We start from the raw sequence: 72,089 nt of genomic DNA, 5'->3' as shown, positions 1-72,089 counted from the left end.
CGGAGTATTATTATTCATGTTAGTTTAAGTTATTATACACAAAATTATATATGGTGAAAATTATATGTTGCACAACATTTCACGTAATCAATTGTTTATGCACCATATTTTATAGTAACACAAGTGCGGCGAAGAAGACAAAGTGATGACGACGTCCCCTCTCCAGATTATTGTACGACAGTTGAGAGTACGAAATCTGGTTACACCGCGAATGTATGCATCATTTCTCCTTAAGAAAATATATCCACGAAGTATTAGGTTTACAATTATATAACCGCTACAAAACTAGTCATAAAAACCCAAGGTGACCAAACTTGTGGTACAAAAACCCAACTCAAATGTTGGGATTCATTAAAACTCCATCTTAAACTAAATTGATACAAAAACCCCAAATTTTAAAATTGGTTCATCAAATTTTATGATGAAATCAAGAATTGGTTTCGTCAAATTCTATGAGGTTTCATCAAATTTTATGATGAAACCAAATAATTACACCCCTCGTCGACAGTTGTGGATGGATAGTGATACCTTTGGGTTTATAACTCGCGGACTGTAACCGCTACAAAATAACTAAAACACTGAATTGACAAAACCATCATCATATTTGAACAAGAAAAAGACCAAATTCTACCTTCCATTAGTAGAAGAACCTCAATGGGGAGAATTGCAATTAATTGGTAATCAACAGTCAGGACAACAAAAGTGAGATAAAATTGTCGTTGTACTGAAAAATAACCCTCTTACCAGCACGTTGAAACTCAACACCTCGTAATAGAAAGGATTTTTCGGGAAATGTGTATACAGAGGTAAACGTAAACAGGCCTCCAACTGAGCAACCGCAATCAATAACTTGTCTTTGCTGCAAGGAAAAGTCATGAAAAGTGCGACAGTCGGCTTTCCTTCTCCTTTGATGAATGATTCGAGGTGGAGTTCATCGAAGGAGAAGTTCTTAAATGATCCATTAAAACTTCTCCTTGATTAACACCACTTCGAATCTTTCATCAAGGTGATACATCCCTTTAATTTGATTCGTGTCTTGGGACTTGGCTGTAATTTAATTGAAAGTACTCCAGCAGAAAAGGTAGAAAGGTTACAGAAGGAGTAAACAGATAAGGAGGGTGACAGACACATTGAAACATTTTTTCTACCTCCTAATTAACACAAAAAGACATCAAGATTCAGAAAATGTGCTCGGCGTAGAAATAATATTAGTACTTTGAAAAATTAGGGGCTTGGTCACAAAGTAGATTAATTTACCATTTACAAGGACTTGTGGGGAATGTAGGAGAGAAATGACTTGCCTGGTTCAATTCAGAAACGCGTTGTATCCTCCAAATGAATTTGGAAAATGAATGGAATTCAATCTTAACTGCATGCCCATTTTGTTCTGCAACGCATCAAACAATGAAGAAATAAATAAAACACTGAATGGACAAAACAATCATCATATTTGAACAAGAAAAAGACCAAATTCTACCTTCCATTAGTAGAAGAACCTCAATGGGAAGAACTGCAATTCCAGACTAGATACCACCAAGGCCGAACTTAACACTACCAATTAACTGGTAATCAGGAGTTAGGCCAACAAATTAACAAATGATATAAAACCTAATAAAATTGGAAAAAAAAAATTATACCTTTGATCCCCACACTTCACTTCAATAGCTTAAAGAACCCTAGCTAGCAGAGTTTCTGAAAGAATGAAAAACCCAACAAAAATAAACTATAATAATCACATTACAAGAAGAACCCATTCTTCAGAAGATATAAAAAAGGGATAAATCTTTGTTGCTGGCTCTAAACAGAATTGGGGCAAATTCATTCATTAGAATGAATCAAACTGCAACAAAATAATCTGCAAAGGAATCGCTTACTCACACAGAAGCTATATAACATCAAACAACATGAAACTTTAATAAAAACACCAGAACCTTTTACTTTCTAGTCTTTAAAATCAAATGAACCCTTTAACTACAAAGGAATCGATTACTCACACTAAAGCTATAAAACATCCAACAACATGAAACTTTATTAGAAACACCATAACTTTTTACTCTTTAGTCTCTATTCACAAATTAAACCTTTAATTACCCCAATAAATACAGAAACATAAGTTGGAAATATGGTTTGGGTTTTGCCCCAACCATTGCATTGGGAAGGTACAAAACCAATTAAAAATTTAAAAGAGATGGTGTGACTTGTATTGAAGAATGCAAAATTAACATGAATTTACCAAATATGCATTTATTAAGAGTGAAGTTTTACATTCTTCAATGCAAGTCACACCATCTCTCTTAGTTTTAAATTGGTTTTGTACCTTCCCAATGAATGGGTAGTTAAAGGTTTAATTTGTGAACAGAGACTAAAGAGTAAAAAGTTCTGGTGTTTCTAATAAATGAATGCTCAATAAATGGATGATCAATAAATGAATAACCTCTCACCAAGATAATTTGGGAGACTTGGAAATTTTGGGAAGTCAAATGAACCAAGGAAAAGGCTTGACCATTGTTCTTGTCCCTAATGTTTTATGGATAACATCAAAAGTAAGGCAAACAATAGGGAACTTGTACGGTTTTATAAATATATATCCACCTTCTTTCTTGTTTTACTCTTTTTCTTTTTGATGAAAACGAAATACAGTATTAAATTATTTTGTGTAACAAGACTATCATAATTAGGGGTATATCTGGAAAGAGTGATCTAAGAACTTGAACCATGTATAGACGGACAACAACAAAAGCTGATTCTTGAATCTTGACCTATATAACTGTTTACATGAGGATGCATCCAGTTTCATCCTTTCTATTTTTTAAGTTTAAGTCAGAATGAATCCAGTTTCATCCTTGCTATTTTTTCTTGTCCATTACACCCAAACTATTTTTTACTCGTCCATTTGAACCTTTTTTTAAAATATTTGGACAAATGACCCATTTTCCGTTGATATATCCAGTGGGTTATGACTCTTATGCTTTCATTTTTGGGTTCATGCAAGTAAAACTTGTGTTAGGGTTGTCATTCCATAGTTTATCTATTCTTTGGGTTGTATTGTTTTTTCTTTTGCACACTTCTGGTGGGCCTTTATAAAATTATCTTTGTCGAGGGGAAAAAAAGAAAGATTTAGACTACTAAAACAATATCCCGGTAGTGTTTTCCTCCCTCTTCATCTGACTAATATGTAGCGGTAAAGTGTAAAACTTCTTAGTACAGTGAATCGGTCCTAAGTTGTCTTGCCCTGGCAACTTCTTCTAACCCCAATAACCACGACATTCGAGAGAACATGGTTAGTAGTAGTAAGATGATACGATAACTCAACTAAAAATATATACGAAGAACCCCAGACAGTATTTGGACCTGACCACATCTCAAATCCTACGACCAATTCGAAATTAAAGATGTCATCAATTCATAGCCGAATACACATCGATGTTTCCATCCAACAAAAACATAAAGAAATTTCAGGTGAGCAATCTCAATACAATTACTCATCATGCTTAGCTTTCGGTGGCAAAAATTAAAACACAGCAAACAAACAAACAAACAAAAAAGATGGATTTTTACATGGTTCGGAGGGAGAATACTGATGTTTACATGATATTAAAACTTGTCAGACGATAAGCAATAAAACACGGGTGGTGATGAAGAGTACTGGAAGGAAATCTAGCAGTACTGCATCTCTCATCAATTCCTGGCAGTTTACAATGGCCTTCATAGATCCATTAACGAAATTATAAATAAACACATCTTTTTAGGGTTAAGAGTACTGGAAGGAAACCTAGACTTTGTTCCATAAATACATCCTTTTAGGAATAGTTAGGAAACAAATATATCAAGTGAAACACAACTATGACGGGAAACCAAGGGATTGCCTGATGAACGGATGGCCGGATGTATAGGTTACACAACTTTTTGTGCAAAACAGAAACATCACATGATCCATCATTCTAGTTCATGTGAAGAATGAAAATATCACTCTAACTAACATACTAGTTCAAGTGAAGAATATATTTTGCACATCACATTAACTAACAATCTCCTCCTTAATGTGATGTTCTACAACTCCTAACAATTCTCTAATATTCTGCAGGTGTGGTTTTGTGTCAGACTGATGGTCGTGCTTAAATAAAGTTGATAAACATTCTCACTTAGTGTATCACCGGTCTAATGCAACATGAAATTGACCCCATTATCTGGACTAAGATGAATTTGGGTGAAATGGATCAATTTTTGCTAAAAAAAAAGGAGGCCTGGATCACAAAATTTCTTTTACAGTCTCAAAACCCGTATTGAGAAATAGAACATAACAAACGTGTTGGCGTGTTGCAGTCTCCAAACATTTTTTGAATTCAATCGATTTTGAATTCAATCCATCTTTAAATCATATACAAACAATATTAGTCTCGTAATAAGGTCATAATACTTATAAATTTATCATATATGTAAGCCGAATTTTAAGTGCCGAACTCACATTTATAAAACGAATATGCACGTACGTATGCCGTTCCGAACTACTGTCCCAAAAATGAACCGTTGACTGAATACGACCTATCCGAATCCTTACAGTTCCTGTACGTATGTCGTCCCGAAATACTACCCGTACCCCGAATTGCTAACTAGGCAGTACAGCAAGCATTATTGAAAATCCGGTAGATGGGAAGCATTTTCGTAAAAAAAATGGTTTCATCACAAAAACAATAATTCCAAAACTTTCCAAGTTCCCCAAAATACCACCTCTTGGGTGGAGGTTACTCATTTATGGGAATTTTTTAAGGATTCATTTATCCCCATTTCCCAAGTGACCGAAGAAAAAAAAACTTTTCAACATTTTGGTGCGGATACATGGCAACGTATGATTAGTTTAAAAATAATAAGAAAATATAATAAAGAAAATCAAATTCAATTTGGAATTGGTGAGGAGACTTGGCAACGTATGATTGGTTTAAAAATATAGGAAAAGAATTAAAAAAAAAACTACATTCATTATGGATTCAACGAGGACACTTGGCAAAGTTTGATTGGTTTAAAAATTAAAATCTCAAAAGGTAAACCTTATTTACGGTGTTTGGAATTTTATGGAAGTCCAAATTAAATTAGGAAATCGAGTATCTACGGTAAAAGGACTCTTTTTTCCAAATTAATATATAAAAGGAGTAAAAAATCCACATATTTACAATCTCTCTTTGATGAATCAATCCTAGCAAGAATATTACAGTTACGTCTCATTAACTATCTCTGAAGAAATTATGGAGCCCAATCCGGAACCATGTAATAACGGTGCCATATCAAATGAGGCTTCTCAAATAACAACCTCCACAAAAAATTACTATGTACCACACATGGTAAAATATTCTAGAAGTTCTTTTTTTTTTGAAGCATAATATTCTTGAAGTTGTGCATCATTACAAAAAATAAATAGGTGAAGAAAAAATATCAATTTTGAATGTATTCATTTTGGAAGAGTTGAATTCTTATAATAAATATTTTTAAATGGATGTAATAGTACTCTAGTCTAATATCTACTACAGTACAATTTTGGTACGGAATTTAGTAATTATTCATTTATAATTTCGTGGAGGATTTATTCATTAATGCATTTATCGAGGTTATTCATTTATCCCAAGTCTGGGAATAGAAAATTTATTTATTTGTCGAGGATCGAGGTACTGTGTAGAATAACAACATTATTTATTTCCTTGCGCTTCACCCTTTTTGTGAAGTTTGTGTGTGCATACTTGTTTTTTCATGAATGTGCCAGGTGAAGAATTGTATTTCCACCTTCTTTCGACCATCATAAAGGGGCTGCACATGGGAGGGATTGGGTGGGTATAAGCTAAAACCAAACAGCGGGTGGGTTTTGTTACACGCCCGCTACGGGTTGGGCGGATTTCGGTTTAACCAACATCACACCCATAGACAACGGGTTTTCATTTTCATAACCAATCCCGCACCCACAACGGGCGGGTTTGGATACGATGGGCAGGTCTTGTTCATAAAGGTTAAGAATCTTCGGAACAAACAGGGGCGGATCATGTATGCACAGTTTCACACACAGGCTTCCCCTGGCTGAAGGTAGGTATCAATCAAACATTTTTTTTTAAGCTTAAACATATTTTTTTTGGAATGTCATAAATGATCGAAGTTGTTACAAAGACGCTTGTTTTTTGGAACGTAGTAAACAAGGGGACCCTTGTTTTTCCTGGTGGGGTAGAGTGGGAGGAAAGCAACGGTTGATACAAAAATTCTTTACAGACCGTGTAAATAAACTACATGAAAACAACATACTCACAACTATACTTAAAAGTGGGACCCCTGCATTTTTCCTGGGGGCGGGGTCCACAGTTTGTGTGTCTAAGTAGTTTTCATGTAGTTCAGTATGACGGTCCACAAAGAACTATTGCGGTTGATATAGGCGCCACATAGTGGTGTATAAATCCGGTGTCTCTGTAGCACTGTCGCCATAGACTGATGTCTGCTTCCCCCGGTTTATATTGGGTCTCTTTTCTCTAGATGACATGACAAGACCCTTCCAGGGAACCTGGATAGTACTTATTACTAGATTTCTAGGTTGTATCTTGTCCTCTATGATCATCCGAAAAGACATTTACTTTTCTCCCTCTCTTTTCTCGATTTGAGCTTCCTAGGGGTAGGAGCAGCTTCCGGGTGAGTGTGTCCCGTAAGATGTCAACCTCAGTAGATGGTGGTAATACGAAAATGGTTCTGGGTCTAGGATTTGACGGCCTCTTAGAGAGAGAATTTATCCAGATTGATAAGGGATGATTATGTAAGCCTCCTCAATCGGTGCCTTAAAATGCTACAAAGGATGATGGGAAGTTGGAAATTATAGAGTCGGAGATCCACGTTCATCATCTCAAGGCTACAAAAAGAAAGGGCAGAAAGATTAATGCTATACAAATTTACATTATAATTTTACATTTGTATTTGATGTTTAATGTTCCAAGAAAGTCAAATACAGTACTACACATACTTATTAAAAGAAGATGCGGGGGCCCTTGAGATATGAGTATATTAATTATATGTCCCTAGGTTTAACACCCTACAAATATATCCTTATACAACAATAAATATGTCCCTACTTTTTAATAACCTTATCCATTTAAAATTACATTCCCTTAATACCCTCACTCATATAATATTTTTGTTTATTTCAAAATGCAACAAATTTCTTCCTCTACCACTTCACCACCACCACTAGCACCACCACTACCAACATTCAACTACCATCCCACCACCACCACCTACCAACCGCCACCACCACTAATATTCCACCACCACTCCTTCACCACCACCATTACACCACCAGTCCTCCACCACCACTAGTTCTTCATCGCCACCACCACAACCGTCACCACTGCCGCCGCCACCACCGTCACCGCCGCCGCCGCCACTGGTTCAGATATTTCTGTATCAACAACAGTAGTTGATCCAAATAAAAAAAAAAGAACCAACAACAGAAGTTGATCCAGTTTAGTGGATCAACAACGATAGTTTATCCAAAAAAAAAAGGATCAACAATATAAGTTGATACAATTTAGTGGATCAATAATGGTATTTGATCCACTAAAATTGGATCAACAATGAAAGTTGATCCATGTAAATTGAGTGAACTTGGCGTGAGTCGAACAAGCATCATCAGACATGGAGTCAGTCATGCTACCATTGCACCACAAGTTCAACATTGGAAGAAATTTACATGATTTAAACTACAAGCATGATTATACTAATCCAATAAAATGTTGTCAACAATAGAAGTTGATTGGATCAACAACAATAGTTGATCCCATAAAAAAATTGGATCAACAACAGGAGTTTATCCCATAAATGGGATCAACAACCGTAGTTGATCCATAAAAAATTGGGTCAACAGCAACAATTGATCCCTTAAAAACATAAAACCAATAACAAAATGATCATCACCTGTAGCTTCACCACCGTTGTGTCTTTCTAAAAAGTTCACAATCCTAGACAAGCACCACCACCGTCCCATAGGCAACAAAATCATACTTAATCTTCACCGCCACCGCCACCACCACTACCACCACCAAAAACAATCAGAACCACCACTGTCTATATCTCCAATTTTATCAATAACAGTAAATTGGGTCAACAACATAAGTTCATCCCATAAATGGGATCAACAACCATAGTTGATCCATAAAAAATTGGATCAAAAACCATAGATCCCATAAAAACATAAAAAACAATAACAAAATGATCATCACCTATAGCTTCACCACCGTTGTGTCTCTCTGAAAAGTTTCCAAACCTAGACAAGCACCACCACCGTCCCAAAGGCAACAAAATCACACTTAATCTTCATCGCCGCCGCCACCACCACCACCAACGAAAACAATCACAACCACCACTATCTCTATCTCCAATTTTATCATTCCAACAAGAACCACCACAATCGATCAATTGAAAAAATACAAATTCGTTTCTAGAAATTTCAGATCTGAAATCGATCAAATGATATTTTTGGTTGAATTGATTTACAAGGATAATGATATATACTTATTTGTTCAATCGTTTTTGATGACGCTAAAATCAGATCTCGACATATTTAAACTTGATTTTGAAAATTAATTTTTAACAGAAGAAGAAAGTTTCATCTGATGTTGATATTTGTGGATCAAATCGCGAACCAGTTAAGGACGGCGAAGGTTGTCGTGGTTGCAGAGCTAGTGACGATGAAGATGGTGGTGGTGGGTTTGGTTTGATTTTCAATCTCAGATCTGAAATATGTTCTACCTCAAATCTGTTCTTTGAATTGTGGTTTGGTGGTAGCGGTGGCGTTCCTGTTTGTGGTAGTGGCTATACAAATGGAGGTGGTTCGACTGATGTTGTTGTGGGAGAGATGGAGATGGTGTTGGAGGTCGACTGTTGTTGTTGTGAGAGAGATGGAAATGGTGTTGGGAAGAAGGTGAAATAAAAACAGAAAGCTAAATAAGGAATTTTGGTGAAAAAGAATTTTAATAAAAATTTCTATTATGTCACCATGGATATTTGTAAAGTTTTCTAGGGATATTTATGAAGGCCACCAAAAGGAGGGACAATAATTCAATTACCACTTGAGATATTTGTGGCCTCCTTGAGATGTGTGTGAAGCATCTTACAAATTTGTCCCACCTCCATTAAGGTGATTCTTTTATTTTATTTTATTTTATTTTATTTTTCATATTTCAGCACAACATTTGAAGATGAAAAATCCGGAAAAGTTAAACGTGTATCTAGTTGGATGTGAGGTAATTGTTTTGCACTTATCGCTGGTAGTTATTATCCAAAGTCAACGATGTAACCTATTGTTTGTTAATTGGTACTGGATATTTTTATTTTCCATTTAGACCTATTCCTATGGGTATGGCAAAAAAATGTTGTTTGGCAATGCCATGTGGCATGGCAAATGAGTTTCCCTACTATGGAAGACATGTCAAACTTGATTAAAAACATATATTTAATTGTGTTAGGTGGGGCCCTAATGAATAAAAAATATATTTGTATTTATGTGGTGGAGTATTTATAAAAGTTTTAGTGATATAATATATTTACTGGGACCCTTTAAATATAAAAATATATTAGAATAATGAAAAAGTAGGAGAGAAGGAGAATATTTATATATATAAAATTACTTGGAGATGGTCTGACCATCGCTGGAGATGGTCTGACCATCGCTCGATGGAAAGACCATCGCGCGATGGAATCTCTATCGCTCGATAGAAACTCTTTCTCGTATGCCTATATGTCAGGACTGGCATATAGGCATATGAGTTTGGCAGTTTGAAATACCCATAGTGGGTGCATATATGCCAAATATCATGTTTTGACATATGCATAGGAAGAGGCATAAGTGTTTTGACTTTTAGGTGCTAAACCCTTTTTACACACAACTGGTTAGGATGGAACTTTTTTGAGAGAGACATTTTGAGATTCTACTTTGAAACTTTCAATTGAAGAATTTAGCACGATTTCTAAGGGCTGATACTGGTATTACTAAGGGTTGATACCATCTCAAAATGTTAAGTGATCCTGAATGTTGGGTCGGCTAAATAGTATCATCCCCCAATAATTCTGGTATCAGCCTTTATAAATCATCGAATTCAGAGTCTCTTCATCTGTTTTGAGTCTTTGTATTGTTTTTCTTTTGTTTTAGTATATTTTCTGATTGAATAAGATGTTGTTTTTTAATTTGTGGTGTCTTTTGACACATTTCTGCACCATTTTGGTGATTTTATCTTTGTTTTTTGGGCGATTCTTTTTTCACTTTGAGAGAGATTATTTCTTCACTTTGATGGTGATTTGTTCAATCTTTGTTGGTTGGTTCATGACATGTTATTCTAGATCCGAGAACATCGACGATTCCACACGGCATCGCTTTGAGTTCATCTTCAACAAAAGGGATTTAGGGCATCCGGGTTTTTCGTTCATATATACAAGACTATGGGCTAAGCACTCCTTTCTTTTTGGAGTATCTCTTGTTATAGAAGACAAACAATCAAAATGGTCGGAATTAATTCCGGATTATACCATCTTTTCTCTCTACTTTTCATACAAAAATTGGGTATCTTTGCGGTATTTTACTCTTTCTCTTCGCAAATTACATGTAATTGGTATCTTTATTTGTATTTTGGGTTCTAATCTTCTTGTATTTTGATGTTCTTTTTCTTGTAAACAATCATTTAATCATCTTTTTGGATTGAATGAAACGTGGTCTGATTGTTCACCAAAAAAAAAGATAATTTTGAATTTCCAAAGAGGTCTGAATATCATTTGTTTAAAGTGAAAATTGTAGTTTGCACTACACTTCACTTGATGAATTGATTGTGCACCATATTTTAAATTTTAAGTGCGACGAAGGAGATAGGGAGATACTTATGTTCGATTATGTAAACACCACATAATATCTTTGAAACCTTTTGTGCCTAAGGCTTCAATGGTTATATTAAAACACCATCAATAAGAATTAACTAACTAGCGAAAGTGAAACACAAGCAATATCCTAGATTGCTTAATTTCTAAATCTAATCAGGTCACGATGGAGGAGGCAATTAATGTTTGAAGACTTTTCTTAAGGGTATAGATGGAAAATCTTCATATCTCTCTCCATTTCTTAATATACATGAAAACTCTATAAACATCATATAAAGTGGAGGGAGTATATAACTATAACTTGTGTCTTGCGCTTCTATTTAGAATCGAGCGAAGAATTATTTGTGTCTCATGTATTCGGCGAGAAATATTGTTTATTTACCTGCATTATCTGCACTATTATTTGAGGGAATAATTCATTTTTCACTTGTGATGAGTGGAAGTTCGTTTTTTCACATCAGTATTCAAGTGCAAAACATAATTTTCCTTTTAATTTTTTATAGTAACTTGATTCTTGCACTTTTATTGCCGTGAAGAATTATTATTCTCACATGCTTGTTCCCAGGAAAAATGGTGAATGTCCCGTTTTCACTTATTTTCTCACATTATTTGGAGTGAAACATTGTGGTTTTTACGTGCATTAAATGCGTTGTCTTATACTAACTATATTATGTGAGGGAATAGTTCCCTTTTTACTTGTGATGGGTGGAAGCTGTCTTATTCACATTAGTGCCCAAGTGCTAAACTCATAAGTGAAAAAGGGAATATTCCCCCGCGTTCCATTAAAGATGATGTTTTTGTTCCACAAAATATAACACCCTAACTTTTTTCTAGGAACTATAAGTTTTTTTTTAATGCACTAATAGCAATGACAGTAGAACCTCTGTAAATTAATACTCGTTAAAATAATAATCTCGTTAAAATAATAAAATTTCTTGGTCCCTTCTTGGACCTATAGTGCTAAAATAATAATTTAATACGTTTCAAAAATCTCCCTTAACTATTTATAGGTCCCATGTATTATATAAATTAATATAATCACTAATAAAAAAATTGAAAGTTTTTTATACATATCAAATTTTAGGAAAATATGAATCAATAGTTGCTTGTTTTTCTTTGAAATTCAAATCTAATTGTATTTCATCCTTAATTACGGTTAATGACCGACCAACAATTTAGATGGTTTAATTACGGTTATTGACCACCAGTTTCCAATTGATGAATATCTAATTTTCTGTAGTCAATAGTACTTTAATATCTCTTTAAATTAATAAAATTTAGTAGTCCCGAGGATATTAAATTATAGAGGTTTAACTGTAATGTTTGAAGACTTTTCTTAAGGGTATAGATGGACAATCTTCATATCACTCTCCATTTCTTAATATACATGAAAATTCCAAAAACATTATCTAAAGTGAGGGAGTTTATAATTATAACTTGTGTCTTGCGCCTCTATTTAAAATCGAGAGAAGAATTATTTTTGTCTCAAGTATTCAGGGAATATTTCATTTTTCACTTGTGATGAATGGAAGTTGGTTTTTCACATCAGTGTTCAAGTGCAAAACATAATTTTTGGATTTTTAAGAGTAACTTTAACTTGGTTTTTGCACCTTCAACGCCGTGAAGAATTATTATTCTCACATGCTTGTTCCAGAGAAAATGGTGAATATGTCCCGTTTTCACTTATCTATTTTTTTTATTTTATATAAACTGGATATTTCCCTTACTTCTACAAAAAATAAAAAAGATATTTCCCGGATACAGAAATTAACCGTTAAATGACTAATTCCCCACATGTGTGGGCTTACGCGTGCGCATAAATGACATTATTTAAATCTGCAAACAGATTAGTGAAAATTTCATCTAAAGTTGAATCGCTAGAATTTATTGACCCGTTTCCAAACCCAGCCCACTACCTATCCTAGACAGCTAATATCTGATTTCTGCTTCTCCTCCTCCTGGTTACAAACTTACTGATTCTAGAACTCTAGAGTCTAGAGTTTAGGTTATCTACGCTCAACTGTACTACTCTCTAACTGATTAGACTAGACGAGACGAAACCCAAGCAAGATACTTATTGGATTTTCTTCTGGTAAATTAATCATTTCCCTTGTTTCGAAATGTGGGTCCACTGAAATTGTCCTGGGGAATATAAGACGTCTGTTTTTCCGTCCCCGTAGGGGTGTATTAAGATTTACTAAGATTATACGTGTGCCAGTGAAAAGACAAGAGACAGACATACCCTGTGTACCACACGTAAACCGAAAATGCTACACTACCCCCATTCCCTTCCCCGACCCATTTCCCCCACTAGGTGGCATGTAGATAGTGGTGTGATGCCACACATAAGGGACCCCCTGCTAGCTCCAATCTAAGGGATCAAGGGTCCACCTAATGGGGAAAAGGGGTGGGGGAAGGGAGTGGGGGAAGTGTAGCAGCTTCGCACGTAAACGACTGAAATTTGACAAGAGACTGACAGCCAATATAGAGGTAACAATAGTTCTAAACAGACCGAGCTGTTGAACCACGAAAACGAAAGGAAAATGGGGAAAAAGCTCTCATAGTTTTGGTATGGTGGGTCCCAGTGGGCCCCGCCGGAAGACAATAGTGGGTATGGGTATTAGACAGAGGGTATGTATCTCTAAATCAAGTACCCTAGGTTTTCAAATTATATTAAGCATTCATCTGGAATCTTAGAAGCATTGTGAGTTCATAGAAACCATTAAAACATATCAGAGACATTAGGAGATATAGTTAGTACAAAAATCAGAGAGTTGTTGAAGAATGGATTCTTCTTCTCCTACTCCAAAAAGAAAAATAGATGAGAATTATTCATCAGAAGAAAACACATGTGAGAGCGAAAGTGAGAGTGAAATGCCACGTTATGAAGAAAAAGCATATCAAAAACTACAAAATGGTTTAGTTATTGTAGCAGAAAGTAATTCTATGTATAAATGTCTTAATTGTATAGGTAGAAAAACAAAAACCTATGCATATGATCATTTAGTTCAACATGCTAAGGATTCTGGTAAGATGAGATCTTCCCTTAAATTTCGAGGTAAATCCAATCATAGGGCTCTAGCTCGCTATTTGGAGAACAAATCTGCTAAGGAGTTTTCCAGGGATGTTGGTTCATCATCTACTGTGGTGTGTAAGAAAAAATTTGTATACCCATGGAAAGTTGTTGTTGTGAGTAAGGTCATAGATATCAGTAACAAGGCGATTAAGGAGCAGTTGGCTGGGTTTAATCCTGTGAAGGTACGTACTATATGGGGTCCTGAGAATAGCCCTACTGGTCAGGCGATTGTGGATTTTACGGAAGATTGGTTGGGTTTTACTCATGCAATGTCTTTGGAAAGTGAGTATAATTGCAACCAATTTGGGGAAAAACATTATGCTTTGGATAACCTTGGTGGTTTGGTAATGGAAGGTCTGTATGCGTGGGTCGCTAAGGAGGATGATTACTATTCTGAATGTCTTGTAGGGAAAAACCTGAGGAATAGTGGTTGTGCTTTAAAACCTATTGAGGATATTGAAGCCGATAAAGAAAGCCACACAATCAGAAAGTGTCGCAGTTGAATGATTTGATCAAAAAGAAAGATGATGCCTTGGTAAATGGTCAGGTTATGGTTTGGAAAACCAGCCGCACTCTCAAGAACTTGGTGGATCAACTTGATGAGCTAAATATAGCTAAGGATATCTACGTCGAAGGTACATTTTAGATTTAGTGGCTTTGTTGTGAATGTCCGCAAGATTTACGTGTGTTACTGGTTACGTAGTGCCGAAGATCTTAAAGCTTTGTTTTATTGTTATTTTTTTTCGATAGGAAGGGAGAATAGATTAGAAGATTTGTTTTATTGTTTTCGTCCGCTAATGCTTGAGCATCACTACAAGGACGGAAACATCACAGCTGATCATTGTGTCTGGAAAAGCAGCTTATTCTGTCTACCTAACTGATGCAAGGGTGGTGGTCTACTTTAATATTATGTGTATTTCGAGGGAAATGGGTGTTCTTTTTTTCACATCAGTGTTTCAAGTGCAAATCTCCATTCTCACCGATTTTCGGATTCCATCACTCTATTTCGAGAAGAAGATAGTTTTTCTATGGATTTTTTGAGTGAATTTGAAAATTGTTAACGACTTTCTAAGACGACAATATTTGTGCCCGTGCTATGCTAACTTCCATTATTTTTACTAGTTTTTCACCTGTGCAATGCACAGGATAGTTTCTCAAAAAATATTATGCGATACCCCTAATATAAAATCAATAAGCTACTAAAAAACTAATAAGAACTAATGAAACGTTCAGTAAACTAATGAAAATCTATGGAAGATAAAAAAAATTAAAAAGTCAGGGGATTGCAACATTATTTTTTTTTGAAGCATTTGGGATTTCAATAGCTTCCGATCTTATAGTATTTACTTCCAGTTCATATATTTGCTAAAGCTATGCCTCTTTAGTCATTTTGCAAATCTAATATTCTTTGACTTATGGGGCTTATGTTTTTTTTTTCTTATATAATTTTTCCTTTTTTAGTCCATCATCATTATATGCTTCACTTTTTTGTGGAGGGTTATCGAGAGATCATGGTACATCATAATCTTAATATATCTCGTTTAATTTTTTCTTTTTTTTTGATGTAGTTTAATTGCTTGATTCTATACAAATTTATCCATCTCATATATATCATGTAACTCTTTTGGTACTTTATTAAGCTTATGCCAAGTATTAATTTTATTAAGCTATGATTTTCTCTTAGTTTTCTTTTTCTCTGGACAAACATAAAAATATATTTACATGGAGATCATTAAAATTAAATAATAGGAATTTAAACGATGGAGAAAAAAAATCAAATACAAAGTGGGAAATCTAAGAGATTATTTGCACAATTCATTGGAATATCTTGTGGTTCAGTAAAACTTAATGTATGTAATAATTTCATTTACCTCTCGATAACCAAATTGATGCGTTTTCAATCGGAGAAGTGCAATCTTAGATTTCCATAGACATGCATAAATTTCTCATTGAGAATTAAAACCAGAAAGTCTGTCATGAGTATTATATTTTAGCGCTTGAGATTTTTTTTCGTTCTTTTTTATGAATTTCATACAATTATTTTAAGATAACTCGGTGTATCTGTAAAAAAAAACATAATAGTAATCATTTTCTTTTTTGTGGAACAAAATATTGTTTTATTGGTTTTTTTTCTTGTTATACGCGAAAGCCAGACCTAGGCTCCTACAGAAACCCAGCCAGTTGGAATGGCCCTACTGTCCGACCCAACACCGCTCAACCCATTATACAATTAATCGAACACAAACCTTTTTACAGCAGCGAGGATTGAATCGCTGACTTCCTCTTATTGGAGTTGATGGGATACCATTTTACGGGAGTAGTTTATTGGTTAGTTATTGTTTCTGATTAAGTTACATAAGAAGTGCATGTCCACTTGTTTATTTTTGTTATTCTCACACTATTGATGACTAATTTTGGTAACCAGTTGCCCTTCGAACTCCGTATTTGTTTATTGGATCTCATGTTATCATTTTCTTCTTGTTTGAGCTGCTTCGATCTCCACACATGTTTATTAGACATGATTTTATCATTTTTCTTATTGTTTGAGCAATTGTGGTAGATGTTTTTGGATACAATAATCCTGGTCAGGAGACACAAACATTATGGGCCAGGAAACCACCCCTATAATTCTCCCGGTCAGCCCCAGGGCTATATCACTTGTAATCTGGGATTCTACGCGTCAACGTAGAATCATTCCTTTAGATATTGATTATCTCGGGAAAGGAATGTGAAACTGAGGAATAGAAGTTGACGGAAGGGCAACAAAAATTTGTATTTTCGTGAACCATCATTGCTAATCAGTCACACAACTTCAACACCTTTGCAAAACAAACTTCGTTGAGCTATAGTTTTTTTTCCACAAAATTGGTTAAAAAGACCAATATCAACAATTCCTGGATGAAATGGACAGTAGATTTTGATACTGTTTAAATGGAAAAAAATGTAAAAATAGGCAGGATGTAACCAGTTTCATCGTGCCCATTTTCAAATATTTTTTCTTATTTTTAATTTACACAAAATGTATCCAGTTTCATCCTTGCTATTTTTTAAATTTAAGTTCATCCTTATTATTTTCTTTTTTGGCCATTTCACCCAAACTATTTTTTACTCGTCCATTTGATACAAATAGTTGTGTAATAAAATCAAATCAATTTGACTTAGTTCCAAAACTAAACTTATGGTAGTACGGAGTAATTAAAAGAATATAAAGTAAACAACTAACTTCGAATATTAACTGAGGATCAATGAAATTACTGGTGGTTTATGGCTCAATTAAGGATTTGTGCAGCCCTTTGAGATACCTTAATTGTGAAACTGTGATAGTACCACCAGGTTGTCTTGAAGGCTATAAATGGAACATTAAGATTCAATCGATCAGCTGCTGGTGTATATAATATCACCATAACGCATATCATGAACAATGAAGAAAAATCTACTCAAAAGTGAAAACAATGCAAGCGAGTCTATATCCTCAGAGCCTGCTAGCTTTCATGCTCCCATAGATGACCTGCCAAAGCAACAAAACATATAACCATACGCATTCTCTTTTAAAAAATGACGCACTTGTTTAGGCGATTCTCTTTTAAAAATAGCAAGCTGCGTATTTTCCTCAAACACATTCCCAAGCTTATCTTGGAACTACATAACCCACTGAATTTTATTGGTTATAAATCAAGCCTACTGCAATTTCTTATGAAAATTCAAAACATTCTATTTCTGATCATTTTTACGTGTATGTAGCTCCTTGCTTCTAACAGAAACAAAAACCGGTAAAAAAGATGTCCACACCACAAATATTTTCTGGTAGGAAGCTTAGTTTGCAATTATTACTTGTTTCTTATTAAAGGTACCAAAGATATGCAGTTGCACGAGACAAATTTTACCATGAACCATGGGGTGCTCGAATATTTTGAAATGAAGTGAACCGATTTCTCCGTACATTATTGTATATCATCACTTTGTACAGGGTACATTTTCTCGAACATTGTTAATGCTTGAATTATGGCAGCAAGTAACCTACACAGTGTCCGTAATTAATCAGCCGTATTTATCAGAAAATTAAATAACACCAAAAAGAATATTTATTTTGACGTATTAATAGCTTAAGGTCCATTCTGATAATCCCAAAAGAATCTGCGGGGTTTATTTATGCAGATGTTTAACCCATGTAAGCATCATTACACAAAAACCATGGCCTAAAGGTCTGCGGAAACTCAAACAATATCTATGCAGATGTTTAACCCATATAAGCATCATTACATATTTTGGGCAAAGAGATCAACTAAATTTCAAAAACCCAAAAATAAGTGGATATTATTGTTGATATATTGTTATACCTTGCTCCGGCACTTTAGTTTCTTTTTGCAAGCATTATTTCTTGTGTGCAAAAAGAAATGAACCCAAATATACATAGATTGCAAAGTCTCCACATGATGATTGCAGAAGACTTAGAGGAAAATAAGTTGACATGAGATAAAAACCTAAAAAACAATTATAAACTCTAGAGTGAAAAAGAGCAGAGATGAACTTACAGTGCACAATCAGTTATACAATTGATTTCTTAATTTCATCCCATTTACCACTGCACCCACAAAGAAGAAATCAGTAAAGCAACTACATTACTGTGTTGCAATCTTTATATTCGAGCCACTGCAATCTTTATATATATTCGATCCAAAAATGAAATCTAATATAGAAAACACTTTCTCAAATCAGCCACCTATTTTTTAGTTCATTGTTAAGCATTATTTTCCAGGTTTTTCTCGCAAAACTATAAAATGAAAGATATCCACGGTTAAGTTATTATGTTCCCGTAAGAACTGGTTCACCAGTGGCCATTGCCGCAATTTGTCCCTAGCATCTCTTCCATCAAATAAGAGACAATTTTGTATTATCTACGATGAGATTACCTGGAATATAAAATCGACTAAATAAGAAATATAACAAAGGGGATCTTGTTATTTCGCTTCATAAAGATCATATAAAAAAATGAACAAAACCCCGAAGAGATTAATTTTTTAATTTAATAGAAGTCCAGCATTCATATGCAGTTTGTATGAAGTTTTATTGTACGAATTCAGCACTTACCCAGCTACATTAGCATCCCTTGACATATCCCATTCTGCAATTTAATTTTGTCTTTATCTATACACACAGTACTCTACATAGAAGAACACGAAGTTCTGAAGACCTAAAACATAAAGTTCAAGGTAAACTGAAAAGAGAGAGAAAATCACCTGAGTTGTTCCCTATCTTCAGATCCTCTTATTTGCTATAAACAGCAAAAGTGAAGCAGGATAATTCAGTTCAAACAAAATAGTATAAACCCTAGAATTTAAAAAAAAAAATCAATTTCATCGGTATCACCAACAACTGCAATAAATAAAAGCAAAGAAAAATCTCAAAACATGAAAAAATATGATCTCATTATACCTTGAATGAGTCTCTTTCGCCATGAAGCTCCAAAACCGCCTCCCGTTGTCGCAGTCATCAGCAACAACTATCATACTTTCGAGAAACATGCAAAACAAACAATAAAACAAAAAATATCAGCCAACAAAACACTAAAGCGCAAGAAACCGAATAGGAAAAAAGAAAGAAAAAAGCCTTGCGAAGAACCAACGTCGTTGAAGCAAACCTGGCCTTCTCTTGAGAGCTTTAAATAGAGAGTCATCAACATTAAGTTACCGCACAAAAAAAACTTCATTTTGGAAATAATATCAAGCAATATCTTAAAATTCATCCAACTTTGAAATAAATCAAGCAAATCTTAAAATTCTTGCAATTTATATAAAATTCTAGATAGCCACCATATTTTTGGATATCTCCATATTTACTTCTTGCAATATTTTCATTCTAAAAAATTACACCAAGCATCATTACACGTTTAGAATAGAATTTTGATTATTTATTTTTTCTTATGGAATGAACGATATTAAGAAAAAAAATACTGAAAATCATCATTTTCTTTTTTATTCTTGTAAACATCCACGATTTTCTACTAACCATTTTGTATTTTGACTATTGTACAGGATTATCATTTATTTATTTTTTGTGAAAGAGGAAGCACGATTCGATCCAAGGTAAACATCCAAAACATCATGTATATTTATTTAAAATTTTAATCACGCCAAGTCTCTTTTTGACCAAGATTTTTGTAATTTTATTCGAATCGCAATAGTAAATTTGAAATTATAATGGTAGATTGTAATTAGCATTAGTTTAATTATTAATAGTTTGGAATTGTAATTAAGATACATTTATAATTATGAGATGTGTAATTGGACATTGGACATTGGATTTTCTTTTTAATTTTTATGATTATTTTAGTTTTGTGATCAATTTGTGATGAATGGTTTAATATCTTTTATTAATCGTGATTATCGTGATTCTATTTATTTGTGTATTTTAATTTAATATTTAATTAGGATAATTAGACTACTTTTCTTTTGTAATTTTAGGAGATTTTATTAGATTTAATTAGGTAATAATTTTCTTAAATATGATTGGTTGAAAATATATATTATGGGCCAAAAATATTGTGCTTCAGTTCTATTGGCCGAAAGTTTAAATGGTGGGGCCAGAATCAACCAGAAACTCCGGTTAACCACATCGAAAAAACTCTATTTTTATATAGAGAATTAAATAAGCCATGATGTACACAATCAACGATATGGATTTACAATTTTATACGCATACTAATAATATTTGCTCATACAATAAATTGTAAAATAAGACAATGCCTTTCCGATACATAGATTGAAATTTCCATAAATTCTGGGACTCCTTAACGTAAATTTTGCCTTTGATTACGTTGATCCATCATGTACAACCAGAACAACCAATGTGGTGTGAGAAACCCATCATGACATGGTAAATTCAGTACATCTTACAGATACAGGGGAGATACATTTAAGACAGACTTGGGCAAGTCAAGTCAGTACGACTGGACTTGACTGAATGATGTGGTTTATAGATAGTGGTAAAAGTGGTTTGATTCTCAGACTTGCGAAGGATAAAATATAGACTTAAATTCTAAAACTAAAATAGAAAACTCACTAATAAATAAAGCAAAGACTGACAAAGTTGATATCAGTATTAAAAGACAACTGAGGCTAAGATTCCACTATTTTTTCAAGTTCAAAGTGATTTAATCCAATCTTTATATTTATGAAATTTTCTCATTCAATTTGATTCTAAAACATTGCAACAAGTAGATTTTCAAAAGCAATAATTGTAAATATCAAGTATGAAGAATCAAAAGTATATAAACTAAGCATACTTCATCAAAATAGATCACAATCACTCAAGTAAAAATCATATTCAATTATAGCTCAAGGAAAATAATTATAATCATAATTGCAATAAATAGATGAAATAGAATATACCACTTCTTATTGGAAAAATAGCTTCCTCTATCGCCTCAGCAATGGGGTTTAGCTCCTCATGTTAATCACTTGCTCAAGATACATGTTTGTTGCTCAAAAATTGATTAAATAGAAGAGAAGGTATGAAGCAGCGTGTTTGTAACAGTTGTAATTGTTACAAAACGCACTGTTACAGAAAGCAGTGTTACAAAGAAATACTAACAGTAATAGTTGTTGGAAAATTGTTACAGTTTGAAAGAAAAGGTGACGGTTCTCTGCTCTTCTTCTTCCTCTCGACTGCAACTCGGCTATTCTTCTCTGTGAATTTTTCTTAGCTCTGTTCTGTTTCTAAACTTCCCCAAAGTATGCGTAATCCTTTTATGACCTATCCGAACTCCTTTTATAGCCCACAGGTAATCTCAAGAAATCCTCGGTTATTCTTATCTTTTTCTCCACCTCAAGTCTCGGGATTTCTTTCCCTTCCAAGCTTATCTACGCGTCAACTTGGTTCTCCAAACTCTCAAGTACTCCCTGTAGACTGAATAAGGACTCAATTCATAACGTAAAATCCTCTGGTACTTCCATACATAAACCAAAATATCCGAGAATACACGGAACTCCCTGTTTTAGCCAACTCGATGATTTCCTCCTCTATTTCCGAATCTAAAGGGATTACCAACCCTGTTTCGATAAATCAAGATAATCCCAATCCATCTCCACGTCAAACTCCGACATAATCTCACCCAAAAGACGATAACAGCTCCGATAAACTTCACCTCCTCTGTTTGCTTCTCCCGGCTTATCTAGCCCAATTGGTTGGGTACAATCAATCATAGCGACCATGTTATGCTATCACAGGTCCATTCCAACGAAAATAAGCCATTAAATCTCCTTATAAATCGCTCAAAATTCGATCCCCAGATCTGCTTAGTTGCTGCAACAGCTTCCCGCCAAAAAGCTTCATTTGAATTGTGAAGAAGAGGCTCCCCCTATCCAGAGCAGGGGTGCGAATAGAAGCTGCCTTGAGGGTGTCCTGAGGGTGCCCCTTAATAATTTGGGTACCCCTTATCCATAGTGAGAGTATGAATAGCATGTGTCCTGCGGGCGCTTTTACCAACTTTTCGAGCCGATTTTTCCAAAAATGATTATTGGCCAAAAATACCTACACACATAAAACACCATAATAAGTACAAAAATGAGCACTATCAATTATAGAATCGAGACAAATTAGACACAAAAATGTGTCTATCACTGAACCCTGTATTCCTAATAAGATTGATGTTTGTTTGACTCCTCACCCCTTATCTATGCTAGGGTTTCTTCTCTTTAGATGACACGACAAGACCCTTCCAATCATAGTAGTACTAAGTAGATATCCAATTCGTAGTCACTCTGCCCCCTGATCTTCAGAAAAGACATTTGCTTTTATCTCTCTTTTTTCTTTTTCGATTTTCGATAGTCCATGCCCTAGGAGAATGGAAGCCTAGTATGTAAAGAGAATTATTTATCCACCAAAAATGATTTATACACCGAGCGGTGTGTGCCCTGTGTGAGAGGAGGGTGGGACCCATTCCTGCCCCCTCCCTATCCCGATGTTCAGAGTCATTCATACTCCGTTAGATTTCCCCGAAGTGCAATTCAGGCTACTCTTCTATGATGGGGCACACTTCTGCCATTCCCTACGATGTATTGGGTCCGTGCAATCCCTCTCGATGCCCACTCGTTGCTTAATATATTTTCGGGGGGTATAGCAAAACTTTGTAACCTATCTAAGACTAGCAGGAGATCCATAGAAGTTGGAGACCCTACAACTCTTCAACGGAATCTCACTGATACAAGTACTTAATACAATAAAACTTAATATTTTCAATTGAAGGGCTCATCTCAACTTGGGATGGTCGTCCTAAGTTGAGAAGCTCAGTTCATCTTAGGAGGCGATGGACAAATGCTTTTGTTTGAGGGTTTCTACATCCATTTTACTTGTTTTTCCGTCCTACTGTGGGTGTAAAATGGCTTGTTTGCACCCCATTGGAGTTGCTCTTACACTGGTGAATATTTTCGCCGTTATGGTGAAGTACACTTTTTGCATTGTCTGTGTAGATGCATTATCTTTTTTGCACCTGCTATGAATGAAATTCGCAAGGGCTACACCTAGTAAGCACAATATTTTTCAATTGATTGAGAGTTGAGACCAAGCGTCCGCCATGGAAGTGAATATCCTTCTATTGTTTGATACCAATAATCCACCGCAGAATAACTATGGCTCTTGCAGGAGGCTCATAAGGAAGTTCCTGTGAGAAAAGGATAGTCGGTGAGTTCTGAGCTTTGGGGCATGTATTTTGAACTTGAGCTTGGTTGCACTGCTGCTGACCCAATGTCCCCAGTTCTTGTTCTTTCTCCTTGATCTATATAAAACAAGGAATAACTTCATGATCAAGAACGTTACTAGATAGAAAATTAAAGATATTAAAGTTGACATAAAATTACTTTTAAGGTGGATTCGAACACCCTAGACCAAGCATCCACCCTCTATTTGAATCCAACTAATGCTACCCCTTTATTTTATTAGAGATAGTAAATTACATTCTCCCCTAGAACGGTATTCTGCTCTTTTAAAGCTTTTTCCTGTCATTTATAACGACAACAATGTATATGAATGAGAAATTTGTCACCTATGATTAGTCAAACGTATATAAAGCATGTTTTTCTGTATGTGAGGGGAATGGAGAGGATAAACCTTTCTCTGAAGGTCAGAAATGGATTCATTCAACAGCTGGTTCTGTATAAAATAAATATTAAAAAAAATCGTATAAATAACTCAATAGAGAGATACAAATTAGTTACCAAGTAATGTTTATTTGTATATACCTTTCTTGATTTAATGTTCTTCGGGGAAGTATCAAGTTGGTGCTCCAAATTTTGTAGCTCTTTCACACTGAAGGATTGCAAATCTTCTCCCATCATATGCCTGTTGGATTCTCACGTTAATATATTGATGACCCCTTTACAGTACTTTCGTACAAGTTTGTGTAATCTGTTAACCCTCACCCCCCACCTCCCCATAAGAAAAAGTAAATCCTTAGTTATTTGCGTGTCAGAGTTCTCCGTTTTTTATTTTTATCAAGTTTCAAACTTAAATTGCACTCTAGTTACAAAATTCTTGTGTTTATTCCATTCAAAGGAGCTACAAATGATATTTGTATACAAAGAGATACATGCATCTCTACTGAACTTAGACATTTTAGATGATATGCAGATGATTCGGCTTCCACGTGGTAAGTATAGTGTTTCATATTACATATGAATATACAGACATAATGTATAAATACGTACCTTTGGTTTCTTTGCAGAACTTCAACTTTGGCCTTAACTGAGGTATATTCTGAGGACCAGTTGCGCTATAATAAGAAACACCAATCAAGTTACCAAGCTATATCTAGTGCTCTGAGTTATTTATCATTGAATTAACTAATTTAACAATTTCACTATGCATGTTAGACCTTAAGGCATATGAAGAACCCTAACTATGGAATCACAGTGATGGATCACTGCTAAAGAAAATTAGATTAAAAAGGAGCAAAAGAGATGCATGGAGGACATGCTTAAAATAGTTAGACATGCATTCAGTATGATAGTTTCGTATTAATCCACCATTAAGGCTATCAAAGAAATAATATTCCATGTTGTTGTTATTTTTTCTTAAACAACTCGTATACTAAAACATACAAATGAGAGGAAAAATATATATGAAATCAGGGAATTTCCAACTCAATCAAAGATGTTTAATTAACTTGAACTTCTCCTTCCTTCCGCATCATTTATTCTAGGTGATTTTTCCTGACATGTCGTGGGTACCATTTTATATGGGTGAAGTTCTTTTTACCTTGTACAAAATTGAGATATGCCGAGCTAATCAGTTCAAGCTGATCAATAGGCTTCTAATAAGGCTTATCAGTTAGATCTTTTTCTTCTGAATGAATGGCTTATTGATCTTAGCTTGAACTGAGCTTCATCTATAACTATGTGTATGTGGACATATCTTGTCATGAGCTTCAAACTAGAGGTTATCAATTTGTATATATGAAATACTCACGTACCAGTAATTTTTGATCAGTTGCAACAAGCTCTTCCGCAACACAACATTGTCTTTCATATCGTTCAAGGATGGCGTCCATGCTACGTTAGTGCACCAAAATTTAAGAGGTTAAAAGAAAAGAAGCAGTCATACATGAACACAGAAGCTTAGATGGTGGAGCGAAATAATATTGAACCTTGGTTTACATGAATATGGACCACAAGTTTGTTAAAATTTTATTACAACTAATCCGGTTATAAACAAGGAAAAACAATTGCTATTAGTTTTTTTTGAGATATATGTTTTCAAAACATTTATTAATTTCCAATTTTATTCTCACAATTAAAGGGTTTTAATGTGGTCGTTATTCTTTTTCTTAAAGATTGAATTATATTTATTTTGTGTTAATGCCAAAAACTGTTTTTTATTGAGTGGGTTAATGAAGATAATTAACATCTTAATAATGTCATTCATTTACTCATATTTATTCCCTTCGCTATTAAAAAATAAATCAGAATTTCCTTGATGAAAAGTGTGTCTTTAGAGGAGTTGTAGAACTTTTTCTTAAACACAGGAATTTTGTGTGAAAAATCTCTTTTCTAGAATCGAACGGTAATCAGACGCGACTTCATATTTGCTGTCACGCGAACGCGTGCGTGACAGCAGGACTCTTTTCTTTTATGTTTTTGGTGTTAAAAAGAACTTGGAGAGTCTTTGAAGGTTTTTCTTTTATGACGTGAGTTTAGAAAAGAAAATATTTTTAGTCAAATAAAAATAAGTGTGTGAACATCTCTGTCTCTCAAGAGAGATCGAGTCTGTCTTCTTATCGTTTGAAATAATCTGTAGAATGTTATCTTTTGTTCTTTTTCTCTTTCTCTCCTTCTCCTGAGGTTTGGCCTAGCCCCCTCTTTCTGTTTTCTTTGCCTTTTTATTAATAAAATCTCCTCGTGAGCTTTGCAAAAAAAAAAAAAAATGGATAGTTGCACCTTATCGATCAGATTAAACAGATTACAACTACTGGCTAAAATCTCCCTTATAAAGCAAAGCTTGGAAAACTTTGCCTGTGTTAGTGGCGGCCAGGATTTGTTGTTGGCAAGGATAAATCTGCGGTTGTGGTTCTCCAGGCCACACCCTCATCTCGCACGTGTAAGTTATGGCCAAGATTTCATCTCCCAATTGGTAAATCTATGGTTGTAATTTCTCCCATAAAAATAACATTTAATGACCTATTAATGTAAATATAATATAATAAATATAGTAAATATATAATAAATACCTAACAAATTAGTATTTCACACTAATTGATGATAATAGTGATTTATTAATTGCTCATAACAATGTTCGTTCACTAATTGCTCATAATAAATAATTCATTAATTTTTCACTATACAATTTTCTCATAATTAAATTAATGAATTTGTATTTCTATTAATAAATAATTTTGACAAAAATAGAAATAATATCAAGAAAATTGGTGATATATAGATTCAAGGATAATTTTTGTCAATTATAAAAAAAGATGGGATAAAATTGGAAATTATATATGAAATTATAGTGAACTATTTCATTTGCTTTTGAATCTTTTTAAAGCTCCTTCTCCCCCACTTTTAAAAAACACTTTATGAAATCTTTACCAAACACTAGGATGAAAAAATATTGATACAAATATATTTTCAAAGTACATTTTTTTTAAAGGAAAAAAGCAGTTCCAAACTTAGCTAAATTGGCTAACAATTATATAAATGGACCATAGTGGTGGTGGCAAGTATTGGTGCTCGGTGAGTAATTTCGCATTGTCTCCTGTATTTTTTGATAAATTGTTTAACGTTATTTTTATTCAATGATGATGGATAACAGAGTTTATTGTTAGTAGAGCGTATTGTTACTAGATTAATTACTTAACTATTTGACTTACTAACTAATCATGGTTTTATTATTTTTGTGTAACGAACATCCTCACATTTGGAAGCGTAATTTCGTAGAATTAATTTCCTGAACCTCTACCGATAGTGTCGTCACTTAGCCACTGGGGTTATCTGACAGTATGATTTTCAATGGTCACTGTTGCAGTCATCCAGTAGCAGCTTCTCAGGAGGTCACCCATCCTAGGATTACTCAATACCAAGCATGCTTAACTATAAAATTTTTTTATCCAAATATGAAGCCAATTATGTTGAAAAGGTCTCGGTGTTAGTAAAGGACAAACCATAACATATATTCCGTTTCACGAATCCTACATGCTGAGCCGGAGTACTAAAATACGGTCGATGGAGCCATCCTCGGCTCTTGGATATGTTCAATCCGGGACTCTGGCATTTTCTTTCCCTTTCCTGACACAATACCTCCGCAACACTGTCCCAACTTAATGACTGCGGTTATCCGACAATGTGGAATTTTCAACTGACACTGATGCGGTCATTAATCAACAGTTTTCTGGAAGCTAACCCATCCTTAGATTACTTTCTCCAGAGAACGCATAAATACAATGACTTTTTACAATTTTGGATCCAACTATGTTGAAAGTGCAACAATCTTACGAAAGGACAAGCCATCACCTATATTCCATTCGGTGAATTCTTCCTGCCGAATTGAATTACGTATATAATATATTTTGGAATTTTGAAAAACTAAAACTACATCGTATGTGAGTAAATGGTTTCCATCGGAAATGACTTATGATTTTAAAATATAATATCTTAAGTGAATGAATTAGCTTTTCATTATGTCATTGAAATAGTAAGAACATACAATACGACATGTATTGTTGAGTCAATTCAGAGTTTTACTCTTTTTAGACTATTTTTAAAAGGGGAAAAAGCAACAAGGATCCAAACACTTTTAATATACACAGAAATATTCTTGAGACAAATGAGTTCAGGTGTTATAATTTTGTTACAGCTTACATAGTTTAATGTTTTGGTTCCGCTCGGTTGTCGGAGTATATGCCGCGATAAACCACATATGTATAGGTAGGGATAGTTTCTCTTGGAATAAAGAGGAATACATGTGGAGATTAATAAGCTTGGGAATATCCATACATAACACCGAGGACTTTTAGTTAAAAACCCCACACCTCTTATCCCAATGTGGTAAAGTGGGGTTCGGGGTTATGTGGTCGTTCCTGAATAGTGTGCGATGGTCCGTGAAGATCCTAACAATTGGTATCAGAGCCCATGGTTGGGGCTACTTTCCGAACGTAGAAGTGGTTGTGGATGTCACCCGGTTTAGGGCGCAAAGTTAGACTCAAGGTGCAGCAGACAAGTCCCAGAGTTGAACTGTCTCTCAAGGTGGAGTTAGTGTCTCAACCATTAAAAACATGTGGAACGATGCTCTAGATCGGCAAGGAAATGCTCAAGGTTGAACTAGTGCTCAAGGTGGAGTTAGTGTCTCACACATTAAATCTCAAGTGGAGCAGGGTTCTAGGTGGGAAAGGAAATGATCTAGGTGGAATTAGTGCTTGCCTTCTCATTAACTCAACATGGAGTAGGATTCCAGAGCGACAATATTCATGATCGATGAGTAGCATATACAAATAGATTGGACTGGTGAAGTGGTTTAATCTCGCCAAGGTGGAGATCGTAGGAGTATGTGGCGCGATAAACCACATATGTATATCTAGGGATAGTCCCACATGGAAGAAATAGGTGTACATGTGGATCTTAATAAGCTTGGACAACTCCTTACGTAGCACCGAAGCCTTTTAGATTAATACCGCACACCTCTTATCCCAAGGGGTTCAAGTTGGGAAAACATCAATGCTATGTGGTTCGGCCCATAGTAGGTTCCTATGGTCCATGATGATCCTACCATCGTTCACTAAAATAAGGAAGATGAAGAAAGATAATACAATTTCAAAGGATCGATAAGATATTTTTGCAAACTAAAAAACATATCAAATAATGTTTTTTGGGGGACAAAATATGTAAAAACTAATTCCGATGTAATTTCATGGCTGGCTTTAGGATACACCTCGAGAAAGGAGGGGCAGAATGTCAAGGTGGAAAATGCTAGAAAAAGATTTGTGGACTGAAGAATGAAAATATCTATCGGGTTTTCCTTTACTTTTGTATAATAATAATAAGGGTACTTGACATTAGTGAATACTATATCTAATATTCATATGTCAGAAAATGCATAACTAAATAAAAATTATGCCCGTGCCGTTACGGCACGGGTTAAGCCTAGTTACTTATATAAAGGATCAACAGAAACCAATTAAGGGTAGTAGGGTGGTGTGAAAAATCTTTAAATGTTGTCTTACTTATATAGTAAATGAATATTTTGAAGTCTCCAAACATAAATAAACCCAGTAACAATATAAACACTCAAATAAAGACTCATCTTCTTTTGGTTTTGCGATGATCAGCTTAAAAGTTAAAACCCTGTGTGGTAATCTTTATATCGTTTAACTGATCAATTATTTATACATAATTTCAATTATCGCATTAGATCATGAACAAAACATAACATCACATTACAGTACTACTTTTCTCTACCTATTAACATTGCATACTTGGGATAAATAGGATAGATCGAGGAAATAAGTAGATAGAGTGCCGAGTACGTACCAAGCATCAGTAGGGTATTCAAATAGTTCTCCTTTCGGTGAAAAATAATCATAGCAACTTCAGCATCACATAAAACAGAAATTTCATTAGCTTTCTTAATTAAACCAGACTTTCTGTTTGAGAAAGTAACTTGTCTATCGATCTTGTTTTCTATCCACTTCAGCTGTACTCTACCTCTTTTTCCCATTCTCTCTTTTTTTCTTTGATTCTTATAAAGGTAGGACTTAGGAGCAAATGACAAAACAAAGTTAAGAAAAAAAATCCTAGTATATTTAAGAAAGAAATCCTAGTATATCATTGTCGTTACTAAAAAGAAGAAGGCAAAGAAACCCGAGTATGATAACAATCCAATATCACATCAATAACGAGAATGAAAGTTGAAGAAGCTTGAAACAAACTATAATAACAAATATATTCTAGGTTTTTCATTTTTCTCCACCTTCCTCCTCAATTTTCTAGAAAACAGCCTTTTTGCATGATGCAGAACTGTAAGGGTCTATTTGGCACGCCAGTTCTAGACATGTGCCCTATGCGTGGTTTCTATCAAACATACTAGTGTTTCAGTTGCAAAACTATATTTTCATCTACTTTATACTGAATAAATTTTGAGTATAGAATTACTTTTCTAACATGTATTTGGAGTGAAACGTTATGTTTTCACCTCCACTAATTACCCTTAAGGTCCTTAACCTACTCCCAGTAATAAGCTACACTAGATTTGGGCCCGTGCTACACATCGGGTACTTTTTTTTTTTGACTTAGTGTGTCGCTGGGCTTCCCCCCTCCCCGTTGAGATACATTTTCGATTTGGTGTGCGCGGGGATTTGGCCAGCCCCGTGAAAATGCATTTTCAATTTGGTGTGCGCGAGGCTTCGCCCCGCCTCGAGGCAATGCATTCTTGATTTGGTGTGGCGGGACGAATACATTAAATATGTCGAGAAAAGATAGAGAATATGTGGACACAATTAAATTTTTTCTTGTTATTTTCGCATACATTTACTTTTTTCTTTTATTTTTGTATAAAATATGTGCGGAATATGTAAGATTTTTTTTCTTATATGTATTTACTTCGAAAAGAGAGTCATAATATGGTAGGTATCCGACTTCCAAATCGAATTTGGACTTCCATAAAATTCCAAACATGTTAAGTTAAGAAAATTTTAAACCAATTATACGTTGCCAAACTCTAAAAAGATCTATTTCGGCCAAAAGTAAGTGAGGGCTCCTTCACCGTTCAACGTGGGAGCTTTATTTGTCTAGATTTGTGTCTGTGTTACGTATCGGGCATTTTTTCTTTTAACTTGGTGGGTCGCGGGGCTTCGCCCCTGTCCCGTGGCAATGCGTTTTCGACTTGGCGGGCGCGGGATTTTTCTCCCCTCCCCGTGGCGATGTATCTTCAATTTGGGGTAACCGGGCGTATACAGTAAATAGGTGGAGAATAAATAGGAAATATATGCGTATTTTATTAAATATTTCATTTTTATTTTTGCACACATTTATTTTTTTTCATTTATTTTCGTATAAAATATGTATGAAATATGTGGGTTTTTTTTTTTGTATGAATTAATTTGGAGAAAAAGAAGGCCTGGCATGATATGTATTTGCCTTCCTAATCGAATTTGGACTTCTGTAAAATTCCAAACACGTTAAGTTAATATGATATACTCCATATGGATAGGTTATGATTAGCTTTGTCTCTGCCGTGGAAGTAATCCCAGCATGTTTTGATAGTCCGGTCAAATAAGCCACCTACTGTCTAACAGTGGATTGAAATTCTAGAGGCAAAGGTGGTCCCTATATTAAAAAAAAAAAATAGTTAGCCTCATCCTCTTAGCTTCTCAAGTAGCACTTCAAAGCTTGATGCTCCACCTTATATTTCCCATTTATTAGACCCATGAATTTACTCATACAATTGCAATGATAATACGGAGGGCGGAGTGCCCAACAACGATAATTCACAAAATCAAGCATTCAATGCCAGGTTTATCAGCTACTGCAGGCAATACATGCAAAGGACAAAAGAGTAGTGTTAAAAGGAAAAGAATATTATTAATGGACTACTCTTGAATCCTTGCTAATCCATAATCATTAAGCATTCTAGGCTTCTGTTATATACATGGCGTAGGCTTCATATATGGACCGTGCAACACGGATTAGGAAATCTAATTAGGTGGGCTGAAGATTAAATATGCACTATTACATGGGCTAAAAATAATTTTCAAAATAGGTTTGAGACTCCAGACTATAGCCCGGGTTAGTCCCTTGCCTAGGCCCGTCCCAGCTGACCATCGAGCGATGGAATCTCTATCACTAGATAAACACTTCATCGCATATGCCTATCTATTATTTCTGACATATAGGCATATGCATGAGTCTGGCAGTTTGGCATACCCATAGTGGTTACAAATACTAGTGATTAATTTTCACCTTTATGGTGAAATGCAGTTTTTACACTGTCTGTGTAGATGCAATATCTTGTTTGCACCTGTTATGAATGAAATCCGCAAGTGCAGCACCAAGTTAGCACAACATTTTCAAATTAATCCACAGGTTTAGATAATTCTCGGTGCATTTGGAGAAGATTGAAGATTCGGGTACACTACTATTAGAAGACTAACACAAAAGAAGATTTCATCAGAACAAATATCTTCTACATTCAAGAAATTCGTTCACCGAAATTGGAAAGTCTCAACTCAAAGATTTGCAAGCCAAGAATTTGAGGGGGAGCGTCATCATCAAATCAAGGTGCATTGACCGGATTTTATCGTGTTGTACTCTTTTTCCTTAGTCAAAGTTTTGTCCCACTGGGATTTTCCTTGTCAAGGGTTTAACGAGGCAACATATACGTGTCTAGCACTGTTTCAAGTATTACATGCTTGTGCAATTTCAGGTTTTTCTCTTTTGAGTTTTCTTGATATGTTTGTAATGACTTAGCCACAATGGTCATCAGGGGGAGTGTTATAAACCAAGTTTATTTATTAAGATGCCCTTCGTGTCTAAGTTTAGGGTTTACATATCTTGGACGCCAAACCTTCGATCTATATAAATAGAGGCATTAACATTGTATTTTACACACATCTAATAGGAATCTCTTTCTATTTTTCTCCCTATTTTCTGTCTCCTTCTCTATTTACAATAATAATTATTTTATCGACACCTGTTTTGTTTTAACACGACTCAACTATATTTTCTAATATTTTATTTCTATTTTATGTGTGGGGACAGTTAAAGACAGTTGTAATCATTATTATATTAATATAAAGTCACGGATGTACTACTGAGCGATTCCTTCTCCATCTCCCGGTGGAGACTACGTCGCTTATAGCATTTCACCATAGTCGCAAAATGAGTTTGCCACTTCAGTTCGCATGGCAGATTGAAAATTTAGCCACGTACCATAGGAAGCGGCCATAGGACTAGAAAACGCGAGAACGGGACAAGACGAGACGTTTGTTTTTAGAATCATTCTTAACAAACCGTATTGAAAACAATGCAAAAACCGCCCCCTCACATGGGGACGGGTCCCATCCTGATTGATGCTTAGCAGGGGCCACTTTAGGGCCACACCATGGGAAGAATGTGAGGGGTGTAATTTTTGCGTTGTTTTTGATTCCGTTTGTGAAGAATGTTCGAAAATTTTGGGATATTCTCGTCTTATAAAGGTCTAGTAGACTAGTACCCACAAAAAATGGAACAATATCCGAAATATCAAACATCACCATCTATCATATTTCGGTATGGTTTATTTTGACGGTTTATAACAAATTTTTATTTTTCTATTTTCCGTTCTTTTCTATGTCCTATGGACAATCTGTATTGTCTACCATTAATATATTGGGAAAATTGGGGAAATGCCCCATTTTGAGGTGCAATGTTGGAAATCTGCCCCAATGTTAAAAAAAATTGGAAAAATGTCCCATTCTGTTAACTTTGACATCCAACCCAATTAAATCACATATGCAAGGACACGATCACTACTAAAAACACTACAAAAACCACCGTTGCCACCACCTGAACAATAAACCCTGAACCCTCAACCTGAATCCTTAATTTTAAACCCTGAAACTTGAATTCTAAAGGGATTTTTTTCGCGTGTGAGAGCTTATACATGTGAGTTAACTGAGTTATTGACGGAATGGGGCATTTTTCCAAATTTTAAAATGTTGGGGCAGATTTCAACATTGCACCCCATATTGGGGCATTTTCCCAAATTTCCCTACTATATTAGGTGAACATTTTGTTTTCCACCCTTTTTATGTGAAAATTTCATATTTGTCCTAAATATTTTAAATTAAAGTTAAAACTTTAACTTAAATTTTGAGTGAAAATTTTGTGATTTCGGAAAATTCTGATATATTTTCAACATAAATTGGTTATGATAAAACTATAATTTTGTAATAAGATTTTTTCCTTAACTATACATGCTTCACAAAAAATTTATATATACAAAAAATAAAAATAAAACCACTAACATATAGACGAATTTTGTTTTGGTATTCTTACGAAGTATATATATGTGGACAAAGGTATTACTGCGAGTAAAAGAGAGAGAATTTCGAGAAAAGGATGAACTTAAACAGATGAGTGGGGAATAACTAGCATTAACGAGTAAAAATGCCAACCGTCAGGGTGTTTGTCTGCTACCCCTGGTTACAACTTGTTGCTGGACTCGCCAGTAAAAATCACTCACCTGATTATTAAATTTTGTGTCCTACTTCCAATAAAAGAGATAGAAGTACTTCGAGAAGGGGATGAACTTAAAGTCTTAGACATATGAAAATAGAATTTTAAACTCAAAACACAGGTGCAAAACGAAACTTTAAAAACAAAAAATGTGAAACAAGAAATTTTTGCAAGAAAAAAAAGGTGAAAGCAAATTTCGGCTTCATGACAAATTTTCCCTCTAAACATATGTGCAAAAACAAATTTGCACAGTAAAGCATGTGAAAGCAAGTTGATATAAAATTTACGAACATACCCTGTGGCATTTAATACAAACATGATATCTCATGTGAAAATGCATATTATCACCTAGTTCCATGTGAAATTTCAGATTATTACTTGTTTACAAGGTGAAAGATCAGATTTTCACCTCTTTGAATTCAGTTAAAAAAGGACTTCGTTATGGTTTATACAGATTTACTTCTGGAAGCTTAAAAACTCCCTATGTATTCTCAGTATCAAGGTAGAATACCATCCTCAGACAATCTATATTTCATACTATTAAGAATCTTTAGTTTCACTGCTAATTCATCTTGTTCCATTACTGGCAAGTTCACATTTTTATCAGGATGCCAAGCTAACGATATTTTTCTCACTTGGGATTCAACCTGCATGTCAAAATATATGATTAGAAAAAAAAACAATGCACCAACGTTATCTCTTACAGTGAATATTTTGGAAGCGACTTACTTGTTTTATATCGAGCCCTGGTGGTACACTCTCTCCCAAACGCCGAAGTATAGTGGTGAAACTTTTACATGTAGCCAGCGTTTCGAGGTTATACCGATTCCATACCTGTTGACGATACGCTTCACGCTCTTCTTGTTCCCTTTGTTGTATTTCCAGTAAACGTTGTTTTTCTTCCTCTTCTTCTCTTTTTTGCTGCTCTAGTAATTCTTGGTTTTTTCGTGCCTCCTCTTCCATTCTTTGTTTTTCTAGCATTTCACGCTTTTTTTGTTCCTCTTCTTCCTCCTCCTTTTCTTTAGCCAATTCTTCCATCTTTTTTGATGCTCCTCTTCCTCTTTTTTTTTTGTTCTCCAGCGACATGTGTGTTTCTATATTTTGTTGGGTCGGTTGGCTTAAGGTAGGATCTTGTTCGCTGTGTGAACCAGATTCACTGTTTTGTATATCTTTTAGGTTATTCACTTGTTTATGGATATGATGCCCCTGCTCTCTGTGTGGATCACTATCATCATTTTCATATTCTCTACGTGTCTGCCCTTTGTCCTGTTCCAAGATATCTTCTAAAATCTTCCGCACTATTTCATACTCTTTTGGATCCTCGCTTAAACACTTCTGGATTTCACGAAGCTTTACGTTTATTACACTTGTTTTTTGTTTCTGATCATCTACTTCAACTTGAAGTCGTCTAATCCTCTCATTCAGCTTTTCCACTTGGGATATCACGTGAAGTGGAGTTATCAGGTTATTCTCCAAGCCATTTACAACTTGACAACCGATATTTGGCTACAGTAAAGATAAAAATCAGAAGACATTTTTTGTGAAAATGTGTTTTTGCACCTTATTTCTATTTCATACCAATTCTCAAATATTGTGTTTGCACCCTATGCAGCTATGTGTTAATAATTTACATTCCTTTGTCAGGTTTATCAGAAAGTAACATTCCTGTTTGCAATTATTACTCGCACCATATTTAAAGAACAAAATAGAACTAACAAATGGAACTTTATATTACCTTTATATCTACAAATTTTGAACTGTTAAGAGTGTCAATAGTCCTTGATATCGTCTTTGTACTCCATCTCGTGAATCTTGGGAACCTTTCAGTGCAACCATCTCTCGTATTGATTTTCTGATTACTTCTCTCTGCATACCAATACTGAGAAATAAACACACGAGCGCTAATAATCAGTAACAACTGAATTTTAATAAATCGAGAATTTTTAACTTACCAAGAGATAAAATGCGCATCCATCGATCTTTCTATAATCGCCATTTGATTTCTCAATACCATAAATCATGTGTTTGTGGATAAGATGAGGCTAGCTGATGCTGTTTATAACATCTATGCTTTCTACCAAGGCTAGGTAGTTGCAAGACATCCTCGATCCTCCAGTTTTTGTAAAGAAAACTGTAAAACACAAATAAATCACCAAGAGCCTAACCAGTTCTTCATTTTCGTTCGCCTTTGTACTTTTTAGAATTGCTTCTTTCACTTGAACATTAGATATTTGACTGGCTTTAGGACCACCAAAATACTTCTTGCACAAATCATTATCGCCTGGACACACTTTTCGTGTCTCTAGTAAGTCTTGCTTACCATTCTGCAACATTTTCATTCCGAAAATCAAAGCCATTTCTTAAGGAGTTGATTCATATCCTTCTTCTTTTCTTACTAGGAATTCTCCTTTACAGTCTTGTGACTTTATATACGAGTAGGTCAATTTCTTTAGCCCAGCTTGTGGTATTTTCAACTCATCTTTAGTTATTTGGTTGTTGATAAACACTTGTAGTAAACTCCAAAAAGTAGTTGTAGCTAACAGATCTCGTTGTATATCATTCATCACTAATATCTCCTCCTTCTTGCCAACGAAGAGATCGTGCAAGTGACCCAAGCCTGCTCTAAATGCCCATTGTCTGCTACTTTTTATTGTATAATCTTTCTCGGCTAATGATGTGATGTGTTATCAAAGATCAAAATTAACAACAGTCAGCAAATATACTTATCAGAGAAGCGTCAATTAAACCCAGACGCCACACAATAAAGAGACAGCCACTTTCAGGCTTTTGGTGCCAATGTGGATGAGAAGTGGTTTTCCACCGCAAATCTTCTTAAAATATTTAGTGCAAAATATAGTTAGCATGATTTTTGAATTACGACAAGTCAAAAAAACAATTGCAGTCAGTTGTGAATAGGTTTTTACACAGTGCCCCATAGGTGAAAGAAGGTTTTTGCACCATTAGAAGATGAAATGAGGTTTTTTTGCACAATCAGAATGAAGTTTTTCTAACGCAAAAAATCACTGGAATAATTCTTTCTGATCAACCTTTAGTCTTTGTACAACGAATTATTTAATTGCTAAACTTGGTATAAATAAATCCAATTCAATAAAATAATCTGTCTTCACTACTTACATCTTATGTGAAAAATAAAATATTACTTACCTATTTCAGGTTCTTTGCTTGGAGTTTTTCCCTGTGATTTTCCTTTTTTCCTTTGCCTGACAACTTTCTCCATTTTTATTTTCTTCTTCAGAGGGCTTTCTGGTGTTTTTCATCGTCACCTTGTCCTCTGTCCCTCTTTGTCCAACTCCCCATTAAACTAAATAAAAATCAAACCGAGACTTGGAGTTGGAGTATGAAAACCTTTATAAAAATGAAACCTTTAATTAAGGTTACAGACAAAGGGAAATTGGTGATTTGAAAATGATACAACACAAATGGCTATAAAAATGATTAAGCCATTTGTGATTTTTACAGACAAAGGGCAATTACAGACATTAGAACAACGGTCCACAAGAAAGAACCAGAATCTGAAACTGAAAATAAATAAAAAAGAAAGAAATTCGGAATGTATTTACAGAGATTATCTGAAACTTAAAATGAGAATTTCGAAATTAAATAAACCAACAATCGTTCTTACGGATGAATCTTACAATTTTATTGGAGAAATCAAGGTGAAACCCTAATCTTTCACTCAGAACATGTGAGAGAAACCCTGACCTCAGAACATGTGAGAGAGAAAGAATTCTTCACTAAGAAAAAAAACCTCTCAGAAGTCAGAACATGTGAGAGAGAAAAAATTCTCCACACAAAAAAAAAAACACTCAGAAGCCAGAACATGTGAGAGAGAAAAATTCTTCACACAAACTTAAAAAAGTTGGGATAAAGGAAAGGAAAGGTTAATTTACCATTGTAATTCGCAGTTAAGTAAAAAAAAAGGCAAATGTTAACCTACGCTTCCATGTCCGGTATAAGGTAACAAAGCATTAAATGTTTTTGGGTATCTAGTATATTTATTTAGGAAGGCACTTGGAAATTGAGCAATATGCGTATACTTCTACTATGGGGTATTAACTTGTACCTACTATGCGACAAAAAGTACAAGTACAGCAGACGAGGACTGAAACCCTCAAACCAGTACCTCTGTTGCAAGTATTAGTGACAACATATGAATCTCAGTAGAGGCAACGTGACTTAGATTCACCTACCAACTCACTGTATGTTGGCTTTGTCGCTTATAGCTCCTTGTACTACTCTAGGACATATTCCTGTTTTCTCGAACTTAATCTATGAGTGCCTGTGCTAGCTATGAGCTAAATTAAGGTTCCTGCCAACTTGTTGCTTATGGGTGTGAACTTGAGTCAAAATTAATTTTTTTTTAATGGGAAGGGATTTACTTAGTCGGTTCTAAGTGTGTAATTAGTGGGCAGTTGCAGATACTTGGATGGTCACTATAAATTGTTCCATGATATTTGTATTTGTGTCCTGTGTTTTACAATCTATGACATAAGGTTTTTAAATATCACATAATCTCCTTTTGGTTCTTTTATAACATAGTTGTCTCTCCATTTTATTTTTGATATGTGAATTATTATGAACTTGCGTGATCCCCTATTGGTTTATAATTCTCCAACTTCTATATATGCTTTCCAGATTCAAGTAAGCTACTATAAGGATGATGTTACCTTTCGGCATACTTTGAGTTCTGCAATTCAGTAAAAGAGTTGTTCACGGTGGCTAAGAATTAACCAGCGTATGGGTCTAAGAAACGCATGACACTTATTCTTCATTTTATAGTTGCATTAGAGAATTTTTGAGAAGTCCAATCCCCCGTGTTACTAACAGGTTCACCCATAGTGGCTGGGAGTTTAGCTGCAATCGCTACCATCAAGTGGGAAAAAGATAATAGAAAATTCAACAAACGCATCACAAGAGCTTACAAGGGTATTTATTAATGGTGACATAGCATGTTTCATATAAAAGGCTCCTAAGTTTTATTGAAAGCTTTCGAATATTGAGGAATAATATGTTGTCAAGCTCCATTTTATGATAATTTTCAACTGATCAACACTTGAATTTGGAGATCTCAAGAAAGGATTAATTAAGTTATCATGTTTAGTACTATGAAAAAATGTAATTTATTTTGATGATGAGATTTATATGTATCACCACCCGCGAATCGTACCCTTTCGAAGGAAAAAAAATGTATCAACTGAAAAACTCTAAAACCAGTTAATAAGTAGTCAAATTATGATGGTACGTCCAAGTACATTAGGTGATTGTTTGTCTTAATTTTTTTTAAGTGATCAATCAAATTAAAGTAAAAATCAAGTCTTAGTTCCTTTGATTCTTTGAAGGAACAACAGTCAAATCCGGTGGCAAAAACTGAAAAATGCGATCAAGCAAAGCAGGCAAATGCGACAGTAGTACTTTTGCGATGAATTAGTTGTTTATTTGTGTCACCATAGAACTAAGTCGATGAGCACACCGGATGAAACGATCATTGCAATCTTTTGTATATACAGTATTTTTTTAGTTTGATTTTGATGAAGTGTAGCGCTAAGATTATAATTACGTACGTGCATAAAAATTCTTACTTATGGCCACATAATTAATGACAATATCAAAGTCTTTGTCGACATTGATATATAAAATGACATTAAAGGTTGTCGACATTGATATCTGACATATGTTGAATGCGTTAAGTAGCTGATCTTCGGCAATTTGGGAACAAACCAAAGCCCGTGCCGTAACAACCTAGTATATATGTAAGTTAAAATCAATGATGGTAAAAAAGTAAAATATTTTTGTAATGATAAGGTTCCAACTACCATGTTTTTCTTATCTGCTATAATATCTCACTCAATGGATTAAGTACATGTGCCTCCTTTACTTGGTCATGTTACAGAATTATATGAAACGACTTACATTCAATTTAGAAGACATCTTTGAGTTTCAAGTTTCGGGCGTTGATTGAAAGAGTACCGCCATTTCATGGGGAATACTCTGCAAATTTTCTTGGAATAATCCACTGAAATTTGGACTAAACGTTATATCACTATTACCCATTCCTCTCAATCAGGGATACCAGAATGAGTGTTAAAACATTTCTCGGTTGAACCCGCCAAGCGTTGGTATGTCAAGATTGGTTGCCATATTTTAGTATCGAAACTCAAAAGTAGCTTGATTAGATTACTAGAGTTAACTTCGTTGGGTTAAAATAGGAAGTCTATAAATGTTGAGACATACAAGTATTACTCTGAATACATGAAGATTCTGAAGACGTATCAACATCAGAGTAGACATGATCCTTCTACTTGAGGTTAGTAATACAAGACTTGACTTGTTTCCATTTCTATATCGTTATTTTCAAGTCTTTTATATTGAAAAAATAACATGCGAAGGTATATACATGAAACTCTAGTATTAGAGACTTGATCATCTTATTATGATCGAAGAGTTAAGGAAGAACATACAAGTTATTTCACAACATTGGTATGTTGAATTACGAAGTATATCGTTTATATTTTGAACTTCGTAAGTGCGACATAGAAATTATCTTTGTAACTTGCTACTAGATTGTGTAATGAACTTAGGATTGATTTCATGCTTAGAAAACTATGTCTAATTACACGAGTTTAAGGAAGTGGACTTACGAACTTACTTCGTAGTTGAAATAAATCAAACGGATTGGTGGTCTGGTTTTCATTAAAGATCTAAGGCACGACCGATTCCTACGTATATTGGGTATCATGGTAGGACTGACCCCTACTTATGTCGAGAACCATCCATGGTAAAACTGACCCTTACTTATATGGGGAACTAAGGTAGAATCGATCTTTACGTATATTGGGAATCAAGGTAGAACCGATCCCCATAAGCAAAAAAACTGATTTATCTTGTCACGTACACTTTAGGATTTGTGGTTTGGAAATTGGGTTTGAGAAATAGGAAAGTTCAAGATGTTGACATAGTAAGTAATTTAAACATGCGCGCAAATCTTATATTTTATTATTCAATGTTATTCCTTGATACTCAAAGTGAGATCCCAAATTGAAATGTTTGAGAATCATTTTATTAAGATTTTCGAACATATATTTTTTGTTTTTCCAGCAAGCAAAACATATATCGGAAAGATATATTAGTTAAGTATCATGTATGCTAGCTAATATTGAATTATACTAAAATCCCCAAAATTTTATATGAACCCTATTTTAGTATTCAATAAATTGACAACCAAATCAAAGAATTATGGGTTCCTAATATACTAAGTATAATGAACTTCAAATTGGTGAAACAAAACCCAATTTGATTAAGCGATCTGCATGAGATAGGACTAATAGCGATGTAAACAATCTGAGCTCCAGACTCCTTACTTTCTTCAAAGTTTATGAGTCCATGGCGATAATTCAAGTTTTATCATTTCATAACAATATCAAACTATCAATTCATACATTTTAAGTTTTTTTTATATTTTTATTTGAACTCACTTTTGTGTTTGTTATATGTATTGGAATGAAAACATAACTCGGGCTTTTAAGGGTATGCAAAACTCTATTCTTCTTATTTTTCCTAGTCTAGGATTGAAAATATATAACGCTAGAACAAGTGGGGAAGGCAACCATGCCTTGGGATACCTCCGCCCCTGATTCCACCAACTATGATGGATTACTTCAATGTCCCTAAAAACTAAGATGGTTATGTAAATTACTAAGCAGTGTCACTATTTTCCTTGATAAAGCTTGGTAGTGCAATTGAAAAATAAATAAAAAAATATTGTTGAATAGTTTAAACTCATACAAATAAATTTTTTTAGAATACAATCATTACAAGATTGTTACATATATCAAGACTAATTGAAAAATATAGTGCCTATAAGAATTAACTTAATAGGTCTCTTCACAAACATCTGCCTTTACTTCAAGAATTAGATCGTATGATGTCTTATTCTTCCCTTAAAGACCCTGCAGTTACGTTGCTTTCACACTCCCCATGTATAATAGCATAAGGAGGAATATACCATATTTAAGCCTTTATGAATGATTCATTATGTTGGTTTTTAGTGTTGGGAAACACAAGTGCCAAGCGATGGAGATTTCAGTGGGTCATTACAATGCCATCGATGATGACACTGTCGTTCAACACTATGTTCGACGCTAAGTGGTTCATCATCCAACGCATAATATTCAATCCTCTATAAATCTTCAATCTCATACAATTCACACTTATACCATCTATACAACGAAATTTCAAGTGCTCGCTTTACTTGAGAAGAAGATGTTGCTCTTATTTGATCCTGGAAATTAGTTGCAAGGGATGAAGATTTCAATTTAGCCATTTTATGGGACAGTGTGTTTCAAAGGTTTAGGACATTAGCCGTTAATGAAAATTCAAGAAGAACAAAAAAGAGCTTTCAAAATAGATTTTCCTTTTATCAATAAGGATGTGAATAATTATACGAAAATTTTATGGATAATCAAATTATCCATAAAATAATTATACAAAAATCTTATCATCCTGAATTGTCCATGGACGAACTAGTGAGTATATATCTCAATAACTTTTTTTTAACGAATCAGTTTTATTTATTTAGAATCATATTGGTTTAATTTCAATTTGTTTTTTTTAATTATACATAATTCCAAAATTTTGAAGCCAGCATAAGATGGCATGACGAATGCTATGAATTATATAAGATACATGGGAAAGGATTTAAATTTTTATTAAATGTTATATAATGCCACTGGTTTTTCATTAATGAAATAAAAATAATTACATCTAGAATGATTGAAACTAATTATTTACATACATAATCTACCGATTTCCAAGATCATATTAAAGATCCATCATGTTAGGTTGTAGATCAAGAATGGTGTTCAACATAGAAAAAATCTCACCGTTTGACTCTCACTTGGTAGTTAAATCTTATCAAGAGAATCTTCTCTAAAACCTTAAAAAGTAACCTAAGGGGGATCATTCATGAAGATGGGAACACGACAGCAATCTTGAAATGGGTGAAATATTGATGTGGTTGAGAAAATTGGGGTATAATTAGTATATTGCCTAGATGTTTAATGTTCAAGCTATCACCAGGAGTCATAGTGACAGTTGGTTATTGGTTAAACAAAACTACAAGAGTTGTTTCCATGTCAATGACTTCATCACCTGATGTTGGTTGAGTATCTACCACTAACTTTGGAGCATAACGACGACTTATTTAACTCCCATGAGTTCCACGACTTCTCAAACTTTTCTCACGTCCACTACCCCAGGACTTGAACCTCCTACACCACTAGGACCATGAATCTACAACACCAGGTTTTGAATGTACACCACTATGACTTGAATGTACACCACCATAACTTGAACCTACACCACCATGACTTGGACCTACACCACCATGATTAGAATACGCCAGAGTAGAGATGTAAAACATCATGTTATCCCTAAGCCTTTGCATCTGTTCCAAGTGGATTTCTGAAATCATTGTACTATATGGTTATAATCGTTCAAATGGCTCTGATACTGCTCTGGTGTACCTTGTATCCCCCAAGTAAATGGTGGCATATCCTACGGTGAACCCAATTGACTGCTACGTTGGTCGTCTGTGGTGGAGGATGGTAAGACATATATTCATCAGTAACTGGTATCTTACCTAAAGCAGAGAAATCCATTCGACCCAAATTTGCGGATGCATAACAATATTTGGCTGGTAAATCGTGCTAAATCAAGAAAGGAAATCAACTTCTTCATGATCCCCCTGGATCAAATCTTCAACTTGTTCCCAATCTTGACCATCCCTTGACAAAACTAACCAATCATTGTAAAAAATCTCTCCACTTTTATAAAGGTTGATGGTTTTCACCTTTATTCCTAGCAACTGAAAAATGTGTTTTTCTCCATAATACCAAACACCCTTTATAAACGTCGAACTATATAACACAATCCTCTTAATGCTTAGTTGTAGTATACTTTGGGATTCCATGGTTTCGTGCTCAAGGGTTGATAGACACAACGTGAAAAAAATATTATTATTTTTTCTACATAACTGTTGAATCCGTTGAACCAAGGAAACATGTTGACCACCTTCAATTTTCCATGTCGTCCAACTATCGGCATTTTACTTGTATGTGAATGGAAAAATATCGATATTATTATGAAGATAAGGTTCATAAACACGGAAGTAAATATACCACCAATACCGAAAATAATAACATTGTTGGGTTATACATTTACCATTTTAATATTTGTAACGATAATAAATAAATGATGAAAATATATTATGGTTTAAGCTCTAACACTTCCCGAAACCATTCAACTTTTCTTTGGAACACGAGCATCTATCGAGGGTTACGTATAGTTTTGATCGAATTGGAGACCCCCTGTAATATGTTGGTACACACTTTAAATCTTCTAATGATTTGAGAAAACCAAACGATGTCACTGAACAAGCACTTTGGAAATAGACATTAGCCTATATATGTCCATAACAAAAACAAACATTTGAGATCCTCATAATGTTCAGGGAACAAATAGGTTATTTTCCCTATCCTGTTTTCATTCATTTTCCTAGCATAACGGTTTTAGAACTTTTCAACCCAGACAACCTTGATCCATGAGATCTCAGTCTATCTGGATTTTCTTCTGGATCATTTGAGAATAATTTAAGTCGGTCTTTCCATATTCCATCCGAATCCCACTTTAATTTTTCGAATGGAAGTACTTTTCCTCACATATAATTCACGTCAATACTTACAAATCTAACTGCGTGAGTCCTATAAACAACATATTTCATCATTAAAATTAGTAAAATGTAAAAACTAAATATAAAAATTGAATTACAACAACAAAAAACTTATCACATTCGAAATCCTTTGAAAATAACGTATTTGTAGTCTTATAACATCGTTCTAATATAATTTGAACAATTTGAGTCCAACGATTTCAAGATTTTATAAAATATAAACGTCATCAAGGATATCTTCGGACTCGATCTTTTAACAACGGAGGGAAGTACTCGAACACCGGATTGAACTTCGACAACCCCACCTCTTAGAGCACTGACTTAAGTTGTTTTGGATGACTAGATACATGCACATAGAGTATACCATCGCCAGCTTGTTGTCTAACATTTTGAAACCGGTATCATTTGTTATGCTCGGTCCACTCATCGGGGTGTTGGTTGATCCTTTGATTTTTTTTATTCTTTATTAGCTTTTGGTTTCTGAAGAAAAAAAATTATAACAACAAAATTTGGAGGGGATTAACTAGTGATCAAAAAGATTTTTGTTCAGGAGGTATGCTTATTTATAGGAGGGATAAAATCGACCGTTGGCGATAATTATTTATCTCGAGAAGCATAGGCTAAATCGCCTGGGATGAAAACTCGATCGCTGGTGCTCTCCACATGATTGCTCGATATAATGTCCATCACTCCATCCTTTTCCACAGTGCCAGAGCTTGTATGCCATGCGACCTGGTATAACAACTGAAAAAAAAAAATATACACCACTCATACAAACCGGCCTAAGAAGTTTCTTTCCAACTGCAAAAAAAATCAGAAATTAGTTTATGCACACAATCAATTTCAAAATGACTTTGAAGACCGAAAAAATTTACTATTTGTGAAGCAACTTTGCTCTGGTCCTGACTTATGCTTGGATATGCAAACACCCTCTTTGCAATTTAGAATTTAATAATCTTGTTTACCTTCCAAGACCACCAAAGAAAGAATCAAATTATTGGTGGCTTAAGAAAAAGGACCGGTTATAACAAGACCTGAATTATGCCGTACTGAAAAGGAACCGTCCACCGTCCTTTACAGACACAAAAGTTACAACATCTCCACCGCGAGTTCTTTGAGAATATAAACATCCTGTGTACTACTACCACCTAACCTAGCTTCCTAAACCGTCTGCACCAAAAGAAATTGAACATACTTTATAAAGTACAAAAAGAAAAAAGAAAACCCTTTTTTGGTGTGTAATATCTTGATTTGGTCTTTGGTGGCACAAATTCGTTACCATATTCTCATGTTTCTCATTTTCATAGTTAGTGGAACTAGGAACCTCGAATATTTAGAGTCATGTGTTAGGGAACTTTTTCTTTTGCTCTGGCACTATTTGGATATTTTTGGAACCAGCAGCAAGAACACTTGTCAAATGAAATTTTGTCTCGTCGTAAGATTTATTGATGCTGCTAAATCAAAAATGCTTTAACAAACAAGGAGCAAATTTTTTTCGGCCCCCCAGAAACATCTTGCCCTCGTTAAGTTTGAACTTTCAAGAAGATAGAAAAATCTCAATTAAATAATGAAGTTACCTAACCAGGATTCGGAATGAGGCTCCACCGTTTGCATGTCCAAAAGTTGAACATATTGCACCTAACCAGTGTGTGTATATATAGGACTACTTCTCATACATTTTTCTGATATCTAACAAGCTTCCATTGATCAGGAATCAAATTTCATCAATCACCTAAAACTCGTGGTTTGAGATATCTCAAGTTTTCTTCACCGGATTCAAGATGGTACTTTCATTTGCTTCTGTTTTTCTTCATGTTGTGGTGCTGCAGGATTATTTTTGTTCGTTGAGTTTAATGAACGTTTTGTTTTCTGTAAACAGTTTATCAGCTTTCGCAGTACTGATGTAAGGGGATATGATAAGAAAAAGAAGAAGAGCAGCAACAAAAGCAGCAGCAACGACAAATCACCAATTTGCGCCGGACCATGGCCATCAAGTACTAGACAAGAAGGTGACCCATGGGATGATGGATATCATGCAACTGTGAAGCAATTGGTAATCGTTCACGGAGCTGGTATCGATTCCGTCAGGTTCGAATACCATGATAACAACAGTGGCACCTCCTCAGTTTGGTCTCAGAAACATGGAGGAAGTGGTGGCTTCAAAACTGACAAGGTCCTCTAAATTTTGATTCGGTATCCATACTAAATTTCACTCGATCGTTGAGCTAACTGTATTGTTCTTTTTTCTTTGGCAGATAAAACTTGATTTTCCTGGTGAATATTTGAAGTCAATCAGTGGGTATTATGGTAGTGTTAACGATTGGAGTCCTGTGTTCATTCGTTCGCTTACTTTTGAAAGTAATCGAAAGAAATATGGACCATTTGGTTGTCCAAAGGGAACACAGTTTTCGTTTCCAGCAACCAGTACTGCAACTAAAATTGTTGGATTCCATGGCCATTCTAGCTGGTATCTCACTGCCATTGGAGTGTATTTGAAGCCTATTGAAGATCAACAAAAACGGCCGTCTAAAGCTCTTATGTCATCTCAACTAATGTCCCAAAACTTCGTCTCGGATTCTGGTACTCATGATCATGCGAACAGTTACAATGTTGTTCAAGGAAGTGGCGCCCTTCAGGAGATTGTAATAGACTAAACCGAATAAATTCCGCATTTCTACACTTGTATTTACTCTTTTAAGATAAGTCTATTAAGTAATGAAGCATTAAGTTTTCGAAAGATTTTCTGTTATTTGATAATCATCAAGTAGAAAAATGATGATCATTAAACACAATTGCAATTTGCATATCCCGTTGGTCCGAGTTTGGGCTAATCAATAAGATTTTCAGTTTGGGCTCAAATAAAATGTAAACACGGCCCAGCTTGCACAATTGACCTGAAAAACAACAGTGGGAAATAAACTTGAAAGCTAGATTAGCTGCAACAGTAAATAATTAGACGCAACTTGATGTAGATTTCACTAAGAAAAAGCAGCTGCAAGTTACAATCAGAGACTCTCTTAGCATCCACAAATAATTAATCATACCAAATTAGACATAATCTAGATAGATATCACAACAAATCCGAAGTGGATAAATAGTATTGTACATAATGCGTATAAGTTATGAATAATATTACATAAAAGCTTTATTACTTCATGAAACTGGAAGTTTGTCTCCTCAGAGCAACCACAGTCATGACCAAATTTGGGGACTATACCCAAATTTGGTCCCAAATTCAGCCGCAGTGGTACTGACTAAAACCATATTTAGTCCAGTTAATTAGGGTTTGCGACCAAATGTGGTCGCCAACCCAGACTAAAATGATTAATAGTGGGACGGAAGTATAGTGGGCGTATGATTTCAGACGGAAGTATAGTGGACGCTCCACATCGGGCGTACGTATAAATAACGTATGATAATGGGGCGGATGTATATAGAGCGTTTGAGTTAGGCGTCATTATAAACACCGCCGGGCCATACGTAGATAAAACCTACGCCCCATAGCAGACGCAGTTATTAAAAACGCCTGGTTTGGACGCAGTTACTAAAAGCGCCTGGTCCGGGCGCATGTATTATGACCGTATGCGGGAGACGGACGTATTATTAACGTCTGTTGGTATTGCTGGTCCGTTGTTACTTGATGGGAGAGAATATTCAGTACCAATGGCTACTATTGAAGGTTGTTTGATTGCTAGTACAAACCGTGGGTGTAAAGCGATTTACGTTTCTGGGGGTGCTACTAGTGTTCTGTTACAAACTTGACTGGTTCTGCCATTGCATCTACGCCTGAACTAGAGCAACCACAGTCATGAGACGGACCAAAAGAATCCAGTACGCCTGTGTGAGACGTAATTTTAATGTACGTCTGTTTTGAGCGCACGTAATATGAGCGTTTGTTACTCAACAGTTACTATCAGAAGAATCCAGTACCTACTAGCTGTGATTTTGGAGGTGCTGCGATGCTTGTTAATGCCAACCCATGTAAGATATTTAAAAGCTTATACAGATTAATTCATCCTGTTTTTAGCTTCTTAATTAAACAAATTTCTTTGCTGACAACTTGTCAGCTGTGAATCTTTATTTTCTAATTGGCTCCATGATAGCTAATGGAAATTACATATTCTCTTGAATTTCTTCTTAGGTACCGGATCTTGTGTATTTCAATCATCCACATCCTCATTATGAGCGCACGTAATATGAGCGTCAGTTTTGTGCCCACTCAGACGGACTTTCCATAAACGCCCCACTCAGACGGACTTCACGTATACGCCCGACCCAGACGCACCTTTCATCTCCGCCCTACCCAGACGCACCTTTTATGTCCGCCCGACGGAGACGCACTTTCTATCTCCGTATGTATCAGACGCACATAACATCTCCGTCCCAGTAGACGCACTTTCCATCGCCGTCCCATGTTCGGCGTGAATTATACCTGCGCCTCAATCAGGCGCACGTAATAACTCCGTTTCACTCAGACGCATATTATAAAGACGCTCGGTCAAGAAACGTGAGTATAAGTTCCGTCTCGCATCAAGCGTTCGTATAAGTTACGCTTCACCAAATTCTGGTCGTCCCCATTGCGCTTGAACACCCAGAATACCAATTTTTTTTGGCTTTTAGTCTGGCTTTTGGTGTTTGGTCCGTCTCATGACTGTGGTTGCTCTTAGTGACTATAAAAATAAAATTGTTATGTTTTCCACGAAATGCTCATAGTCACTGCCATAATTTGAATAATGAATGATCAATAAATGAATAACGTCTCCCCAAGATAATTTGAGAGACTTGGAAACTTTGGGAACTCAAATGAACAAGGAAAAGGCTTGACCATTGTTCTTGGCCCCTATACTTTTTTATGGATGTAATCAAAAGTCAAACCATAGGGAATAGGTAAGGTTGGAATTTGTACGGTTTTATAAATATGTATCCCAAAAATTCTAAACGACCCGCTCATTTAAACAAAACTAAAACAACACTGTCACATGGCGGGTCCCATTAACCTGACCGCCTGCAAATCCTAGCGACCATGGCCCACCATCATGTTTCTATGTTGTTTTAAAGTCGTCCAAATCCGTGGTTCATTTAGAAGAGCTGTATCTATCCACCTTCTTTCTTGTTTACTCTTTTCTTTTTTTGATGAAAACGAAACTTTTTGATGAAAACGAATATTAAATTATTTGTGTTACAAGACTATCATAATTAGGGGTATCACTGGAAAGAGTGATCTACGAACTTGAATCATGCGTATATAGACGGACATAATCAACTCTTTTAATCATGCCTATTCGGTACAACTTGGGCGTTAATAACTTTCGTCTCAGTCTTTCTCCGAGAACAAAATCAACTCTTTTAACAGTAAATCACTCTTTCTCACTAAAACCCCCATACACTTCACTGAAAATCCCTTTAAATAACAACTTCATCTCTTTATTTTTCCCAATTCGAAATTTTCCCCGTTTTCGTCACTTGTCTCTGTTAGCCCTTTTTGAGTAAAAAAAATTTGAAATGGGTGAAAGAACAGAGGGAGCAGCAAACGAGTTTGATTCGGGATTGATTTGGGAGCAGCAAAGCAAAGGGGATTGATTTGGGATTGATTTGGCAGCATCAAACGGGATTGATTTGGGAACAACATGTACTGTGTTGGGAGGAGGAAATCATTAGCAATGATTTCAACACGGTCATTTTCCATACACCAACACATGACTTTGTTGTTCCTAAATCGATGCCTATTGCTGCTGCCAAATCAAGCAGCCACGAATTCTATCAACATGGTTATTGTTAAATCATTTTGACATCTTTGATTCAATTATCGAAACATCAAAAGTACCGTTACAATTAAATTGAATCATTGGTCTCTCATTTTCACTAGCAACGACCTATAGTCCAACAAATTCTATTACCTTGAGAGGCCAATGATTCAAGTTAATTGTAGGTTACTTTTTACAGCAAATTCTATTTTCTCCTATTTTACTTTGAAACTTTCGTTATGATGGAGTGTTTGAGATCCTTGTAAAGGTGCCAGTAAAAACAACATTTGTTTGCAAGTGTGGGTGCAAGTTTGTGCGTGATTTTATTTCACATATTAATTATGCTAGATTGCACACGGCTCATGTTGTCCAGAAAAAAAACTTAAAATTTCTTTTTAGTACCGTTGAACCGAAGAGCCCAACTGCAACTCATACTAGATTTTCAGTGTCAAAAATAATTTTCTCAATAATTTACGATTCAGTATTGGCATCCACAAGTACTATGAAGTATACTATTCTATCTGATGTCCCTTAAAAAGATTCAGAGTTTGAAGTCACCGTGTTGGATACATCACAAGGTCTGGTTTGCCTGTCGTTTGGAGAAGAAGCTAAGATGGAGATAGATAAAGATTAGGAGGTTGATTGATGGATGCTGAAAAGGTGGCTATAATAAAAAAAAAGGTCGGGTATAGAGTTGATTGATGGGGAAAGGCGAACAAGGGAGTGTTTGGCTTCTGTCCGGTTAAGGGAGAAAATGTGAGGCTAGGGTGTTGAGCAGGAGTAGCGAAAGTTGATGCACCGTGTGGATTAGTCGTTGGATGCTATGCAGTTAAACTGAATCCGACGGCTTTGATTGGAAGCGGGTTTGGATCTTTTTCGAAGCTAATATCTCAAGCCCACATCTAGTTTTGAGTCTTGCAAACAACATTTGTTCACTGGCGGATGAGGTGCAAACAATATTCTTCACTACTTTCTAGCGGAAACTTTGTTGTCTCTTTTGTGTTGCCGCCAATTGATTCTCTGCTTCTTTTGGCCTCTCGATTCATCCAAGCTTTATTTAGTACCTAGATTACTAACATGCCTTCACTTTATTTACAGGCAATTTTTTGCATTGGTATGATACGGGGGTAAAATTCTCAAATACAATTTGCAACTTCCAAAGCACTGTAATAAAGGGAGTTTCCTTTATATATAGTATCAGATATAGATATAGAGATATATAGACCGCCAGCCTAGGTATATGCAAAATGTTTACACCAGTACTCTACACCAAAGCCTTACCGTTAGGGACATGCCTTGCAAGGGGCTAACCTGGGCTATATCTCGTCCCTCATTTTGGAGAAATTTAGGTGGAACCCTAATCTTGCACTCAGAAAAGTTGGAGAAAGAATTCTTCACGCAGAGAGAAAGACACATAAATAAACATAAGTATTATATAATAATATATTTTTTTAATTTTTTTAAAGATTTAACTTACCTAAAATCTGATGGTGAAAGCACTGGATTTTTAACACTATCGTAGCTAACAATTAGTTATTTTAGTGTTTTCCTCCCTTCATCTGACTAATATGTAGAGGTAAAGTGTAAAAATTCTTAGTACAGTGAATCGGTCCTAAGTTGTCTTGCCCTGGCAACTTCTGCTAACCCCAATAACCACGAATTTCGAGAGAACATGGTTAGTAGTAGTAACGATAATACGATAACTCAGCTAAAAATATATACTAAGAACCCCATACAGTATTTGTACCTGACCACATCTCAAATCCCACGACCAATGCGAAATTATAGATTCCGTCAATTCATAGCCAAATACACATCGATGTTTCCATCCAACAAAAACATAAAGAAATTTCAGATGAGCAATCTCAATACAATTACTCATCACACGTAGCTTTCGGTTGCAAAAATCAAAAAAAAAAAAAAGAGACGGATTTTTACATGGTACGAAGGGAGAATACTGATTTTTACATGATATTAAAACTTGTCAGACGATCAGCAATAAAACACGGGTGGTGATGAAGAGAGAATCTCTCATCAATTCCTGCAGCTTACAATGGCCTTCATAAATCCATTAACGAAATTATAAATAAACACATCTTTTTAGGGTTAAGAGTACTTGAAGGAAATCTAGACTTTGTTCCATAAATATATCCTTTTAGGATTAGTTAGGAAACAAATATATCAAGTGAAACACAACTATGACGGGAAACCAAGGGATTCCCTGATGAACGGACGGCCAGATGTATAGGTTATGCAACTTTTTGTGCAAAACAGAAACATCACATGAACTATCATTCTAGTTCATGTGAAGAATGAAAACATCACTTGAACTAACATACTAGTTCAAGTGAAGAATATATTCTGCACATCACATTAACTAACAATCTCCTCCTTAATGTGATGTTCTACAACTCCTAACAATTCTTTAAAATATTGTAACTTGCTTTTGGGAAGTGCCTTGATGAATATGTCCGCCAATTGGTGTTCCGTCTTGCAATACTTGAGTTCTATCTCACCATCTTCAACCTTTTCTCGAATGAAGTGATATTTGAGCTTTATGTGCCTTGCTTTACAATGCTCAACCGTATTTTGGACATTGATATTGCTAATTTGTTGTCAAGAAAGTGCAATTTTAACAGATATCCCCGAAGGTTCACTTTTTACGGATTTGGTGTTGGGTTATAATATGAGTTTGACTCGGACTTTCATTTTCTTTTTATTTTTTTGCACGCCCATTTGGGTTCTCTCATGTATACTAAGTATCATTTGTGTTAGTATTACTACTTTTTCCAGTTTTTGTATCGTATTTTGTTGAACATTTGCTTTGATTATTGTGTAGGGTGTTAAAATCACTTGCGTAGAAGGTGATGATTGTTGGTCACTTTATCCTAGATGTTCACCACCACACCTCAAGGTAATCAAATTCAAAAATTTCGAAGGGCAGTCAATGGAGCTAAATGTAATTAATCTGTTTCTGAAGTATGTCCGATTTCTTGAGAGTGTAACCATTATAGCTTCTCTAAGGCTCTCCTAAGACTATCTGGAAAAAAACAGTGTTATGAAGCAGCTTCTAATATTTCCGAGGCCTCGATATTGTGTGGTTAAGTTATTCATCACAAGCTCTGAAGACACTTAACAGTTCTTCCAAAGTGTCAATGTTGATAAGGTAGTGTTTGTGAGGATATTTAAGAAATCCCCTTGTGGGTTTTAAGTATTGTCAGTTTCATTACTAATTTACTACTTCAAGGTTTTTTAATTTGCACCTGTTCGAAAAAAATCAGTTTTGTGAATAAATAAAACATGATGCCACTTTTTTTAGTTTATGAAAATATTCTCTTGTCTCCCACATGCTTGATGGAACAACTTTTCTTTGGAATCTTGTCTGATTTCTATCCTTGTTTTGTGCATTTTCTTGTGTTGTCTTTGCATGAGAATCTCTCTCCTTTATACTACTACACTACTTTTCTTACAAAAGCACTCATGAAAGTCTATGTCTTTTCTCTCTAGTGTACGCATGGGAATTCTTGTAATTTTCTTAGGTTATACACACATGCAAGATTCCCTTCTTGTTTTTAATGAAAATGAATACACAATAGTATAAGAAAGGAATTTGCTCATTCTTTTTACAATAAGTCTACATCCACCGTGATGAAATCACGGTGGCCCTATTGTCTCCGGTGGGTCCCAGGGGTTTCTCTCTTGCGGTGGGTTTTTCGGTGAAATATCACGGTGTGTCTAGCACATCCGTTCTTTTTATGGCATGCACGAGATTCTTTTCATTGGATTTTACGTTTGAAAAACCATAAGACTAATTTGAAGAAGAGAGTAGTAGAAGGATATAACAGAGGAGAAAAGAACTACTCCCTCCGTTACTTTTTAATAGGCTGGTAACGCTGGTTTGTTTTTTTGAGAAATTAAGCAAATTAAGATAACCAATCATTGAAAGTGGTCATCATGACACTTGTCAATAAAAGAAGTGAAGTTAAATGGTCCTCATGACACTTGTCAATAAAAGAAATAAAGTGAAGTGATCCACATGACATTTGTCATCAAAAGAATTTAAGAGAAAAGTGGTCCCACAAAACCAAAGTATCATTTGACTTTCCGAATTAGGAAACTAGCCTATATTTTTGTAACATTTATTTATAGAAACCAGCCTATTAAAAAGTAACGGAGGGAGTAAGATCTTCTCACGTTTTCCGGTGAAAGTAATCACTATGAAATTTTACAGTATCAGTTTTATTCTGATATGGTTTGTCTGAATCTCAACAAGTAGTTTACTCGGTTGCTTCATTTTATTTTTTGCTCGGTTTTTTCAGGCGATTTTTTTCTTAATCTGTTAAGACTTTTTGCTCATTTCTAGTACGTGTCATTATTGTGGATGATTCTTTCAGTTTATTATGTTGCTCCAACAGTATTGCATTAACCTACTATTTTAATTAGTGTAAATTTTATTTTCCATAATAAATGGTTAGTTAATATATTAAAGTCAATTCAATTAAGTTAAAGCTGACTAGGATGGTAGACAATATCAAGGAAATGTCTAAAATTATTCACCTTGACAATGCCTGCCAAAATATGCCTAGGTTAGTAGACAATATCCACGGAAATGTCTAAAACTAGACATTCAACTTGACAATGTCTATCTAAAGTTATAACTTTAGGTAGACATCGTCAGACAAGACTAACTTTAGGTAGATATTGTCAAGGTGAATGTCTAGTTTTAGAAATTTCCTTGGATGTCTAGGTTAGTAGACATTGTCTCCAAAAGATGACTAGGTTAGTAGACATTGTCTAATATACCACCAATTCTTAGAACCATGTGCGACATATTAGCTACAAATCAAGTAAAACTGTGACGCAATAGCGACAAGCCGAATAAAAATGCGAAGCAATAGCTACAATGCCTGAATTACTTAGTCTTGCGGCGTATTTTTCTTCAGCTTGTCGCTATTGCGTCGCGTTAATATCGCTCAAGGTTCTAAGAATTGGTGATATATTTTTTTAAGAGCTGAGATGATTTACTCGGCTCTTAAAAATATACCACCAATTCTTAGAACCTTGTGCGATATTAGAGTTACAAGCCGAGTATATAACTATTTAGAAGCCGCGGTAGTGGGCAATTATATTTCGTTTTTCTTCGGCTGGCCCCTTCTACCGTGGCAGGCCCCTTCCACCGTAGAAGCGGTATTTTAGTTTATGTTCAAACCTCAAAACTCGTGTTGATAAATAGAAAATAACAAACGTGTTGGCGTGTTGCAGTCTCCAAACATTTTTTGAATTCAATCAATTTTTTTTTTCAAAATTCAATCGAATTAAATGCAATGAATATGTAGGAGACTAACTAAAGTTCCGTGAAGAATAACTTATGAGATAAAGAATATCTTCCATGAAGAATATTTTTCGTGAAGACTAATTTATGCACATTGTCAGCAAGTGAAGAATATCTTCTACACCTCATCCGCTAGTAAAGAATGTTGTCTGCACGACTCAAAACTATTAGTGGGATTGCCCTATTAGATAGACAAAGACATGGGCCGAGAAAGAAGACTTTCTAAACCGTTAGATTTGATATAACTTGCTGATCATCCAGAGCATCTACACGGTTCATCCACGATTGTTGCTTCCGCTCGACACCATATCCGCCTATTTCCTTCTTCAACTCGAGCAGAACCAAACACTTCTCTTCGTACGTTCATCTTCTCCATTCCCTGCAAAACCATCAGTTCATAAATCTCTCCATCCATCTATTCCATCCCCGACAACTCTCTGTTCAAGAGCCATCAATCAACCGCCTAGCCTCTTTCTATCTCTATCATAGCTACTTCCCCAAAACAGTAACCCTATAAGCTATGATTGAGAGAGTGGTTATCTTCAACGGAAAAAGCAAACATCAAATCAGGAATTGCAGAGCGATACCGAGCAGTGTGAACCTGAAAATGCATAGTTTGGTGTATGATTACTCATACTATCTATCGGGGGACTATATATCACAAAATTGATTAAAAAGACCAAAATCAATAAACAGTGGACTTGTTTTTATTTTCATGCCTTTATGGCTTGATAGTTTCCCAGCTCATTTCTTTGGCAATATTATTTTGACAAGTCAAATCTCCACCCTTGGACGCCTATGAGGTAAAAAGCATTTTCGCCTAGGTACATGGGAAATGTGGTTTGTAAATAACAATCGATTAGATATGCTTCAGCCAAAAAAAAAAAAAGTAGATATAGTACCCGTAGGTATGTGTCTACTTTATTACCACCTGACAAAGCTAGTGTAGTGCAGTGTCTTCGAGTTGCTTTAAGTCCCTATCAAGTATCAATGAAACTTTGCGGGTTTAAACTGAAATGACATATCAGTTCACTGTGCGTTACCTTGCATCTTTCCCCAGTTTGTACGTTATCATATAAAACAGAAAGGCACAAACATGTAAATTATTTTTAGTTTTACTCTTTGCATCTGCTTTTTTAGGTCATTTTCTCTTTGTGCCGAATGGTACGTGCGTACCATTGAAGAGTCAATTCGTACATTTTACCGTATATTTTACGCTTCCAAAGAGAAAAAAACTCTGTGGGTTTAAAGCAAACGAAGATTCAAACTATTAAAAGAGAATGTCATGAAAGAAAATCAAGCTACTGAAAAAAATGAGCCTTCCCCATTGTGTACATGCCAAGCTACTGAAAAAACATACAATTGCTCCGGATCCAAATTCCTGACTGAGAGGGAATTAGTAAACACTCCCGATCAGAATGCTGAGAAATGTCGAAAACGATTTTTTGGCAGTTGGATTCCCCTATCGGGAGCAATGGAGGAGAGTGTATCATCACTCATTATAGGCTATTGAAAACTACAACCAAAAAAATAATAATCTTCCCACTTGTGCACAGGCCAAGGTATTGCTGCAGCTCCACATGTCTAATCCTTCTCTATCAACTTATTTCAAGAATTTGATCTTGGTTACAAGTTGATTCACTCCCTTGTACACATTAGCAAAGCCAACACCGTCCCTCTTGAGTTTATCTGCAGACCTGTCATACAAATAACAATGTCCTATAAAAAAAAGTGCAGAAATAAGTCAGTAGATGACCATTTCCAGTTGGGAAAATTAGAATAAGGGTCTAAATTACCTCATAACCGCCAAAAAAAATTCTTAATTGACCCAGCTTCAGGTGTTTGCATCAATGAATCCTCGAAAAGCCCCGAAAACCCAAAAGAACAATACTATTAGTAAACCAAATTTTCATCAAGGGAAGGAGATCGTAATAAGCTCTAAATATATCAAGAGTTAACTCACCAACTGGAATTAACAAGGCTACTTGTCAGGTTACTGCTTTGATTCATAAGGTGATCACGCTTTGTGAAAAAATATACCTCTCCCACAAGTCCTGTTCAAGAACTTGGAATAAATTCATTTCAATTAAATCATCATTGAATGTTAGTATGAAATTATTCCAGATCTTGAACTGCCTTGCAGGAACAACAAAACATATCTCGTTCTGCAATTCAGCTGGTACTACGACAAGAGCACATCTCCAGCTTAAAGTCTTCCCATCAATGATTCCTTCGATACAAAAAGAGAATGATATCAATCACAAGAGTTTACTCACCAACGGAATCAGAGAGAAAAATGTACTGGTGGTTAGGTTAGCTGCATCCATTAGCTTCATTTACAGGCAAACTCTATGGTGATAAGTTGTATCTTTTGGCAGGAATCATAAAAGAGATTAGAATAGGTAAGAAAACAAACCTGAGATTAAAATGAATTCTAAACTTTATTCGCAGTAGGAATTTTCCAGCCCTTTGACCTTGCATCGGTGAATCCTCACAAAACACAAAAAGAATAGTAGTTAGTAACTGTATCAACCAAGAAAAAAGATACAAATGATAACAAGTGAAACTAATTATTATAAGAGTTCAATCACCAACCTATATAGAGAGGAGAACGTATTGGTTGTCAGGTTAGTTGCACCAATCTCCTTCATTTACAACAAACCTAACGACCAATACATCTCCACTTCGGAACTCTATGGTGGTAAGTTGTAGCCTTTTGGGAGGAATCATGTAAACACATATTTCAAGATTTACTAGGTAACTAAATTACCAGAGATTAAAAAGGAAACCCGCCAGGCTACCCAAGGGCTGGGTATAACTCATTACAAAATCTGTAAGAGGAACATGTCTCATATCCTGTGTTGCTTCCTTCAGTACCTCCATGGCTACTACTAAACAAACAACAAACAAAAATCGAGCATCTATGATCAGAACAAACGACAACTTCACTGAAACACAACATAGCTAACAGTTGAACAATAGCAAATTGAACTTTACAATGTTTACCTCCGGGAAATCTCGGCTAATTACACTCACACACTATAATCTGTCAAAAAGCGACTGCCGTCATCTGCATTAAACCAAAAGTACTCCAAATCTCTCATACTTCAAAAAATAAATTCATCATAATTGACAAAACTGAAAATCAACTTAAAACAAAATATGTTCAGGCAGAATAATCTGTATTAACAAAGATCAAGAAAATAATCATTACGACAAACAAAATGATACCACTAAACAAGATATGAAAGCTGCTTCTCAAAATAACCTAATACTCATACAGAATAATCAGTATTAACAGATTTGTTGTTGTTAGACCTAGACTCCACAGGATCGCAATACCTACACCAGAAGTTGAAAATAAACCACAAAATCAATACCCCTTGTCTGAAATCAATTCAGGGAAATAAAATTAAAATTTTGCAATCTTGCCCTCCAGTATTAAAAGATCTGTTGTTGTTAGACCTAAACTCTACAGGATCGCAATACCTACACCAGAAATTGAAAAAAACCACAAAATCAATAGCCCTCGTCTGAAATCAATTAAGGGAACCAAATTTAAAAGATAGCAATCTTACCCTCCAGAATTAACAGATCTGTTGTTGTTAGACCTAAACTCTACAGGATAGCAATACCTACACCATAAATTGAAAAAACACCACAAAATCAATAGCCCTCAAAACAGTTTAAAAGATGGCAATCTTACCCTCCAATATTAACAGATCTGTTGTTGTTAGACCTAAACTCCATTGGATAGCAATACCTACACCAGAAATTGAAAATAAACCACAAAATCAATAGCCCTCGTCTGAAATCAATTAATGGAAAAAAATAAATAAGAGATAGCAATCTGACCTTCCAGTATCTGATGTTCTTAGACCTGGTTCTCCAGAGAGAAAAATCAAAAGTTTGTTAGCGTTTTCTGATGGGTTTGAGAGTTTAGGATTTTCTGAAGGGTTTGAGAGTTAAGGGATTTCTAAAGATGGTTTATTTCAATAGTTAAGGGTTTTCTGAAGATGGGTTATTTCATAGATTGATAGTTGAGAGCTTCGGAGTTGCAGACATGGTGGGAGAGTTTGGTGAGAGGGTTTTTTTTTCTTTTTTTGGTGAGGGAGTTTGGTGAGATGTGTTTGTGAAAAAAAATTGTGTAGTTCGGTGAGAATCGTGATATGTAAAATTTGGGCGGGTTTTGGAAATTGGCTGAAAATTTTGGTTGGGGGGGGGGGAAAAACTGGTGAGATGACACGTTGGGGTGGTCCAACAAAAAAGTATCCAAAATGTTAGGTGTACCGAAAAGTTACACCGTGATCTGCACCGCAAGTTTATTGTGAGAGAAAAAAAGTGATGGCCCCATTTTTGGCCCCATCCCTTGCAAATCTCCTCCAGGGCTGCCCTAACAACCCTTGGATTTTTTTGTTGTGCAAACCGTGGTACACATCTTCGGTATGTTCGCCGGGCAGACACGTGGGTATCTTCTAGAAGGTTGTGACCAAATTTAGACGGGTTGTTAGGGAGGGGAAAACCCAATCCGCATGCTGATGAGACAACCGTTGGATTTAAATCTAGAAAGTCTGATTGCTTTAAACAGAAGCATACAGATTGAAAATAAAACACAACTTTTAGCAAAACCAAATAGCCTTCCCATCGTTAGATTTAGTAGTGGTCTGCATGACGTACAGCCATAACTTTGGTACGTTGGATTAGAGAAAATTACAAAAGAACCAATTGGTGGTAACACTCTAAAGACATAATGTGGCTATGAGCTCGAAACCTGGTGATGAGTGGACTATTGTAAATTTGAGACTTTGCAAGAATAATGAATCGATCGATCCATAGGCTTCCATCTAGTTACTTGTAGTCCCTTTTTATCAATAAAAAATTTCAGTTATATTTATGAGGAAGGATCCCTTCACACTTTTATTATCACACTAGCTATAGCCCAAAAGAGGGGATCCCTCCTCTTTATTTATAGAAGAAAAATGAGAAATTAGTGAGGTGGGAAGAAGAAAAAATCGTCTTTTAAACAAATTCTTTTTAAAAGTTCTATTTTGTTATGGGCTAAAAAGTTCTAACTTTGGTACGTTGGATTAGAGAAAATTACAAAAGAATCAAGTGGTGGTAACACTCTAGAGACATAATGTGGTTGTGAGCTCGAAACCTGGCGGTGAGTGGACTACTCTAAGTTTGAGACTTCGCAAGAACAATGAATCCATCGATCTATAGGTAACATTCAATTAGAGTATTCTCTGAAACCTTAAACATATCAGTTTTTTGCGACTTTGAGGAATAATGTGGCTCCGAGCTCGAAACCGGGCGGTGAGTGAGTGGACTACTCTAAGTTTGAGACTTCACAAGAATAATGAATCCATCGATCCATAGGTATGATTCAATTAGATTATTCTCTGAAACCTTAAACATATCAGTTTTTTGCGACTTTGAGACATAATGTGGCTTTGAGCTCGAATCCTGGCGGTGAGTGGACTACTCTAAGTTTGAGACTTCGCAAGAACAATGAATCCATCGATCCATAGGTAAGATACTAAGATTCAATTAGAGTATTCTCTGAAACCTTAAACATATCAATTTTTAGAAACTTCGAGACATAATGTGGCTTTGAGCTCGAAACCTGGCGGTGAGTGGACTCCTCTAAGTTTTAGACTTCGCAAGAACAATGAATCCATCGATCCATAGGTAAGATTCAATTAGAGTATTCTCTGAAACCTTAAACATATCAGTTTTTGGCGACTTTGAGACGTAATGTTTCTTTGAGCTGGAAACCTGGCGGTGAGGGGACTACTCTAAGTTCGAGACTTCGCAAGACATAATGTGGCTTCCATGCATGTTTAGGTTCACACTGCTTCGTGTTGAACTCTGTCATACATCCCGATCTACCAGATATGGGAAAAAGCATACATTTAGTACATTAATAAAATTAGAGTCATCTGGAATATATTATGAGTAATCATACTATATGCGACGAAGCAATGAAGTCCATCATTATGAAAAATGATTTATTATGTAGATAGTCACTTCGTTTAACGAAGTTCATTAGTTACGTATTCGTTGTATAACTATATCATATTTTCCAGTTAACATATTTGATGTAGAGAAAACAAATAATTACTTTCCCTACAATTATGGTTTGTATTGTGATTTTTTTTTAATCACTCATTCTTTTTTGTTTTACACATTAATCTCTTTTCTTTCCGGCAATTCCCTAGAGTGTTTTCCTTGCCTCTCCAGGTGTAATTGTACACAACTAGTCTTTGACTTTGTTCTGAAATTTCTTAAACCTCTATCCACTCTATTATACTAGTAAAAACACATGTGCGATGCACATGCTTGAATTTTATTGATTCAACAATACTAAATTTAATCGTAATGAACTTTTTTTGCGTAAAACAAAAATTTACTATTCTTATTTGTACTCATTACGTAGATAATTGAAAGAGCTTTTTAAATATATAAATTTTATAAAAATTCGGTGTATATTTTGAAAGATATTAAGTTTTTAAAAAATTTGATTTATTTTTAAACCAATGATATTTCTGTAAATATGTAAAAAATGAGGACAACTAAGTAATTTAGGGAGTCTCCTACCAAAAATGCCTCTTTTCTTTATATCTACTAGTAAGGACACATGTGTGATGCACATGCTTGGATTTTACTCATACAACAATACTGAATTTGAAAGCAATGAAATTTAACTAGTACTTCATGTGGATGAGTTAGTTCTCCAAACCCTGCACTGGCTATCCCCGCCACATCTGCAGCCATTTGTCGGATTGCTGGAGCAAGCATGAACATGTTAGGGAAGAGTACCTTGTCAACAGAAGGTGGAAGAGAATCATTCAAATGAATTTGCACTTTGACGTCGTCTGATACTGGAGCTGCAAAAAATCCTTGCAAAAAATATAATTTATAATTTTGGAGATCATCATGTAGCTAGGCTTCCATCTAGTTACTTGTAGTCCCTTTTTATCAATAAAAAATTTCAGTTATATTTATTTATGAGGAAGGATCCCACCACACTTTTATTATCACACTAGCTATAGCCCAAAAGAGGGGATCCCTCTTCTTTATTTATAGAAGAAAAATGAGAAATTAGTGAGGTGGGAAGAAGAAAAAATCGTCTTTTAAACATATTCTTTTTAAAAGTTCTATTTTGTTATGGGCTAAAAAGTTCTAACTTTGGTACGTTGGATTAGAGAAAATTACAAAAGAATCAAGTGGTGGTAACACTCTAGAGACATAATGTGGTTGTGAGCTCGAAACCTGGCGGTGAGTGGACTACTCTAAGTTTGAGACTTCGTAAGAACAATGAATCCATCGATCTATAGGTAACATTCAATTAGAGTATTCTCTGAAACCTTAAACATATCAGTTTTTTGCGACTTTGAGGAATAATGTGGCTCTGAGCTCGAAACCGGGCGGTGAGTGAGTGGACTACTCTAAGTTTGAGACTTCACAAGAATAATGAATCCATCGATCCATAGGTATGATTCAATTAGATTATTCTCTGAAACCTTAAACATATCAGTTTTTTGCGACTTTGAGACATAATGTGGCTTTGAGCTCGAATCCTGGCGGTGAGTGGACTACTCTAAGTTTGAGACTTCGCAAGAACAATGAATCCATCGATCCATAGGTAAGATACTAAGATTCAATTAGAGTATTCTCTGAAACCTTAAACATATCAATTTTTGGAAACTTCGAGACATAATGTGGCTTTGAGCTCGAAACCTGGCGGTGAGTGGACTCCTCTAAGTTTTAGACTTCGCAAGAACAATGAATCCATCGATCCATAGGTAAGATTCAATTAGAGTATTCTCTGAAACCTTAAACATATCAGTTTTTGGCGACTTTGAGACGTAATGTTTCTTTGAGCTGGAAACCTGGCGGTGAGGGGACTACTCTAAGTTCGAGACTTCGCAAGACATAATGTGGCTTCCATGCATGTTTAGGTTCACACTGCTTCGTGTTGAACTCTGTCATACATCCCGATCTACCAGATATGGGAAAAAGCATACATTTAGTACATTAATAAAATTAGAGTCATCTGGAATATATTATGAGTAATCATACTATATGCGACGAAGCAATGAAGTCCATCATTATGAAAAATGATTTATTATGTAGATAGTCACTTCGTTTAACGAAGTTCATTAGTTACGTATTCGTTGTATAACTATATCATATTTTCCAGTTAACATATTTGATGTAGAGAAAACAAATAATTACTTTCCCTACAATTACGGTTTGTATTGTGATTTTTTTTTAATCACTCATTCTTTTTTGTTTTACACATTAATCTCTTTTTTTTCCGGCAATTCCCTAGAGTGTTTTCCTTGCCTCTCCAGGTGTAATTGTACACAACTAGTCTTTGACTTTGTTCTGAAATTTCTTAAACCTCTATCCACTCTATTATACTAGTAAAAACACATGTGCGATGCACATGCTTGAATTTTATTGATTCAACAATACTAAATTTAATCGTAATGAACTTTTTTTGCGTAAAACAAAAATTTACTATTCTTATTTGTACTCATTACGTAGATAATTGAAAGAGCTTTTTAAATATATAAATTTTATAAAAATTCGGTGTATATTTTGAAAGATATTAAGTTTTTAAAAAATTTGATTTATTTTTAAACCAATGATATTTCTGTAAATATGTAAAAAATGAGGACAACTAAGTAATTTAGGGAGTCTCCTACCAAAAATGCCTCTTTTCTTTATATCTACTAGTAAGGACACATGTGTGATGCACATGCTTGGATTTTACTCATACAACAATACTGAATTTGAAAGCAATGAAATTTAACTAGTACTTCATGTGGATGAGTTAGTTCTCCAAACCCTGCACTGGCTATCCCCGCCACATCTGCAGCCATTTGTCGGATTGCTGGAGCAAGCATGAACATGTTAGGGAAGAGTACCTTGTCAACAGAAGGTGGAAGAGAATCATTCAAATGAATTTGCACTTTGACGTCGTCTGATACTGGAGCTGCAAAAAATCCTTGCAAAAAATATAATTTATAATTTTGGAGATCATCATGTAGCTAGGCTTCCATCTAGTTACTTGTAGTCCCTTTTTATCAATAAAAAATTTCAGTTATATTTATTTATGAGGAAGGATCCCACCACACTTTTATTATCACACTAGCTATAGCCCAAAAGAGGGGATCCCTCTTCTTTATTTATAGAAGAAAAATGAGAAATTAGTGAGGTGGGAAGAAGAAAAAATCGTCTTTTAAACATATTCTTTTTAAAAGTTCTATTTTGTTATGGGCTAAAAAGTTCTAACTTTGGTACGTTGGATTAGAGAAAATTACAAAAGAATCAAGTGGTGGTAACACTCTAGAGACATAATGTGGTTGTGAGCTCGAAACCTGGCGGTGAGTGGACTACTCTAAGTTTGAGACTTCGTAAGAACAATGAATCCATCGATCTATAGGTAACATTCAATTAGAGTATTCTCTGAAACCTTAAACATATCAGTTTTTTGCGACTTTGAGGAATAATGTGGCTCTGAGCTCGAAACCGGGCGGTGAGTGAGTGGACTACTCTAAGTTTGAGACTTCACAAGAATAATGAATCCATCGATCCATAGGTATGATTCAATTAGATTATTCTCTGAAACCTTAAACATATCAGTTTTTTGCGACTTTGAGACATAATGTGGCTTTGAGCTCGAATCCTGGCGGTGAGTGGACTACTCTAAGTTTGAGACTTCGCAAGAACAATGAATCCATCGATCCATAGGTAAGATACTAAGATTCAATTAGAGTATTCTCTGAAACCTTAAACATATCAATTTTTGGAAACTTCGAGACATAATGTGGCTTTGAGCTCGAAACCTGGCGGTGAGTGGACTCCTCTAAGTTTTAGACTTCGCAAGAACAATGAATCCATCGATCCATAGGTAAGATTCAATTAGAGTATTCTCTGAAACCTTAAACATATCAGTTTTTGGCGACTTTGAGACGTAATGTTTCTTTGAGCTGGAAACCTGGCGGTGAGGGGACTACTCTAAGTTCGAGACTTCGCAAGACATAATGTGGCTTCCATGCATGTTTAGGTTCACACTGCTTCGTGTTGAACTCTGTCATACATCCCGATCTACCAGATATGGGAAAAAGCATACATTTAGTACATTAATAAAATTAGAGTCATCTGGAATATATTATGAGTAATCATACTATATGCGACGAAGCAATGAAGTCCATCATTATGAAAAATGATTTATTATGTAGATAGTCACTTCGTTTAACGAAGTTCATTAGTTACGTATTCGTTGTATAACTATATCATATTTTCCAGTTAACATATTTGATGTAGAGAAAACAAATAATTACTTTCCCTACAATTACGGTTTGTATTGTGATTTTTTTTTAATCACTCATTCTTTTTTGTTTTACACATTAATCTCTTTTTTTTCCGGCAATTCCCTAGAGTGTTTTCCTTGCCTCTCCAGGTGTAATTGTACACAACTAGTCTTTGACTTTGTTCTGAAATTTCTTAAACCTCTATCCACTCTATTATACTAGTAAAAACACATGTGCGATGCACATGCTTGAATTTTAATGATTCAACAATACTAAATTTAAAAGTAATGAACTTTTTTTGCGTAAAACAAAAATTTACTATTCTTATTTGTACTCATTACGTAGATAATTGAAAGAGCTTTTTAAATATATAAATTTTATAAAAATTCGGTGTATATTTTGAAAGATATTAAGTTTTTAAAAAATTTGATTTATTTTTAAACCAATGATATTTCTGTAAATATGTAAAAAATGAGGACAACTAAGTAATTTAGGGAGTCTCCTACCAAAAATGCCTCTTTTCTTTATATCTACTAGTAAGGACACATGTGCGATGCACATGCTTGGATTTTACTCATACAACAATACTGAATTTGAAAGCAATGAAATTTAACTAGTACTTCATGTGGATGAGTTAGTTCTCCAAACCCTGCACTGGCTATCCCCGCCACATCTGCAACCATTTGTCGGATTGCTGGAGCAAGCATGAACATGTTAGGGAAGAGTACCTTGTCAACAGAAGGAAGAAGAGAATCATTCAAATGAATTTGCACTTTGACGTCGTCTGATACTGGAGCTGCAAAAAATCCTTGCAAAAAATATAATTTATAATTTTGGAGATCAGCATGTAGCTAGGCTTCCATCTAGTTACTTGTAGTCCCTTTTTATCAATAAAAAATTTCAGTTATATTTATTTATGAGGAAGGATCCCACCACACTTTTATTATCACACTAGCTATAGCCCAAAAGAGGGGATCCCTCCTCTTTATTTATAGAAGAAAAATGAGAATTCAGTGAGGTGGGAAGAAGAAAAATTCGTCTTTTAAACAAATTCTTTTTAAAAGTTCTATTTTGTTATGGGCTAAAAGTTATTTGGGCTGGAAATCACACTAGCTACTTCTAGTTTCAGGTGGGCCGGTATGGACCGGTTTTCGCCTCATCCGCATCCAATCCATTGTACTACGGATTTTAAATTTGGCATCCGCATCCAATTCATCCAATGGATGCACGGATGGACGGATTGGATGTGGATAATCCAATGGATTTGTTTTAGTTAAAATTTATAGTAAAGAAAATAAAGCTAACACAAATGACTTCTTATAAAATCTACATATCCTATATACGTATAGCAATATAAAAATGCATGTAAAACACCCCAAGCAAACATCTTAAAAATTGCTAAATGATCCATATTATTTTCCAGAACTATATAAATGCTCTTAATTTAACGGATATGGTTGTCCAACGGATTTTCAAGGTTACATCCGGGGCCGATCCGTTATCCATTGGATTTCAGAAATTTCATCCGCATCCAACTCATTGGCGAACGGTCCGAATATCCATCCGCAAATGAACGGTTGGTCCCAGTTAAATCCGCAGATTACGGGCCAAATGCTCACCCTTACATGATGCAACAATTTTGATGACCAAACAGAGGGACCGGCTTTTGCCAATTAGACATTAGATACAGTAAAAGGATATGACTTGTTGACCAAACAGAGGGACCGGCTATTGCCAATTAGACATTAGGTATAGTAAAAGGATAGGACTAAAGAATCTTGAATGAGGCAGTGGGTTCCGGGGCCAGATCGTCTGTCCCATATTTTTCTCTGTACCTCTGTCCAGACCACTCCTAACATGACACGTAGCTTCCAATACTAACTGTATATGACGCTGTTAAGAGAATTGAACTAAAGTAATTCTTTTCTTTAGTCGAGAAGTTTCGGTGCTCTTGTTTTCCATCTTATAACCCTAACTCACATCACATAAATAACCTAAAGACTTCTCTTTGAAATACTACACAAAATCACATTTGTAAATGACGATCATGGAAGAAATTTAATGTTAAAACGAACAGAACGAAAAAAATTTGGGAAAATTTCTTTTGTCCAAGAATGAAAATACACAAAATTGGTTAAAAAGACCAAAATCAACAATTATTGGGTGAAAAGGACATTTAGATTTTGATACTGTTTAAATGGACAAAATTTTAAAAATAGCCAGGATGTAACCAGTTTCATCCTGCCCATTTTCAAATATTTTTTCTTATTTTTAATTTACAACAGGATACATCCAGTTTCATCCTTACTATTTTTAAGTTTAAGCAAGGATGAATCCAGTTTCATCCTTACTATTTTTTTAATGTCCATTTCACCCATACTAATATTTAGTCGTCCATTTGAACCGTGTTTTACAAATATTTGGACAAATGACCCATTTTCCGATGAAAATATGAAATCTCCAAAACAAAATAAACTATGATCAAATAATAAAATCAATTTATGTAAATATGTTTGGGAGGATCTAATTCATCCCGTTAGTTTTAACAGTTCTGATCGGTTCTCTTTTAACTCATGTGCATCATCTCATCGATTCTTTGATCTTGTTGACTCTTTTTAATTTTTTTATTTGCTATTTTTTTCGTAAAAATCTTCATGGTCAGACTGATTGATGGAATTTCTTGCTCCTTGTTTACTGAATGTATATTTTCTGTTTTTCTTTTGATCAACGCATTGTCATTTTCAGAAAAAAAAATTAAAAAATACAAACAATTGCAAGGAATCGGCAGCCATTTTAATTAGGCTTCAAGTTTTTAATTATTCTTTTCTTCACGGCGTTAAAGATGGTTAACTGCTGTTAGACTAGAAGCTACATGTCATACTAGGAGTGGTCGGGGCAGAGGTACAGAGAGAAATATGGGACAGACGATCTGAGTCTGTGGGTTCCAGTGTCATGTTAACTTGATATCAGACCAAGGTAGTCAATTCCGGCCATCTCGGCCGAAATTCCGGCGATTTTTCCCTTTTCGGACTATATTACAACGAAACAACCAATTCCAGAGATACGGAAAGTGACCGAAAAATTGGTTATATCGGCTGAAATTCCACCGATTTTAGTCAGCCGAGATAGGGTATTAGTACATTTACCCTAAAAAATCCTATAATCCCTATCGCATTCACTCTTCTTGATTCTTTAGTTCGTTTCTTCACTGGGTCTCTGTCACATAATCGAAGCAAGGTATGTAAATGGAAGCAAGATTAGATCTTTAGGTTAATATGAGAACTTTTTTATGCTTTTGTATCATATTGTGATTTGTGAGTTCTACTGAGATTTTGTTTTGTGGTGTTAATCTGAGATTAGGGTTTTGAATTTCAATTGAAGTCTTCTTTGTTTAGGGTTTTGAATTTCAGCTGGATGCAAATTTGAGGTAGGCATCCATTCTATGCTGCTATCAGGTAGGAATGTTGTTGAGGTGATAATTAGGATATCAATTTATAGACTATGCATCAATGTTCATAAGTAGAGTTTTACAACCAGTGATAATAAATTTATGCTAATAATTGGATGTATTAGCCAGTGGTGTATAAATAAGAAGGCTCCCAATTTTAACCAAGTTCATTTGGGTAATATAGTTTTATTTTAACCAAGTTCAGTTGCTCTTAAGTTCAGTTTTTTTTTAAGCAAGTTCAGTTGCTCTTAAGTTCAATGGAGTTTGCTTATTGTTGTCTTTGAGTTTTCTCTAATCTTTCATTGATGGAAGAACTGTTCTCATAATTTCAATTTGACATTAATTTCAGGTTGTGATTATGGATTCTTCTAATGCATCCAATTCGAACAACTCAAACACTACATGTGGAACCGAAATTACACCGAGAATTGAAAACAGAATCTCCCCGAGACAACGTTGTACCAGTGTCTCCCTCGCGACCGAGAAACCGAAATCCTGGATTAACTACCTTGTATCAGACCTAAAGTCTAAAGACCATTCGGAACCATATGGCCATATGCTCCAACAAAGGAGAAATACAAAAGTTCATACAAAACCCTTACAAGAATATACACGAAAGTTATCCGCTTAGCCCCTCGCTAGGCCCGTCCCTGGTGTAACGCGACTGTTATAACTGAACAATTTGAAGCTTACTGTACTTCTGTTGTTTCTTCTACTGTTGTTGTTTACTTTGAATTCGTGTTTCAAGCAATTAGAATTTGTCATTTGGAGCTATCTTATACGCAAAAACATAAAGACAATTGCTTTGAAGGTGATATGCAATGGCTAAATTGCTTTTTTTTCAAAATTATGGGATATAGTAGTTATAACTGTTTTTGGTATAAATTCTACAACTATGCGTTACAACAGCGAACCCTTTGATATGAGGCTAACCCCAAATCAACATTGCATTAGCTATCAATTACTGTGGATGAGGAAACCAAACATCAGCAGATCAATGTTACAAAATAATACATGAAACCCGTCATCATCCAACCCCCATCGTTCCAACATGCTGCACTACTACCAATAACATTGCCACCACTAGATTCAACGGCTACCAAGAAGAAACCCAGAGCCAGCGAAAGTCATTGAATCCTGTAGACACCATCAGAAACAGGAAAAAAAGGACTTCATGCCACAAGAAAAATAAACCTAGACTGAGATCCAACAATGACAAAATAAATAAATTGCGAAAGACACCAAGAAAAAAGTAACAGAAGAAAAAGTTTGCTTCTAACTATATTTGTACATCCGTTGCCCACACAAACACCCAACCACCACCCTCCTAACTATATTTGGGAGCCTTGAATGAATTTTTGTGACTTTATACGACCAAATCTTAAAAAAAAAAAAACTTTTTGCAAACTTACAAAAGTTGCTTCCAACATTTCCACCCGATTCACGGAATATAATCCTGCAACAAAAAAATAGGTAAGTGGTAACATCAGCGTAACTGTTACTATTCACTTCTACATGCACTTAACTCGATACTTGTATTGTTGTATAATCGAACAACAAACCTCCTACGATAAGCCTTAATAATATCTTTGTCTTGCAATCGGTCTAGAGAAACTCCCTTTATCAAACACAGGATGATGCACAATGCATAAACTCCGCAATCACCGGAGCTAAACCAGTAAAAATAGAAGTGTCAATTTTAGATTACCAATTGCACCATCTAGGATGTTGGTCTGCCCATCTAACGAGATCTCAAAGAACTAACCTCGAGCTTTGTTTAGGGACCACTTGATCAAAGTCTGCGTAGTCGCAATTCCATTCTCCATTCTCTAGGATTGTC

General features: G+C 35.2%; 2 protein-coding genes, 1 long non-coding RNA gene and 1 pseudogene across 12 annotated transcripts; 2 read left to right on the top strand and 2 right to left on the bottom strand.

The window, feature by feature from the left end:
* Positions 1-13,665: 13,665 nt before the first annotated feature.
* Positions 13,666-14,460, top strand: LOC113316180 (factor of DNA methylation 5-like). The gene has a single exon (XM_026564400.1). It carries the CDS (start codon positions 13,666-13,668, stop codon positions 14,458-14,460), a length of 795 nt encoding a protein of 264 aa, XP_026420185.1.
* Positions 14,461-23,546: 9,086 nt separating this feature from the next.
* On the bottom strand, positions 23,547-30,154 carry LOC113316179 (annotated as a pseudogene).
* Positions 30,155-46,953: 16,799 nt separating this feature from the next.
* Positions 46,954-48,134, top strand: LOC113317584 (jacalin-related lectin 3-like). Its single transcript, XM_026565744.1, has 3 exons — positions 46,954-47,181; positions 47,277-47,570; positions 47,653-48,134. Exons 1-3 carry the CDS (start codon positions 47,179-47,181, stop codon positions 48,049-48,051), a joined length of 696 nt encoding a protein of 231 aa, XP_026421529.1. The 5' UTR covers positions 46,954-47,178; the 3' UTR covers positions 48,052-48,134.
* A 9,583-nt stretch (positions 48,135-57,717) lies between these two features.
* LOC113317941 lies at positions 57,718-60,663 on the bottom strand. 10 transcript variants are annotated; one of them, XR_003344141.1, is made up of 8 exons: positions 60,329-60,663; positions 60,052-60,236; positions 59,705-59,962; positions 59,480-59,543; positions 58,890-59,364; positions 58,437-58,703; positions 58,270-58,330; positions 57,718-58,192 (listed from the first exon to the last, which is right to left on the bottom strand). It is a non-coding gene; the product is annotated as an uncharacterized LOC113317941 (long non-coding RNA). The 10 variants fall into 10 exon arrangements; XR_003344137.1 differs by having other exon boundaries at positions 59,480-59,962; positions 60,052-60,108; positions 60,180-60,236; XR_003344135.1 differs by having other exon boundaries at positions 58,890-59,361; positions 59,480-59,962.
* Positions 60,664-72,089: the final 11,426 nt, after the last annotated feature.

Source organism: Papaver somniferum, chromosome 10 (genome assembly GCF_003573695.1).
Source record: "Papaver somniferum cultivar HN1 chromosome 10, ASM357369v1, whole genome shotgun sequence".
Lineage (NCBI taxonomy): Eukaryota > Viridiplantae > Streptophyta > Magnoliopsida > Ranunculales > Papaveraceae > Papaver > Papaver somniferum.
This window is presented reverse-complemented; position numbering and strand designations above follow the sequence as displayed.

Bases quoted from the DNA above. Each gene is read 5' to 3' on its own strand.
- LOC113316180 (XM_026564400.1), top strand. From the start codon at position 13,666: ATGGATTCTTCTTCTCCTACTCCAAAAAGAAAAATAGATGAGAATTAT.
- LOC113317584 (XM_026565744.1), top strand. The intron at 47,571-47,652 runs GTCCTCTAAATT...TTTCTTTGGCAG, and splicing joins GTGGCTTCAAAACTGACAAG to ATAAAACTTGATTTTCCTGG.